Source organism: Streptopelia decaocto (genome assembly GCF_964273445.1).
Source record: "Streptopelia decaocto genome assembly, chromosome: 2".
In the NCBI taxonomy this organism is placed as follows: Eukaryota; Metazoa; Chordata; class Aves; order Columbiformes; family Columbidae; genus Streptopelia; species Streptopelia decaocto.
The window spans coordinates 104,034,980-104,103,331 of NC_138655.1; the positions used below are offsets into that span (position 1 = coordinate 104,034,980).

Below are 68,352 nucleotides of genomic sequence, written 5' to 3' on the forward strand. Positions count from 1 at the left end.
CAGTGTCAAAAGCCAATTCACAGTGAGAATATTAAGGTTAAGATGAGATCTCAAAGGATTCCAAAAGTTCTGAAAATACGTTTGATAAGATCTATGGTATGGTCCTGGCAGAAACAGTATAGAAAATAGTGAGATGTCTATTAGAATATGCACTTTCAAAGTTTTGTAGCCTGAATTCAGAGCTTGATCAGTGATATTGCAATTACATATAAATAATTTCAAGCCTATTAAAAGAAGGTTTAGCAACCTGCTCATAATTCCAGGAGACAGATCTGTTGTCACCTTAAAACAAATGCTTGTTCTTTTTAATACTTTTATTTGTATTAGAATTTAATTTACCAGTTCCACCGAAAGTAATGGTCTGAATAACAAGGAGATGCACTCTTCCTTCACAAATGTCTGTGACAAATGAGATGACAAAACTCTGAGCTGCACAGTAAATACCTACAGTACAACACGCAGTAATTCACCTGCCCTACCATTTACTGTTCTTCATATTTTACTAGCCTGGGCCAACCCTTTACTCATATATTCAAAATTGTTTACAGTATTTCAACAAAAGGGTATCATTTGTAGTCATCCCAACTTTGGCAAGAATAAAGCCTATTGCTTAATGCAGAAAGTACTTAAGACTAGTTAGAGGTCGGAGTAGTTAGAGGTCAAATAAGTAGTAGCTACCCAACTCATCCTATCCCCATTTCTAGGATTTCTGGCACCCCAGTTACTCTGCAAACATATCCAAGCTTTTTGGAAATCACCTGACTTGTAACCTGCTCATTGTGTAGGAATAAATTTCAAATTGGGTTGGCAAAGTGGACTTATATTGTCAGCCTGTGAAGAGCTCAAAACTAGGAAGGTATCTATTCTCCTAATAGACCTTAGCCAGCTACTTCATAGCTGCCTCAAGCTTGTATGTGTCCAGGAGAAATATTTTTTTTTGCTGTCAGTAGCTTTATCTTTGGAAAAGTAGGGCAATGTTGGAGGTTGTACTTGCTAAAAGCTCTTCTTCCTTTCTCTACTCTTTCCTTTTCCCCTCAGAGAAACCACTTGGATGCTTAGCTCTGGCCAACGAGACAAACCAGCTCCTTTAGGAAAAATTTCATTTCCTAATACAATCCTCTCTGCGCTAAATGGTACCTTACTGTTTTCTACTCCAAGGTCATACTCAGCAAAGCCAGTACTTCTCCTGAAATGCCTTCTCAATCTCCAGCAGGCAATATGTGGATTCAAGAAACCAAATGAAAGTTGAAAGCTATACATCAAGAACAAGAGGCACACACAAAATTGTCTGTTGGCCCTCCAAAGCCACTCTCTGCAGCAAATACTTATTTAGGTTTCAAGGCAGAAACCTATATGGTCTCCAAATATAACAAGGACTCCTGTATACTTCGATACCACTAATGTTGTTGATTTCCATACAGTAAGTAAATGTTTTTTACCATCACTAGAATCTTGATATCAACAACTTCTTGGGACAGTTCCATAATTTAACCATATTTCATGTGAAGAAATTCACTAGATTAGAATTTTGTATATATTAAATCTATCTAGTATTTCCAACTTATGTGTTGCACACCAGGGAAAATGTGGGTAATAAAAAAATCTAATTGAAAAATCCAAGACTTCTCACAGCACCTACTGTATTTCATACAAAACCTGTGATGTATTCCTTGACACAGTGGTTTAAAAAACTTGGGCACAAATATGAATGGGTATCTTCCTACCAACAATGTGAATATACATCCTTCTTACTGAAAGGAACTGTATTTTGAACAAAATTAAGCAAATTATCACTGTTTTAATTACCACCAAATCTACTGTGTGCTTTTGTTTCCGTTCAGTTAAGATTACTGATCTATGACATCCTCAGAATTCATAAGGATCAACTCCCAAAAAGTATCACTGTATAATTCTCATATTTGATCACTAATAAACATTCCCCAGTAAAATGAATTTATTCTTGGTGTCATTGTACTGTGCACCTGTCTGGTACTCCAGGTTATGTACCTGGAAACTGGCAAAAATCTTGTGCAGATTTTTATTTTAAAATAATAATAATAGGGACACAAATAATTTATTGCCTTTTTTTTTTGTGCAAATTTCCATCCACTCACAGTTGCATCACCTTGATTCACAAACATCTCATAATTCTCTGGTATTTGTAACTGTGAGTTTGTTGTATATATATACACATACATCTGTAGCACACCAGACTTCTAATTTCTGGCTGTGGTTTTAGCTAAGTAACAGTAGATCATGCTTCACAGTAGCCATACCAGTTTACCTGAATGACATGAAAGCAGGCGAGCACAATAAATGTTCTCTGCCCACTTTTTATTTTTTTCCTTTATGTAAGAAAAAATTTTGGAAAAGTAATCAAATATCTTCACAGAGCATCTAAGAGAATTTGTATGCTTCTAATAACACCTGCACTGACGAGTCACTCCCACTGTCCAGATCTGAAAAGTCAATAGAAAGTGGCAGATTATTTGCCATGGGTGTACAAACTGAGTGTCATTCTTAATATGACACCTTTTTGAGAGAGGATCGACTCACTCTCCCAAGCTTCATCATTATGTTATACACATTAGAGAAAAGTAGCTTTCAGGCACTACAGTGATTAATGGGGCTAACATATCCACCAGGCCAAGTCTCCATCCTGGTCCATATGGACAAACTGGAAACCTGGGGAGTGCTTGGTTTGCAATTTAATATCAATCCAAAGAGTCAAAACAAGGGCAGAGGCATAGGACATTCACATTAAGCAGCAGCACAGTGATTTGACATTCAGAAGAAATCAACCCGAAAAAGCCTAGGTTTGGGTATGGTCAGTGAGTGCTGCTTGGATTCTGCATTTTCTTTGTTCAAACACAAAAATACAAGCCTGCTGAAATAAAATGACCTAACTTTCCTATAAATTACATTATAAGCCAGCTGAAGTAAAAGTGAGCCTACACCACCAAGTCAGGTTCTTATGAAGTGCATTGTCCTTGTCATCTGCTTAGATTACTCATTGTCAAGCTAATGCTAGCCTCAAAATAAGAACATAAATTGAGCATGGTAGTCACTGCATGCTTCTGATCCACTGCAGCAGCCAGAAACCCCACTAACTCCTAAAGAGAGAAACACATAACTCAATGATAAAAATATTTCAATTTTCTTGATTTCTCAGGCACTTTTTTCACCCCAGAGAGTGGACGTAAGACAGAGGAGGCTGATCATATGACCCTGGGAGTTACTGAAATGATTGCTCTGGTAAGAGGAGTCTCTGGTGGGATCCTAATGAATAATGTGCATTGGTGACATTAGCAGCAGTCATTAACTTTTGGCCTATATCATCAGCCTCAGGAAATGTGTGTCTTGCAACATTCATCATAGTTACTGCTAATTTCAGATTTAAGCAACTATGTGCTAAAAAGCTTCCACTGTTGTCATTCTGCATTCATTGCTACTGAAACTGTCAGACAAAAGTTGCGTTTTCCTGCTGCTCCAAGCAGCAGAATGAAAATGACAGAAGACCAATGATAATGTTAATCATAGAGGAGAAATACAATGGCATCTTTCAAATATATGTGGCTGTTCTTTAACAGGCATAGGCTCTTTATTTCTCCCTTCTAGTCCATTTACTGTTGTAAAAGATTAACTGCAAAGAAAAGAAAAATAATAGCAAACAATGACCCAAATGGACTGAACCCTGAATGTATTTCCCATTGATTTTTTAACTCCCTGTGTTTTTAATTGTTAGGCTGTTGTAAGTATGTTCTATGCACTCAATTTTCTTTAAGTAACTTGTGATCATTCATGCTTTTATTCTCATAACACCCCTTTGAGATTATTCCCTTTTCAGACAGGGCACTGAAGAACAGAGGACTAAGGTGCTTTGGAACATAATTAATGTTCTCTATTGTTTAGATGTTTACTCTGTAGCTGAGGCTGCAGTGGGACTGTCAGTAGGATCATTTGATGGTTCCTGAGAGCATTTCCGACCATTAACCTGACCAAAACCCCATGTCTCCCTTGGAATGTGATGAAAATAAGATTAGAAAGCCTGGTCTCATGTAGCTATCTACACACTAGAAATAAAAACTTTCAAAGAAAAAAATACCCCACCCTGAAAGATTCAGACAGAATTCAGGTATCTTGTAATGGCAACCTTAAAGAGTAATTCCAGCTACACTGCTGATAGCCCTGAAGGTTCCCAAAAAAAAGCCAATAATATGTCTAGTAGTCTTGTCTATACAAACGTACTCTGAGGAAACTCTACATCTTCTCCACTCCCATGTTTCAAACTGTCTCCAGCCCAGCAGTCAGGTCCTTGCATTAGTAAGGCTCTACGCATAAGGCAATACAACAAGGCACATCTCTCAAAGACAAATACAGTATTGCATGAATGCGGCTCCAAACACTTTAGAGCACAGTTATCTTTCACAAGTGAGCTTTAAAGCAGATTGGTGCCTGTCTGCTACCTGTGACCACCCTGGATCCAGAAAGATGGCATTTTCCCACCTCCATTCCCTGAGCGTCTTTGCCCAGTTGGTGTTGACAAAATATGTCCATTATGCACCATTACTGTTTGTCTCCTTTCCAGACTTTCTGCTGAGAGTTACATGGTAGTAGCCCCAGTGCTCCAGAGCCTCTAGTACTCTCAGTTCTCAGTACCTCAAATTCCCTATTATGCAAAAAATCTGCTTTTCTTATCAAATTCACAGAGCTATCTTTGGGTCTCAGCTGATTTTTGCAAAGTTCTGTTAGAGCAGCAGAAACACAGATTCTTTAACTAAAATTCAGTAGCTTGTGCTGTGTCCTGAAGTACTTCTCAGTATTAAGGTAACACTGCATGCTCTTAGGTGTTTCTGTCCAAGCACCTACAGAGGTCTATTCTTATTGTATTCAGAAGCAACGGCACTCGTTAATTGTCCTTATCCTCACAACACATCCATGAGGTAAAAAAACACAACCTTTTGTTTTCCTTGTGGAAATCAGACACTGCAAATTCAAGATCTTTCATTCTCTGGGAATGAAGTACCCTCATACCTTTGATGATTACAGCTTAAGCAGAATAATGTCCAGTATTGCAGTGTTACCTACATGTTGTCTTGCTGCCTTTCAAAATTCATTCTTTGCATCAAGTTCCAAAAGAGCAAAGAACAACGTATTGGAGCAGGTAGACACCTGCTGCAAGAATCCAAGGATGACATTTAGACAGGTAGAGGCACCACCTACACCAGCCAAAGAAGGGGATGATCCTGAATCTCATTCCTCAAGGTAGCAAATAAGAATGTCAGGAAGAAGAGGTTTTGGCCACAACTGACCTGCAGAAATTACTAAGCCAGACTCTTCCCAGTTCAAAAACTGTGCAAAGGCTAAAGGCCGGTTTTCAGATCTCCACTTAGCATTACCAGGATTGTAGGTTCCATCTACGGTTCAATCAAGCAATGCTGGATTTTGCATCTGGAATGGAGTCATGCCAGGCAGGAGAGGTGTGGTTGGAGAGTAGGCCTGCAGAAAGCAGCATGGGGGTGCTGGCTGACAGGATGCTCAACACGTCTCAGCAGTGTGTGTCCTGACAGCCAAAAGAGGAAACTGCATTCCCTGGTGCATTAAACACTACATAACCAGCTGGTCCAAAGTGGTGATTATCCCACTGACAATCCCACTGATTATCCCACTAATTATTATGCCTTTTCCTTTCCCCTTTGCAAAGGGCTCCCACAAGGCAAACACATGCTGAAGTAATGCATCCTGAAATAATTCACGATAGCTGTACTAATCCTATTTCTGTACAGTGGGGTATCACAGGACAGGAATACAATCCCATAAATCAGGATCTACAATTTAAAAAGGATCTCAAGGTATTTGGATGCATCCAGAGGAGGGCAGCAAAGCTGGGCAAGGGAACGGAAGCCTAGCCCTGTGAGGAACAGCTGAGAATTTGGGGTTTGTCTGTTTTGGAGAGAAGGAAGCTGAGGGGCAAACTCACTGTTCTCTCCAGCTTTCTGAGGAAGTGCAGAGAGCAAAATGAGGACTAATACCAACCACAGACAAATATCGAAGTGTGTGGTACCATGGGGTATGTTCCAAAGAAGGGCACAAAGCAGCGACAAACACACTTTTTGCCTTACAAAACCTGCTCTGGTGTGCTTCTTGGCCAGTGATGCAGGACAAGGGTTCTTGTGCCTGCCCTGCGCTTGTGTTGCATGCAGGTAGAGCTGAAAAGTGGCAGCTCCGGATGGTGCAGCCAGCCCTGAGCCCTTCCAGGCACAGGCTACTTTGCAGAAGCAAGAAGCCCTTAGGAAATGGAACCCGGAGAAGAACAGAGCTCACTCCTGCTACAAACTTGAAAGAGAGCCCAAGAGCACTAGTGCACGAGTGGAGCCTTCAAGGTGCAAGAGCAGCAGGCAAGAGTGGAGCCGAAAGCATCAAGAGGAGCTCTGACAAGGGGCTGTGCTCAGTGCTGCAGAGGACAAGAAGCAACCCCTGGGAGTCACGCTTGGGGCCCACAGAGAGAGTCTAGAAAGCTTCCTCCCCCACAGATGCAGGGCACAAGGGCTACCTTTGTGGAGCACAAAAAGCAGTCACCTGCCAAAATGGCCCAAAGGAACCCTGGCAAGGGACTATGCTCTGTGCTGCAGAGGAAGGCAAAAAACCCGCAGAGACACTTCCTAGCTCACTGTGGTGGACAAAAAGCCTTCTTCCCCCCAGTTGCAGGGCACATGAGGCCGCCTTCATGGTGCATGAGCAGCAAGTAGTAAAAAAACTAAATGGGAGCAGAGGAGCCCTGACAAGGGGTCATGCTCAATGCTGCAGAGGAAGGCAAAAAACTCCCAGGGACCAGTGCCAATCTGCCAGTTCTTTCCTGACCCCAGCACTGGTAATCAGCTGTTCCCTGAGGACATAAGGAAGACCTGGCTCCTCATCGCACAGGTTGATCACACCACCCAGGAGATGTGCAAGCCCTGTCCTCCCTCAACCTGAAGCCATCTCAGGGGCTACAGAGAGACCAACTGCCCCCAGCTTGATCTGTCTTTGGGGAGAGAAGCCTTCCCATACCTGGCAGGACAGCAGTGGCTACTCCAGATGGGACCCCTGGCAACATCTCTGCATCCCATTACTTACAGCTGGTGCCCCTGGCTCTGCAGGGGATGAGGACAATGAGCTCTGCAGTGCTCCTCTTGCCACTGCTCTCCAGCTGAGAAGGATTTCTGTCCCTTAGATGAGGTTTGAAGTTGGCCCTTCCTGGGGAACTGACCTTGCAACAGCGAACTTCCAGCAGCCTTGTCCAGCCTCCTGCAGTCTTCATTCTCAGCCCCCACCAAGTGATTCCACCAGTTCCTCAAGGACTTGCTCTCAGATGTCTTCAGGCTGCCCCCGGGCCAGCTCTGGCAGCTGAGATGGGGGGGATGGTCCCTTTTATCCTGTGCCAGGGCATTGTGACTGCTGCGTTGCCAGGTGGTTGCATTGTGACATGGGGGTGACAGGGCCTCCTCAGCACAGCCCTGCCCACCACCATGCTTCAGAGTTAGGCCTTTGGGGTGCTGCCCCCAGGCAGCCCCTGTGCCCAGGAGGGCTGTCCCTGCCCTAGGGCACAGCTGCTGGGCAGCTCTGTACATTAATCTGTACATTCAGACTGTGCAAAAAAGGGCACTTATACCTTAGACATTCCTTTGGCTGTGGGCATGCCAGAGGTGAATGAAAGGCATTTGGTTCCCTTTGCATAAACTTTGCAGAGACACAGACAGCATGCAGCATTTTCTCCCAATTCCTTACGGATGCACCAAGGGACATCTGCTACCAGCCTGTTTATGGTGAGGTTGTCCTCTTGGAATGAGAACCTGAATTGTTTTGTGTTCTCGACCATCTTTTTCCTTGCACTTTTGTAGCTCTTCTCCTTCACCCTTGTTATCTTTCTTGAAAGTGATGGCAGCCTTCTCAGCTTTTGTCTTGCTCTTGCTAACCATCTTATTTCTTCTGTTAACTCTTTGCTGAAGCTCTTGTAACCCACAGGAATACATACTTTCCCAGTTGTTTCTGAGTGCAAGAAATCCCACAAGTGGCAGCAATTAAGCAATGTCAGCTAACTGCTTAGCAACCCTGTCACTTCTCTCATGACCTAAGCATATCACTTGGGATCAACTACTGCTCAAATTCTAGGAGGGATTTTCTTTCTATTCGAATCTCTGCCTATTTTCCTCTGAGATCCTGTTGTAAAATAGAATTAATTTGGAAATAGAAAGCAAGCCAGATTCTTGGTCCCAGATGTGATTTTCCTGGCAATGGAAACAGCCTTTGGGGTAAAGATAGCAAGCTCCATGCACTAGACAGTAACCACTAACTCTCACTAACACATAGCACGAGTTAGGTCAAAAGATCCAAGAGTTACCATTCTGGTTCCTTATTAATGCACACAGCTGTTAAGAACTGGACACTGTTCGCTTCCTTCCTTAAACACCCTAAATATTCCTCCAGATTTAGCCACTGGAGCTGCATTAAATTAGCAGTGTTGCTTCCCATGCACTGTTCTCTATCCTTCTATCTAGTACACCAAAAGAATAGTGGAAGATCACACTTTGAATGGAGAAGACGAACAAAAAAAGATTAAATTTTCACATCCAAAGCACACAGCAGTGACAGAATCCCTCCTCCTTCTGCCACAGCACATGAAGGAAAATCCACTGTCTTTTATTCTTAGAATCTTACATTTCTTAGACTCTTTGAAAAGTTCACACTAGATTTTATTTTCAAATTAAACCAGATCTGGCATTTGTTTAAAGACCACAATACATATCTAGCAGTATGATGTCATCAGGTGACAGTTTCTTCTCAGTTTAGTACCTAGGCCAATCTGTTTTATATTGAATTAGGGTGGCTGATATCTCTTGGATCAGGTGAACACAGTTTCAAATGAGCAAGAACTGGTCAAGAATTTGCACCAAATATGGCAATTAGATTGAAATAGATGTGTTTTTGAAAAAGTCTAAATTTTTCTATGTGATTTCCAAACTCAAGTTTTGAAATTTGCTTTGAAGCTTGTTTAAATTTAAGTAAAACAACTGAATCACAGAATGTTAGGGATTGGAAGGAACCTCAAAAGATCACCTAGTCCTATCCCCCTGCTGGAACAGGAACACTTAGATGAGGCTACACAGGAATGTGTCCAGGCGGGTAAAACTACATGCAGAAAAGAAAATTATTTGGTTTTGGCCACACAAAATGCTTAACCAAACAATCTTTCGGATCAAATGAATGGGTTGTGGTTTTTTTTTTTTTTTTTTACTGCACTACTAGTTTTGGTGGGCCAAACATTTTAATGCAGAAAGTAATAGTTAAGTAGAAAACTAAACCAAAATCCTTAGTACTTATGTCAATTCTTTATGAAGAGCAATTTTATGCTAGCATCTAAAGAATGAAGAAGTATCTTTGGAAAAAACATACAGGGAACACCTTAGAAAATTAATTATTCTAACACCAGGATAATGAAAAAACAAGCCAATGCCTTCAACCCTTGTGAAAGGATATGAAAACAAACCACTACAGCTACAGGTGTTATTTATCTAATTTCATATAAACAATTATTGTAAGGGGAACACTGGTAATTTGATCCAAGCTTAGAAACACTTCACACACAGACAAACCTAAATCTCAAACACTGGGCCAGGATTTTAAAGGAGAAAAGTCTAACTAGCAGAGGCATGAAACACCATTACTTGGCCATTCAACCTGTATTTTTTTAATGTGCATAAGGTATGGAAAAGAGTCACTTGTAACAGCAATTGCTCACTTGTAATAGAAGAGCATTTGACTGAAATGTGTTTTGTAAAATGACAGAAAATAAAGGTGTACAACACAAACATGGAAGTTGTTTTACTTTGGGCATATGATATTTATTTAAATTGTTACATAGGAATAGCTTTATACAATAAGATTTCTGAGTAGAATTTTTTCTCTTTCCTCCTGTGTCTGTTCCAATCTTTAATTTTCATACTTTAGTTCCCACACTCTACATGGGATGAAGAATTATTTATGTACAAACTTGAACTCTGAAAGGCACCTCAATCAGCATGACACCTTTATATTTATTTGTAGGATATCCCTTGCACAAAGAGAAGTGAGAGCGGGGAGTATACAGTGAACGCAAGTAATTTAGAATAGTCATTATAGAATAGGAAAAACAAAAAGTCTGGCATATGAAAGTTCCTTAGTATATTTATAATCAAACATTTTTTTTCTCACATTTTCCTGCTCTGTAAAATAATACCTGTATATCTTCCCAGAGTTTGTTTGCAAGAAATACAATTCCAAATAGCCATGCTTAAAAGCATTTTATAAACCGTTTTATAACGTGGCATGATAATTTCCCTGTGGAGATAGTCACTGGACACATAAATTGTTTCTTTGTCAGGACAATACTTTGAGTTCTTGATAATGTTCCTTATTAGCTTCCGGGAAAAGCTGCCACTTGGTTACATCCATGTTCAGTTCCTTTGCCAGTCATCTATCCAAGCCACAAGGTTCACAGATGAAAACCTCGAGTGTCCTGCACAAAAACCCAATAGATATCATGTCCTCCGCAGTCAGTGTTACACCATGCATACATACACGAGCTGCCTGTGAATTCCGTGATGATGAGGCCTGATGGAAGCAGAGAGCTTTGCACCAGTAATGTTGACGACCAAGCTCAGAAACAGTGACTTTCAGCAGCAGGCTTTGTTCTCGGAAGCCTTGTCTCTGTCTCAGTATCTCACAAGTTCCATTTCAGCAGATTTGAAATACTTATGTTGAGTTTCACTCTTCATCCTCCCTTCTTAAGAGTTTTTGTAAGAAGGAAATGGAGAAAAAGAAAGTCTGGAGGAACAACTTACACCAGGATATCACTTCTCTTGCTGCACCATACTACCAGGGTTATCATGGCACATGTCAACATGACTGGGATCAAGATGAGAGTTATGAGAATTTCATCCGGTGGATCTTCCCAGTGAACCTTTTCTGAAGTACAGTTGGAAAAAAACTGTTTATGAATTCCAGTAATAAAGCCTTCTGTGAGGGGATTTGGCCAAAAGCAACTCGCATTCTTGGCTTCATGTTCTGTACACTGAGTAAAGTTGTCATAATACCTAGGAGAAGAAAATGAAGAGAAGTTTAAATAGAACACATGCATATTACACTTCGAGAGAGCGACATAGGGAGCCATAGAGAATCTATAAGAGTGGGTCTATCATGTAGATACTATGCTGAAGGATCTTTAATGGAGGCTGTGGGTACCAAATCCTGTCCAGTGGACCCAGGATAACTGACTCACATGTACTCATACAACTGAGAGACTTCATGTGAAATACTGAGATCATGGATGGATGGTGGTCAAAACCCAGTATTTTGGATGCTGTTACTATAGCCAGGATCTCCAAATGCTACTTAAGTAGAATAAGAACCTCCTCACTAGAGACATCTACACTATCTTTAAAAAACATACACACAAATGTGCCAAGAACAAGACATTCTGTGCAAAAGATGGATAATTCATACCTCATCCGTCATTGGGCATGATGATTTGGCAAAACTGATGATGTGACTCTGGGACTGAGCCACAACATTCATTACTGTGTAACAATTTCAATTCTGTTGTACCCCCAGGCAGCAAGAAGAGAATGGGAAAATAAATACACAGAAAGTTAGCTTTTGACAATCTTTATCTTTTTCTCATCTCCAGCAAATGCCTAGCAGGAAAAGAAAAAATCCTAATTACACATGTTCGCAATGCTCACGAAAGACTGGAAACCCCTTGTAATTCCTAACACTTCAACACAGCATGTGCTGAAATTTGCCTGTCCAAGGAAAACTTACATTTATGAGAATTGGCCACCCCTCAGGAAAAAAAAAAAAAAATATATATATATATATATAAAAAAAGAAAGAAAAAATAAAAGCCTAAATGAGTAATTGCATGGGTTTTGTGGTGTTATCATAAGCGAAGGAAATTCAGGAAGTGAATGGAACATGGGGGAGGAGATCAGAAATTAAGAAGATGAAGAGTGTCTGGTCAGTACATGAATAGGATAAGAAATAAGGAAGCCAAATTATCATCTGCTGCATTTTTAAATATTTTTTTCAGTCCTGCGTGACTCAATAAACTCACTTCAAAGGTAAATTAAATATAGAAATGAGAGAGCAAGAAACCACATGACACCCCAAGGAATAGCATCCTGCACTATTAGCTAAAGGCCTTTCCTTCCTTTTCAGTACATATAAATACAGTACCTCCTGATGAATGACTCATTCTGATATTAAGTACTACAGGTGACTAATGCTGACTCAATCCTTTGCTGTGAAGTAGTGGAGGAGAGATACTCAGTGTCTGGGTCAAGACTGAAGAGCACTGTCTATTGCCTGCCTTTCAGAGGAAATGTCTGCCTGCCCATGCTACAAGCACATAGGTTGAGAATACAGGCTGCTGTTGAGCATCTATGTTCTCAGGGCTGTGTTCACAGAAGAAGAAAAGGCTTCACACAAAGGTCCTTTTGCAACCTCCTCACACTCCTCAAGGAGTCTGAGCTGATGCTGCTTTATTCATAACCAAATACACTGGATGATCTGACAAGTCCACACCCAGATACTCTGGCACACAGATGCACATATGCACAATGTATGTATATTTTAAGCAAAGCAGCTAGAAAGGAAGCTGTTGTGACAATGTCAGCAGCTACAGGGAAACAACAGGAAATAAGCTAAAAATAAAATAGAAATCTTAGTGTTTGTTATTTTACTAGGGTCATTCTTCCATGTGACCTAGTAGCATCCATTCTTTGTGTCCTTGGACTAAATTAGAAGCTGAAGATGTCTAGCTGAATATGGGAGCGACAGTCCCTGAGGACCTGAAGAATAATACATCTAAAGGCATGCCCACAAGGTTTAAACAGACTACAATGCAGAGACAGTGGAGCTAGCATCCAGTTGCCCAGACAGGTCAGTGTCCTCTGGCACAGACACCAGGCAGGGCTTCAGAGAGCATCGGACTCCGCTCCAGCCCTGCTCTAGGCCATGCTCTGGTGAGCAAGCTGTTCCCATCAACGGTTGCTTCAGCTCCCTGCTGCTACAGCCACCTCAGTTTGCCCATCTCTTCATCCAGAATGACAAAAACAACCATCTGAGCAGACTTCATGTAAAAGTAATTATATAAAACCTTTCTTTTTTGCCTAGGTGTAAAATCCTATAGGAAGTCCAGTGTTCTTCCAAGAATTATGTAGGGTTTTTTCATAAATGTTAGATGGTGTAAACAAAAAACATTTCCCACTCATTTTGCATTTCAAGTACAACATAGCTAGAAAAATCTGGTTAAAAGTTGACAAAAGGCCAGATAAAACTAATGAGGGAATTATGTTGTATTGGAAAGCCTGAATCCGTAAGAGCCAAACTAGAATAAAAATGTTGTCTTAATAGTTTGAATTCTTATAATTTTCCCTTAATACCCTTTCTCTCAAGGAAAAAAAAAAAAAAAAGCAGCTACCCGCACAATAACTGTTTTTTCACACAATTGTGAGAAGGTGGATAAACAAGCCTCAGCTAATTGAGAATTACATGTCTGCCAGTAAAGTTCAATTCAGTTAAATATTTATGTAACTTAGCAATTTAGAGTTTATGCACAGCAACAGAAAGTTCATGTAATAAAAGTCCTCTGCATGGTACTATGTAACAGCTGCCTTGGAAGGGAGCAACTCATTAATATAGCACAGGCATTTTGCAATTGATCAATTCATTTGCAACTTGTTGGGCTCTTTTAAGACAGAGGTAGGGGTTAATAGTTATTTATTTCCAATTCAATTCTCCCATGCTTAATTTTCCTATGCCTTACATAATTCTCTTTAATCAAATGGTAAAGGCTAGAGTAGGAAACCTTTTCATTCTGTATAATAAAATTACTATCACAAAGATGCCCTAGCCTGTGACTGGAGGTACTTCAACACAAATGCATAAAAATTACACGCTTTGTGAAAGGAAGGAATAAGAAATGACATTTTATACTTACTCCCAGAACAAGTAATGGGAGCACAGTACAGTAGCACAAGCTCCTTCACCTCTCATATTATAAAGAGGTATGGAAAGGTTATTGTCTGTGCTCAGTCACATTTTCATCTCTTTCAGGTTAGCTACAAGGACCATAGTTAGCTAATACTCAGAAAAGGTAAATTCACTGGGAGCAAGGTCACAAGCTTTCTGAACAGTGGGATGAAGAATTAATGTATCTATGAGTTTCAACTCTGTTCAGGAGGCCAGTACCAAACCCAAAAAACTAAGCATATTCTAAGCACCAAAATTCATATAAAGATATGCTTTCTCCTGATATGCTCAGGAGAATCATTTTAAGGTTTATTGACGAACCATCTACTTGGTTATAGAACCACAGAATATCCTGAGTTGGAAAGGACAGACACGGGTCATCAAATCCAACTCCTGTCCCTGCATATGGCAACCCCACAGTTCACACCATGTGTCTGAGGGTGTTGCCCAGTCTCTTCTTGAACACTGCCAGGCTTGGGGCCGTGACACCTCCCTGGGGAGCCTGTTCCAGTGCTCCACCACCCTCTGGGGGAAGAACCTTTTCCTGATGTCCAACCTAAACCTCCCCTGGCACATCTTCCTGCCATTCCCTCGGGTTCTGTCATTGGTCACCAGAGAGAAGAGATCAGCACCTGCCCCTCCTCCTCCCCTTGTGAGGAAGCCGTAGCCACCACGAGGTCTCAGTCTCCTCTAGGCTGAACAAACCAAGTGACTTTAGCCACTCCTTGCGAGCGGCGGGGGAACAAGCTAGGCCAACTCACTGTGAGTGATAACGCATTGTTCCACTTTATTGCTCTTAACAACACATATTTATAGAGCTTACAGTAATTATGCATACTTGTCACCTGCTGATTGGCTTACATCCAAAGGTTACATTTGCCTTGACCCTCCTACCTGCAGCTAGCTGGCCGCCTGAATTTCGCACCTTTTCAACTCCCCCCTCCCTTGAGTTGTTTACGAGACTTGTCAAGGTCACAGTGTCCTTGCTGTTCCCTCATGATCAGCAGTCTCTGCTGAGGCCCACTGAGGCAGCGAGGCCCGGCCATGCCAAGCTCCCAAAACATGTCAGACCATTAACCCATCAGAACACAACTCTTATTAGAACAAACATTAGAACACAACTCTTATTAGAACAAACTCTGATCGTGCAACTGCTCCAGGATTCACGTCCTTCATCTCTAAGCCACTCCCTAACAACTCCTCATACAGCTTCCCCTCCAAACCCTTCACCAACTTTGTAGCCCTCTTCTGGACACTCTCCAGTAGCTTTATATTCTTTTTATCCTGTGTTGCTCAGGACTGCACGCAGTGCTCCAGGTGAGGCCGCACCAGTGCAGAGCAGAGCGGGACAATCACCTCCCTTGCCCGGCTGGCAACGCTGTGCTGGATGCATCCAGGACACGGTTGCCCCTCTTGGCTGCCAGGGCACACTGCTGGCTCATGCTCAGGTTGCCATGGACCAGAACCCCCAGATCCTTCTCCAAGGAGTCACTTCCCAGCATCTCACCCCCAGTCTGTATGTACAGTCAGGGTTGCCATGTCCCAGGTGCAAAATCAAACACTTGCCCTTGTTGAACTTCACGCGGCTGATGATTGCCCAGTTCTCCAATTTGTCCAGATCCCTTTGCAGGGCCTCTCTGCCCTCAAGAGTGTCAACAGCTCCTCCCAATTTTCTGTCATTGGCGAACTTACTTAGGATTCTCTCAAGTCCTGAGTCTAAATCATTTATGAAGACATTGAAGAGTGCTGGCCCTAAGATGGATCCCTGCAGAACCTGCTAGTGACTGTTTGCCAGCCTGACATAACCCCATTTACTAGAACTCTTTGAGCCCAGCCCGTCAGCGAACTGTTCACCCGCTGCATTGTATGTTTATCCAGATGGCCATATGGCATATTGTTGAAAATACTTTCAGAGAACATGAAAAATACTTAATTCATCTTTGGAGCAATCTCTGAGCTGTGACACATTTGTCTTGAAAGACAATTTTCAATATTCTAGAACAATACTTTCAGAGCACAAACATGTTTTCTCCAGTACTTTATGTTTCCACTAAGACAGATAATAACAATCATGTGGTTAGTTTTTCTAAAAAGTGTGGAAAATTTTATTTTGTGAGTTATTTTACTCATGAGAAAACACATTTATAGATATTTACCAAGAACCTGGACAACAGGCAGTTATTATTAGGAATGCTAATGCACACATTTGCCTTAATGGGACACTGCTTCATGGAGTGTCCATTCAAACTATTTAGACAGCTGAATGTCTCACCAACCTCAGGGTACTCAGTTGCCTACCACTCAGGCACTGTTCAGTATAAGTGGAGGCTTGAATCTCAACCATAGTTTCCTACAGGAAGGAATGTGATAAATTATTGCTCTTCTTCCACAATAACAATGAACAAAAAAACTGCAGAGATGTCTGGTTTACAAATACACGAAAAAAATACAACTCCCTCCTCCAAGAAAACAAATAGATTGTTTCATTAAGAGTTTCAACAAATGAGAACTTTCTGAAGAAAAATTGTTCTTCCAAAAAATCCCAAACAATTCTCAAAAAGCAGAGTACTATGTGTCATATTACTGAAGACAAACTTTTGAAGACATTCACTGGCTGCAGCCAGTAGACCCAGCAGCAGTTCCAGTAGGAGAATTTCGCCACCTCTCCAGAACTCATGGATAGACTACTCCAGAGACACTCTGCACACATGCAGTCAAGGATGTTCAGCCATTGCTTAATGAGATGGGTCATAAATTTAAAAAAAAAAAAAAAAAAAAATCATTGCACTTTCACTGTCCCATTTTACATAAATCTGCTTCATGTTTAGTGATAAAATTATAGAAGGGCATAGCAGGGTATGTACATTATGAGTTGTTTTTTGTTATTTTGAGTTCACTAAGTATTTGGAAAAATACAGGGAATATTCTCTCTAGAATAAATGAGTCTTGATGTAAATCAGTTAATATATATTCTAGGGACACTTGCTCCTTCTGCTGCTCTACAAACTTGGACTGGAATCTAGAGGAGCTGTTCCAGGATACTACAAGTTATATGATGTACTTCAATAAAGATGTTTTAAAACTTTTTTCCCCCCCATATGGTTCAACCAAGAAATTTCTTTATACACAGTCATGTATTAAATTAGAGTTCAAAGTGAATGATCATCCTTGCAACCTCTACCCAGTCTGGAACGAGAAATGCAGACATAATAATTATAAATATCATGTGATGAGAAAGGCTCTTTTTACAGCATTTCCAGATGAAGTGGAGGCAGGAAGTACCTCACAAAAAAAGCAAGCCTATTCTTGTGTGAAATGCAGCCAGATTTTGTAGAACCGGGTGTAACAGTCTGGATGAACTTCAAATAATGATCCAAACTTTAAGACTATTATCTCCTGAGATTTTACTATCACGTTAAAAGTCAAACTTTAGTTTTATAATCAGCTACGAGCCTACAAATACAGTGGAATCTTTTTGAGCTTTTTTCATTCAACATCTCTCCAATCATACTTGTGGCTGTATCTCACCATTTCTTTAACCCCGTATCTTCTGCCAAGACAAGTACTCCCACAGACACACTTCTACCACCCTAATCAGATCTGATCTGTTGTACATCTCCAATATAAAATTCAGCCAGACGAAAATAATGCACTACAAAACATAAGGAAGCAAATGAATATGTGGGGGAGGGAAGGTAAAAAAACCCTTGCTGGTTTAATGACAACATTATTTAGTTCACTCTCATGTCAGTAAATACTAGGCATTGTGACAGATTTACTCACTTAGGTTGAAAATAATAAATACATTCTGGCGTCCTCTGAACTAACTACAGATCACCACCCTTGGCTTCACATCAACAGCTGTCTGAAAAATGAAAAATGTTTGAATAAACCTAACTGAAAACGCTAAAATGCACAACTATTACTAAACTGTTATTAATTTCCTAAAGATACAGCAAGAAAATATAAAGAGCAACTGTAGATGTAAGCAAATAGTTTATATACCCAATAGCCACCTCTGATAAGCAACAAAAACTACTACATTAAGCAAACGTAGAACGAGGGAAATCCAGCCTAACACACAGTGTTATGTTATAAAGATCTGAAATTTAGTAGCACTGGAATTTTACTAAGCCGGAAGCTTCTACTAGCAAGTGGGCTTTGCCTTCCACCATTCCTGAATTATATTTTAATGATTACTCTGTTGCAAACTCAGCCTATTTTTGGGGAACACCAGTTCAAAAGGGAAGTGTTCCCTGAAGCCATCACTATATCATGTCTACAGGAGCCAGTTTCAAAACTCCCTTGAATTAAGACAGAAATCAGAAGAGCAAGCAAACGCAAATACCACAAAAAAATTAAGCAAATGTATCCAACTTCTTATATGCATCACAATTCCTAAAGTAGCCATTCCCATCAGTGACAATGTCTGGAAAAAGGTGTATTTAATATACTGAAGAAAAGCCTGTGCTGGGTCTCAGAGGCTGTCAGCCACCTCAAAAATTCCCACCTCTCCAGCCAAGAGAGAAACAGAGATACAGGGAATGTTCTGCAGAGGGCACACAAAAATGCAGGCTGCAAGACCAGCACATGGAACTGGCACCCTGCAATCCAAATACTGAAATGCTCCGCAAATGTCTGGCTTGTAAAGGTTCATTCATATATTGTGTCTTCCAGATAAGAGTTTGTTTTGCTCCTTAGAGATGATTACAACATTTCAGTGTTACTCTGCTCTGTGTAGTGATCTGGCTCAAGAGATGTGGCTTCCATATAGTTTGTCTAAACCATTATTTACTAGGGTATTGCATGAACTATGAATTATGTCAGAATACATTATTTAATCATGAACTCATCAGGGACAAAGTCTCAAATGAAGAAGGTTAACTTCGCCAAATAAATCCTTCCGGAGCTAACTTTCAGAGTAGCAATGAAGAAACACATGCTATTTAAGTGGTGAACATGAATTCTCCTCCAAGTTGCCAAAACTGAGGCAAATCCCTTCCACCAGTTTGACACAACAGATATTAAGTTGCTATGTTAATTAACACACATATCAGACACTTTGCATTTCTGGCTTAAAATTGTACATTTGTTAGTCATAAGAATAAGGTCATCTGTAACTCACTGCTTTTAAGTCATCACAGCTCAGTTTCTAAAGTTGACTGGAATTACAGCTTTGATGATAGTGCAGCTACCACAGTTACAACCACAGCTCATTTCTGTGTAAGCTCATCAGACATAGTAGGGTTGCTTGTTAACAAGTTCCTTGGTAAACAGATCTCGCCATGTCTGCAGCGGAAACCCCGCTATCTCAGTTCGGAGTGATGTTAACATGTAACAGTGCGAACAGGACTGAGGGATTCAGTACTATTTTAGGAAGTCTGATGCCTGCTCTCTGCCCTGGTCCAACACCAGCAGCTATTGTAGTAATGCTGACATTTGATGGAAAGCAGAGAGAAAGGAAAGAAGGGCTATTTTTTATTCACTGAAAGTCAAAAGAAAGCAGGGAAATTTTTAAAACAGACTTTAGTGCTATGAGCTAAAAAAGACACCTCCAATTCCCAAACCTTGAGAAAAAAGCTTAACCACAAAATGGTACTTGGAAAGAGAATGAGACTATATGTGGAAGAGAAAGAGGATTAGTTAAAAATGTACATTTTTACTATACTGTACCTTTCATTTTAGAAAACTGTGATATTATAGCTGATGAAAACAGTAATTCCAGTGTATTTTCTCACTTTTCCTGTTTTCTTCTGTCTTCTGTGAAGGCTTGTTTGGGACATATTTGTTTAATATTTTGCACATAATTTTATGAGCAGAGCTTAAGTGTGTATTGGGGGTCTGGAGGGGCACAAGCCATTACGAGATCTACAACAATTGTTTACCAACAGGTTTTTAAAACTAGTGAAATCCCTAAAGACAGTCACTAAAAGCCCCTGAAATTGTGCATAACATTTTGCAGCCAGTAGAAAATCGATAACTGGGCACACATGAGTTCTCTGGGAGGTATACATAAATCCTCTTTCTTTCCTGTTTGTTTGGTGACTAGTAAATGTTCTGCAGCTGAATTTCAGCTGCAACCATTCAAGAACTATTTGGGAATTCGGGTCATGTAGCCAAAAAGCAAGGCCAGTTTAATTTGGCACAGATGACAAGGTTTCTACACTTTGCTGTATTCCTCCTCCAGCACCACAACATTCACTCTTCATGGACCGGTTTCTGAATCATCACACTGTACAACACGACGCTGGAGGACCACGAGAAACTGTGGTGGTTTGCTCTGCAGATGCTCACGAAGAAGAGGTATTGCCAACCCAGTCTATATGTGCTCATCAGTTTGACTCCTCTGTTCCTTATTTGTCCCTCTGTAAAATGAGGCTAAAGTAGCATTGTCCAACCTCGCAAACTGTAAGATGGACCACATGTGTCATATACAAATAGTTGGCACCCAATTTAGATGCCCAGAAACTTCCCAAGTACATAACAATCCCTGTGTTCTTTGATTTATTGTCTTTCAAGTGTTAAAATGAAGCCACAGTAGCCACATTCTCAATCTTGTTTGCTATGGTGCTCAAACTGTAGGTAGCAGCTTAAGCAAAGCAAAGCAAACCTTCCCTTTACAATTTATGCTATAAAAGAGCCAGAAAAATGTGTCATATTTTCCATATCACTTTGCAACATCTGTACTTCAAAAACCCACACATGTAAGTATCCCTGCAGTGACAGTGAGAGACCACTGAAAAATGAATAAACAAATAAAACCAGCATGGATGACTGTATAGTTTTGGTTTCAAAATTAGAGGGCTGTTATGAAATGCTAGCTAAAATAGAACAACTGATTTCTAAATAAGGGATGGTAACACAAAAAGAAGGTGCAAGACCGCTATTCCAGACACTGACTTGTATATTCAAACATTTTAGTGGTTTGTGGTTTTTACCAATGCATACAGGCAAAAAAAAAAAAAAAAAAAAAAATTGCTAATAATGCCTACATGTCATCTAATACCTTTCATTCATTAATTTGCAAAGGAAGCAAACATCCTCATTGTTTTCTAGATGAGAAACCTCAACCATAATATGGAATCACAATTTTCCCACAGCAGAGTAGTTCATGGCAGAACCAGGAATAGAGCCTGGGTCTGCTGGGCTCAGCATACAACCCCCACTGCTTACAATTACTCCAATTTTTATCCTGCAGCTGTGGTACTTAACAACACTCTCCTTGTGAAACGTCCACTGTTTGAGCTACATACACACACAAACAATATGCCTACATATGACTTAATTCCTTAGGAAACCAGGCCAGAAAGCGGCCTCTTTTTCAGAGAAAAGCTCAGTCTTTGGAGATTATTTGGACAACAAAGCACCAGGTACACCAGACCCTGACACAGAAGAACGGAAGGATGCCATGAATTTCTGTTTGCTCTGCATTTGACTGACATACACAGGAAAAGAAAATGTTGTCCATACTGAACTCAGGGACAGAAAAAAAAAAAAAAAACAAAAAACAACACAAAGTTACAACTGAGCAATTATCTCAGAATACACAGAAAATTGCAACAGCCTGAAAGAGATTCATGAGTGACCGAAACCTGAGCTGCTCATTTGCAAATAAGGAATATATGAACTACCACCTTGAATTCAAAGTATTAAAGACACCCCATACCTCAGTCCTGAGCACATGCAAGAAGCTCTGGTCCAAGAGAGTACACAATAAATACATGATAAAGCTCCAGAGAGCTTTGATATACATTTCAGTTTCATTTATGTTACTGAAGACGGCAACACAGTTCCCAGGTTAGGGGGACCTCAGTTACAAACTAATTCTGCATAGCTACCCACGTCCTCTCTCCCTTTGTTTCCACAAAAAGCAAGCCTCAGCACACAAGCCAGATCAGCTCCCTGACATGCTTCAACAGCGCTCTAACAACAGGATTTGAGAAGATAAAGCTTCTGGAGCGTTGCACAGCAAGTGAACCACACCACAATACCAGAAGTCAGACACAAAACAGAGGTGGCACTCATTACACCTTGCTTTCGTCTCGCTTCATTCCCCTGCAAATGCATCAAGTTTGTATTTTTCACCCAAAGATCAAACCCCTGTCTACATTCAACAAACAGCTCACCAATTTTAAGTTCTGCGAAGGTCCTGCAAAGCTCACTAAAACAAATTTACGTTACATAGACTTGCATTTCCTAACAACTTGAAATCATACCTTTGAGACATGCTGCAAACAAGTCCATAAAGGTGAGGAGGTAAAACAGTTTAAACAACACTTTTGTGACTACTTTAAACTTGATTTTCACACCTACTGTTTCTCCCTTCCACAGTTTCTCATTAAAATGATGACCTTGTCAAAGATATTTGATGTCTGGGAAAATGTATGTTTCATAGCAGAAAATAATAAGTCAGGAAATAAACAATTCCATTTAACAATAGAACGGATGTTTGAGTTGAGTTGAGCCACACCAAAGAAATCTCAGTGTTCCTTATATACATGGAACCAGGAATGTTCTTGAGAGACCAATAGCATTTATGTGCCCTAAAGAAGCTGATTCTTCAGAATAAACTCATGACACTGATTCCAGTCTTTAACACAGAAAATGCATGGATACCTGGTAATAGTTTACTCCCTAGTGAGAGGGAGTTTTTTTGCTCCTGGTAATACTTGTGCACCTGACTTGCTGTCACCTATGGAATCTCATCGCCATCAACTCATCTGTGACGACTCATCACCTCTCTAGGTACTGCAAAAATGGAACATGGTCCTGACAGACAAAAAGCAGGGTTTCTACTTACTGATGGATAGCTAGGTTCTTCTGTGCTTTCAAAACATGTCAGACTTCTCACAAGATATGTTCTGCAAGCTTGTTTCTCCTTAGATTATAAGAAGTACCAGTGTGGTGGGTGTTACCAACTGATACTGTCTTCTCTCCAAGTTCCATTGGCTTTTTTTACCCACCCACAAGGCAGAAGTAAGTTTTGGTTCAAGTCATACTGTGCTGCTAGCTTTGAAGTAAGCAAAATTAGGCATAGGAGCAGTTTAAAAGACAGAAACCTGCATCAGCAGCAGAGTTGGCAGTTTGTCTGGGGCCCTGGTTAGAGTCAACTGTCTTGAATAACTAAGTCTCAACAGCAAAACAAATGCATTCAAAACCACAAAGACATTTTCTCTAACATTGCAGGCCCCAGGAAAACTCCTGCCGATTTGCAAGCAAGATGTACTCCTTTCCATCAAACTCTGCAGCAATGAACTAGCCTCTAATCTAAGAATTAATCCTACTACTAAACCAAACATATCAATACTACTATTATTAATCTATTTCAAAATGCAGATGAACATCTTAGATGAGCATGGTTATTAACTGATTTACTGGCAAGCCAATGTGGGAGTGGTCACTGCTAAGCTGCAGCAAATGTGCTGCTTAACTTAGGTCTAATAAAACATAGTGTTCCCATAGGAACACAGTTCCTCCTCCAGCCAAATCACTGAACATACTGAGAAATCCTAACCCTCAACTTCACCAACAGGAAAAACAAAATTACAGCTAAACCACAGACCTAGAATGGAATTCCTCAACAGTAATGTTTTATTGCTATTTATATAATCACTTCCAGACCCAGATAAAGGAGGTGGCATTGTAGTGGGAACAGCATTCAAAATCCTCCCTGTAAACAGCCTACGTAATGTTAAAAAACTCCTACCTTCAGTACCATAAAGCGGTAAGGGACTGAACTGTATTAATCTGGCTAAGCAGCAAGATAATCATTTCTCACTAATCATTCCCTGGAAAGAACTTCGGTAACTCTAACACAGTGGCTTTCCTGTAATCATAATTATAAAACATCAGTCTGTAAACTTTATTCCTATGGTAAATGAATCACAAATAAAAAGATGCTTTTTCAATCTGTAGATCAGTAAGACGCTGAACCAACACAGTGCAATACCCCTGTAACTTTCAATTAGCCAGCCTGAATATTAGAAACAGTTTATCCTTACCTACATGCACCTCAGAACAAACTCATGTATCTCATTTTTGCAGACAGCTTTGCTCAGTTCCATCCTCCCGTGAAGTGGAGTAGTATTGTTCCGAATTTACCTTGTTCTAAAGTAAGGCAGCTGAGCTAGCATTATACTGCAGCTGGTGCCAGAGCTTTTGTGTGGACACATCCACCACAAGAGTCCTTTCCTTCTGAATCTCAAAGAACAGGCCCCTACTCGGCTCCAAAAAGCAATAATTCATATGAATGAGAAGAAAACAACTTTGCTCTCACTTGAAGAATGGGCATCTCACTTGCAGAACTGTAGCCAATAGTAAACATCACAATTTGTTAGTAAACATATTTCCATGCTTCTGCAACGGGAGCCATGTTTTCAGCAATACTCAGGAATGAAGAATAGCAAGACCCACATCATCTAGACAAATGGTAAGTGCCCCTGTTGATCAATTCTTATCCCATTTATATTCAAAGCAATATCACTGGAAGTCTAAGGGATGCCATAGCAACATTTTTACAATATTATTGAGCTTCACTGTTCCAAGGTTTCTATAGGTCCTCCAGCCTCTTTCAAGAAAAAAAAAAAAAAAGCTGAACGTAAATGAATCTAATAACCAAGGGAAAGGGGGCTTGACATGTTCCTTAATTATCCTAAAGTAAGCAGAACCAGAGACAACAAAATTAAAGGACCCTGAACAATGTCTGTGAATGCTAAATTTGGAGTTCTTATAGTTACAATACAGTTGTTTTCCTTCCTGGAGTATTCTGACTGCACAAAGCACTACCTGTGTGTTGAAAACCTCAGTTGCGTCAAGTTTACAAATTGGCTGGTAACACTGCATTCTCAAATACCACCCCCCACCTCCCCATCACTAATAAACTCTTATGTTTGCCACTTATTTCCTGCTCAGCATTGCTCTTTACTTCCCAGTTGAAACGACATAACAGGTGGCTGTGTACTTTCCATACACAAACAGGTATTTGTTTGCAAATGGTCAGTGGAGGAAATAATACAGCTTAATAGTGTGCTGAAAGGAGAAATTGTACAAAAACACAAAATAGCTCAGTGACTCAGAGAATTTAATTGCATAAAACATCCTAAGTGAAGACAGTTATCTTGATACAAGGGCATTATATTGAACAATTCAATACTGCTCAGCAGGGATTCTTCTTTAAGAAAAATAAACAAAAAAAACACACTTCCCCCAAAAAATCCACCTAATTAATTTGTATTAGGGTATTACTTTGAAGCAGAATGGGTCTGAATGCTAAATTTTGTAAAAGCCCTAAGTACTTCCAAACCTGTGTGATATAACATGAGCTTTGAGGAAAATAAATATTTCATAAGGACAGTTCTCTCAAAAAAATAATGTTCTACCTGTGCTTTGCTGCCTCTAGAATGGGAAAATTTTACCAGTAGAAAATATCTTCAGTGCATGCGAACAATAAATTTTCAGTTTAGCAGCAAGGACATGCTTGTCAGGTTAGATTTCAAAGCAAAATCCTGCATGGATTCTGCATGCTTAGAAACCAGGCTGCCTTTACAGTCAGTGGAGACACTGGAGTAATTGGAGGGCGTGATGTATATTCCATGATATATGATCTCTTTCTAAGACACCTTCCTTAAGTTTCCACTGAGCAGGGAGTCCAAGATAACTACTACATTGGACAGATTAATCCAACACCTGTTCCATGTAGCAAAAAAAAAAAAAAGCAACCTAGTCAAGAATTACACTCAAATATACCACTGCCAGTGATGGAGAAACATACAACCAATACGCTATCCTTGTATCTACGTAAGCTCAACTCCTTTCAAAAAGTATAACCATCACCGTTGGTTTGCAAAATCTTCCCTCCAGTCAGCCCAGGTGCAAATGCACTTGGTGCATGCATGTATTCAAGTTAGCCACTAGCACTGCCTGTTGAGGCAATTCTGCTTTCTCCCAAACACATCAATCACTTTGTTCATTCAATTTCTGAAGTTTGGTATGAATAATGGCTTGACAACACTTTTCTCAAAATGTTTCAACTCCGTGCTAAAACCATCTTTCCACCACTGTTCCCAAAATGAAAGGCTCACCCACCTTCACTCCAATCCTCCAACACCGAGGGAAGAGCCAGAGTCAGGAGGGAAGAGCCAGTCCCCACCTCAGAACTGCTCTGAACTAGTCATTCACAGCACACTCTGTGTCATCTCAGCAGCTCAAGGCTTTTCTTTCCATCTAGATGAAACAAGCTGACATGCAAGCAGAGCAAATGTGGCTCTAATCTAGTTCAGTACTACATAGCCAGGCCTCCAGACAGCTATTCAAAACAGACACTTGGTGAACATAGTCATTTTTCTGACCAACAGACAGGAAGTCAGGGGAAAAGAAGTATCAGATGAGCCCTCCTTATTCATTCCAGCTTATATCTACAAACAACTGCTTCAGATTTGATTTTTTAAAGGATATTAAAGTGTCCTTTGCTGAGTGGAAGCTTTTATTAGATTCCACTTAGGCTAAAGTAGCCCAGGCCTTTTGTAACACCACAGCATCATTTCTTAAAGTGGAAACAGGGGAGAAAAATTTGACAAGCACCCACTGCAGCATGTGTACAGGTTGTAAAAGAAATTTTTTAAAAAAATCACTTGCTTTCATGTTGAACTTTCCATCATAATTTCAATACCCCTCCTTATTTAATTTTTATGAGCATGCCAAGAATGTAGATTTTTTTTTTCTGGTAATGTAAGGAAAATAGGTTTTATATACACCAATGAAATTCTTGTAATTACAAAATCCATTTGCTTTGGGAGGAGAGTGGCAGTTGTTTTCTGTTCCAAGCAGAATACAAACAATGGGAGTCAAAAATCAGGCAACTGATTACACGTCTTAAACCTCAGATCACATCATCTACTATTTAACAAATAAGTGATTTTTGTGGTTTTGAATAAAAAATATATTATTTAAAATTGCAATCTGTCCATGAACAGTTCACAAATGAGACTGAAATTGATGAAAAATTAACCACAGAATCAGAGGAATAGTAACAACATTAGAAAAGTATTTATGGTATAGCATATAAACCTGATAAGGGAAGCACCAGGTATAGAAAAGTCCTGCCTAACTACTATTCAAGTACATCATTATGTTCCAACATTACTTCCATGGTGCAGCCTGTACACCATTGAATGTGGATTTTTTCCTTTCTTAATCTTCCCTTCTTACTCATGGAGGTAAAGACACCTGCCCTCTCCTTAAATAATTTCTTCTTGTGCTTTACAGCTTCCTCAGTATCTTCTGACATTTCATACAGACAACGGAAGCAAATGGTAGACCCGAAGGACCCAACTCCTTCTCCACAACTGTTTATGTAAGACCTGAGTATTGCAACACTCACTGGAGTTGCTTAAGGACAAGTCAGCAGCATCCTAAGCAGGTGCAAAAAATTCTATGGCAAGAGATTTCGGATGACATTTAGCAAGACTGGCTGCAGATCAGACATGGAGGGACCAAGCATCTTGAGGGTGTCACCTGAAGGAGGCAGCTGGTTCTCAGCATTCGGCTCTGCTGACGTTACTTCCTTGGGTCCCACGAAGCTCTACATTAATTTTAGAAAGAACAGTGTAATTTGGTGCATCACTTGTGAAAGATCACAATCCCTTGCCATAAGAAAGCTATTATGGGGTTTGTTAATTTTTAAGCACTCTGACTAGTCAAACAGTGGCTTTACTTTCTGAGCCTTTATCTAATTCCTCTTTGGGTGATGAAAACACTGTCTGATTTCCACAATGACAGTACAAAAACCCTACCTTTTCCCATGCACAGCAATAGTCAAAAGCAGAAACAATCTTACATTTTTGTACCTGTTTTTCATAGGTAGTAACACTAATACCTTACACCTGTATATGACGTGTCAGTCTGGATATGTATTAGGTATATGTATTCCCCAGTAACATGATGCAAAAAGCCGTGATAGATTACAGTGCAACAGTCAAAACTCAGGTGGAAGAAGGATGTTTATGTAATGTGGAAAGAGGGACAGACTACATGGGAAGAATACAAGGAGGCTGTTAGAGTATGTAGGGATGTGGTGAGGAAGGCCAAGCTCCACTTGGAAGAAAATCTCACCAGGCAAGTTAAAGACAACAAGAAAGGGTTCTTCAGGTATATCAGAAGCAAAAGGAAGGCTAGGGAAAATGTAGGTCCGCTGCTGAATGCGGAGGGTGCCCTCGTGATGGATGATTCAGAGAAGGCAGAGTTATTGAATGTTTTCTTCGCTTCTGACTTCGCTGCTAAAACTGGCCTTCAGGTATTCCAGACCCTGGAGGTAGATGAGAAAGTCTGGCAAAAGGAAGACTTTACTTTGGTTGAGGAACATCAGGTTAGAGATCATTTAGACAAACTGTACATCCACAAAACCATGGGCCCCAATGGGATACACCCACGAGTGCTGAGAGAGTTGGCAGGTGTTATTGCTAAGCCACTATCATCTTTGAAAGCTCTTGGAGAACACGAGAGGTGCCTGAGGACTGGAAGAAAGCAAACATCACTCCAGCCTTCAAAAAGGGCAAGAAGAATACCCAGGAAACTACAGGCCAGTCAGCCTCACCTCCATCCCTGGAAAAGTGATGGAACAACTTATTTTGGATGTCATCTCCAAGCACGCGGAGGAAAAGAAGGTTATCAGGAGTAGTCAACATGGGTTCACCAAAGGGAAGTCATGTTTGACCAACCTGATATGACTGGCTGGGTAGACGAGGAAGGAGCAGTGGACATTATCTACCTTGACTTCAGCAAGGCTTTTGACACTGTCTCTCACAACATCCTCATAGGTAAGCTCAGGTAGTGTGGGCTGGATGAATGCACAGAGAGATGGATCATGAACTGGCTGGATGGAAGAGTTCAGAGTGTTGTCATCAATCGTGCAGACTGTTGTACCCCAGGGGTCAGTTTTAGGTCCAGTCCTTTTCAACCTGTTCATCAATGACCTGAATGAAGAGACTGAGTGCACCCTCAGCAAGTTTGCTGATGATACCAAACTGGGTGGAAGGGCTGACACACCAGAAGGCTGTGCTCCCATTCAGCGAGACCTGGACCAGCTGGAGGACTGGGCAGAGAAGAACCTAATGAAGTTTAACAATGGCAAGTGCAGGGTCCTGCACCTGGGAAGGAATAACCCCAGGCACCAGTACAGGTTAGGAGTTGACCTGCTGGAAAGCAGCACTACAGAGGACTTGGGAGTTCTGGTTGACAACAAGTTAACCATGAGTCAACAATGTGCCCTTGTGGCCAAGAAGGCCAACAGTATCCTGGGGTGCATTAAGAAGTTGAAGGATGTTATCCTTCCCCTCTACCCTGGCCTGTTGAGGCCACATCTGGAGTACTGCATCCAGTTCTGGGCTTCCCAGTTTAAGAAGGATAAGGAGGGAGTCCAGCAGTAGGCTACAAAGATGATTAGGGGCCTAGCGCATGTTTCTTATGAGGAGAGACAGAGAGCTGGGTCTGTTCAGCCTGTAGAAGAGATGGCTGAGTGGCGACCTCATCAAACGTATTTATAAATATCTCAAGTCTCTGGGACCAGACTCCTTTCAGTGGTGCCCAACAACAGGATGAGGGGTAATGGACACAGGCTGAAGCACAGAAGGTTACATCTGGATATGAGGAAAAACTTTACTTTGAGGGTGCCAGAGCACTGGAACAGGCTGCCCAGGGGGGTTGTGGAGTCTCTTTCTCTGGAGACATTCAAAATCTGCCTGGACACATTCCTGTGTAACCTCATCTGAGTGTTCCTGCTCTGGCAGGGGGATTGGACTAGATGATTTCCAGAGGTCCCTTCCAACCCTAACCATTCTGCAATTCTGTAATAAATTATAGATTACATAGACCATCATAAGATCGATCTGCTTCTTAAGCTACCTTCTTACAGATAAAAATCAGACTCAGAGCATCAGTGATAACTCCCAGTCCCACAGGATTCATAACAGAAGCAGACACAGAACACAGTTCTAGATGCCCAAATCTTCATTTTAACGTGTCCCTTCACAAAATCCATCTATGTTATGAACTGATACTCAACTTAATATGAAATGGTACATTTTAGCAGTCATTGAAATGTATGAAGGACATTTGTAGACCCAAGAGAAATGTAAAACATCAATTTCATGAAAGCTGAAAAGAATTCTTCACCTATGCACTACACCAGGGCAACCTTTGTTCTTTCCACCCATTACACAGTCAGCTTTTATCATAGAAAAGATCTTTAATTTTACAAAACAACTGTACCTCTATTATTTTTCATAAACACAACAGTAATATCATACACTGCCATCAAGTTTATCAGTGCAACTAGGAAGTTCTGTGTCTGTCCTTTGCAAATTATACAATAGGCTTAAGAAGGTGACTAACGTCTTTAAGAATGCAGAACACTGCATGTCTTGTGTTATACATACTTTCCAACATTGAATTATAGACTGTTTTGCAAGGGTAAATACAAATGCCAGAGCCTTGACAATTAGCTGTGTAAACTATTTTTTTAGAAGAATAATTATGTAATAAACTTCTGTAACTGAAACAGGACCCTGATTACAGATCAAATTGATAGTATTATCTACTTATGTATATATCAACTTACCAGATGTCTGCTGGAAATACAACACAGAAGAGAAGAAACAGTCTAAGAGGTTGCTGGAGTATAAGACAACTTCATGACACAGCTGATCAGTGAGCCAACTAGGGAAGACACCCCCCTGGGCCTGTTTCTTGCGAACAGAGAAGGACTCCTGGGTAATGTGATGGCTGGAGGTCACCTTGAGTATAGAGATCACAAAATCACTGAGTTTTCTATTCTTGGAGAAGTAAGGTGAATGGTCTGTTGGAAAAGGACCTGGGGGTGTTTGTTGACAGCTGGCTGAACATGAGTCAACAGTGTGCCCAGGTGGCCAAAAAGGCCAACAGCATCCTGGCTTGTATCCGGAACAGTATGGCCAGCAGGACTAGGGAAGTGTACTTGCACTCAGTGCTGATGAGGCCACACCTCTAATACTGCATTCAGTTTAGGCCCCTCACTACAAGAAAGACAATGAGGCCGTGTTTAACCTGGAGAAGAGGAGCCTCAGGGAGACCTTATTGCTCTCTGCAACTACCTGAAAGGAGGTTGTAGCATGGAGGGTGTTGGTCTCTTGTCCCAAGTAGCAGGATGAGAGGAAATGGCCTCAAGTTGCACCAGGGGAGGTTTAGATTGGATATTAGGAAAAAGGTTGCCAAGCATTGGAACAGGCTGCCCAGGGCAACAGCTGAGTCACCATCCCTGGGGGTGTTTAAAAATCTACAGACAAGGTTCTGAGGGACATGGTTTAATGCCAGAGTTAGGTTAATGGTTAGACTCTATGATCTTAAGAGTCTCTTCCAACCAAAATGATTCTGTGATTTTATTCTATGATTCTATTAATTGATATACCTCTTTGTGCTGTCAACAGTTAACCACATGACTAGTAGCACATGTAGCCTGAAGCAAGAAAATATTTTTTTTTAAAATCTCTGCTGAGTTAATCTGGGTTACTACACATCCATGGTTGATCCATTCAGAAAACAAGAATGTAGAAACACTCTTGCAAACCAAAACAGAAGAACCACAAAAGCTTTTCTTAAGTATTCATTTGCATAACATATTTATCTTCTTTCACATTTTCACTGCCTCTAAAAATATGCTACAATATTTGTATTGTATAATTGATATCAGTCTATCAGTTATGCCATATTTATTTTACCACCAATTAACTTTAGACAGAAATCTTCAGTTTTGCTTATTTTGAAATACAATCTTCAACAATAAGCTCCATGAAGATTGCTTTCTATTACTGATCTTGCACAGCAAAATTCAAAGAGGACATGAAAGGGTACATCAGCTGCCAGTCATTAGATTTAATAGTGGAGTGATTTCTAATATCACCTCTAAATTGCTTAATTTTTGCAAATGATTTTAGTCATTTGGATTATTGTCATCTTATATGTTGAACTATTTGTTGTTTGACTTGGTAAAGTAAGCACTGACATACCAATCACACCTTGTAGGTGCAAGCTGCTGGCCACTAGTCCGCTGCATCTACTGTGGTACACGTCAATGTGACTCACAGTTAAAATGGCTAAAATATTGTAACCGACATCTTCTGACGACCTTAACTCCATCAGTGTTGAAAACGCTTTCAGAACTTTAAGAAGCAATCAGCAATATTTACGTTGGTGATTTACATTTGGCAAGTGCCAGATTTCACTCTTTGTGAAAACGACTCATGACAAATAGATGTTACAGATGTTAAAACTTGCTGAAAAGTGCATTTGAAAAACTGAAATCTGATATTAAAAATTGAAGAGTTTTCAGCTATCGGTAACTAAATGGAATTTTTTTCCCTATTTAGTAGCAAGCTTAGAAGATCCCTCTCTTTTCTTCTCACAGTGGTAAGAACTTCCATAAAGATTTGCAAAATTATCAGTAAACTAAAGAACATGAAGGTCTGAGATGTTAAAAACCTTGAAGAGATAGAGAACAGGCTGCTAAAGCACACTGTTTTGGCATGACACAATCATCATCATTTTCTCAAAGGCAGATCCAGCATCCCAAGTGGTTTAAAAAGAAAGAAACAGTTATCCTTGATGGAGAATTAACTCCAATCATCCTCTCTTATCCCCATTCCTCAGCAATGGTATCCCTGTGTTGAAGGTTTTGTAGACTGCAAATACAACATGCGTTGTTGTATAAATAACAAATAACATTGTTTTACTTCACCACATCTGAGCTTTTGGAAGTTTGTGTATTGAATTAAACAGCCTCCTGAAAAAATTTCTCCTTATCCTGTTCATTCGACCTGTTTACTGGTTTCAAGGAAGCTCTTCAAAGCTCTTTGTAAAAAGCAAGATTTTTCATTGTCTAAAATAAAAACCCAAGAAATCTCATCAGATGAAAAGCTGACAAGGCTTTGCTAGTTTGTAGCACAGCTATTTCAACAATATGTTGCAGGACAAAGTGATGGCCTTGCATTTATAAGCAAAAGGGTCTGCAGGTCTTCACAGAATTTATAAAGGCCAGTGTCCTTAATACGTCATTAAAATTCAGAAGTCATACTTAGAATAATTCATTAAAAATTCAATGTTCATGAATGTTTTTCACTAACTTTCTGCATCTGCATCTGTCTGGGCACAGCAGACACAGATTTACCAGCACATTGCCATAACTTTGCACTAAAAGAAAGAAATAATATTAGAAATTAGTGTCCAAAACCATATAGCCTATTCAGCCCCCCTTCTGGAATTATCAAATACATATTCCATTTTCACAGCCATGAATTGTATAAGATGTCCTTCCTTCTCCTATGTGGTAAACGATAAATATTATAACTGCATTAAGTGACCATACTTCAGCCTCAGCATTTATCAGAAGGAAAGCAATTATGCAGTAATGGAGTACTCTTGTGTGATGTGGAATCCTGGTCTCTGAAATCAAATGAATTCACGTTCCTCAGGACGTACACTTATCTGCACAATGTAAAACAAACCTAATATATTTCATATGAAAGTAATGGAGATTCACCTGAACGTGAGTTCCTTTTAAAGATTGTTCCAATATAGTCTCATTCAAGGAAAAGCTGTGCCTTTGCATTAACTTCACAGAGACTTTGTGGCTACAACAGCAGAACCAAACAGCAGGTTAAAATACACATTTTCAGCACAGCCCGGCATCTCGCAATCTGGTGAAAATTAAAAAATTGGAAATAAAAGAACCTTACAATTTATAAAACAATGGATAGCAAACATTATTTCTGCAATGAAAAATTGCCACTGTCAGCTGCCAGCATGATGGCAACACAACTGCTCAAATATGACATTCTTTTCTATTGTTTTACTTGCACACACCTAACCAATTTCTAAGCTGCTTTTCTCTGCTTTTGAAAAGAAAGGCTTAAGTCACAAAAGGAAAATAATAGGTTCTTGGGGGTAATTGTTACTAGTCTAGTTTTGCCACTGCTGTCTTGACCTCAAGGAGTTTAAGAAGGATTATTTAACACAGAAGTATCATAAGTTTTTATATACTAAGACAATGAAAGTAAAAGGTAGAAAGGATGAAATATCAGTATTATATACATTTCACTGAGAGCTTAAAAAAAACAAAACAAAACAAGCAAACAAAAAAAACCTCACAGCAAGCATATCTGTATGGGAAACCCAAAGGAAGACCATCCTACTAAGGAAAAGGAAATGCTAGCATCTATCACAGCAATCCTTGTTTTTCTATATTGCACCAACCACTTAATGGTAAATAAATTACACTGACATGTGGCCACATAAAGTGCGGGTTTCTTTAACCTTCCTTCATAGAGACACTAAGCTGAGAAAGAATATTTTCTTCTACAAAATTTGGACTGACAAATCTGGGAGGAGTTAAAGCAGGCTAAATAAGGAATTTTGGCTCCCTTCCTCAGTAGATCTTTGGGAAAAAAGGGAATGACTCTTAAGACACAGACAGAACATTACAGAAAAACACTGCAGAAGATAACCTGGAGACCAGGCAACAATGCAATGAGCTTTTGTTGTGCAAACACAACTGTGATTTGCAGCACTCTACCATAACTTTGTCCAAGGTAAAGCATAACCAATGTCTAGTCTGCCTACCAGTATATAAATCCTGACACAAATACAGACACACACACCCCTATGTTGCACAACTGAGGATGAGTGGGAGTCCCTTTAATCAGTACTATTCTGGATCTAAAATCACATCTGTGCTGGCTGCTCAAAGGTCCAGCTCCAGCCAGCCCCAGTTTGTCTTTCATGTGATAAAATCACATGTGAAAATCCAGAACTGGGACTTTCCTGATAATGTTGAAAAGAATGAGCCAAATATGTTTGCTTTCTAATTGTGAGACGAATTACTGTGGAAAAGAATTAGCTCACACGAACCAGCGCCTCACTTCAGCTGCAAAACAAACCCAGTAGTTTGTCTGAGATTTCCACAGTACATGCCTCTTCTACAGATATTTTGATATTAACAGCTGGATATAATCACCAATCAGCAGCTAAATCAGACTTCCTGGAGCAGTCAATGGGGAAGACCAAAAAAAACTTACACAATCAACCTAGAAAATGACTCATTTTGGAGGGCTCTTACACACTCAGCCAAGCAGAGGTTATTAGCACCAAGCTTTAAAAACAGGGGGCATACAATTTCATCTTGGATTGCACATTTCTTCCACAAATTGTTTTCCCATTGATCTTAATGTCATCTGGCTCTCTTTTCTTTATTATTTTACTGGTTTTTTGAAAATTAGGCCCTTTTATGATTAGCTTAGTTTACTTGAGCCAATTGTAACAGGCAAACTCTCACTGACTTTAAAATTGAACAACAGCTTTAGAAGTAGTTTTCCAGAAGATGACATCAAATTTGGCTCTAGTCATACACATCTTCTTTCCTTAATTCCTTTTTCAAATCTTCAACATCTGTACAGAACACAATTGGACTCCATCATGTTTCAACGGGACTGAAGCTTCTTGCTTCTGTTTATAGAATTCATTTTTGATGAAAGAGTTCTGGGAAAACTACACTGAGGCTGTACAGAATATAAACCCGTTGTTCAGCATGGGGACAGACCTTGGACCATGCTCACAACAAAGCAGGGAATTCCACCCGATACACAAATCTTTGCAATCAATCAGCTTCAGAGATACACTTAAAGAAAAATATTGCCTTCTCCTATTCTGCTAAGGACTCAAATTTAAAACTTCAGAAAAATGAGAATTGTAACATTTTCTAGGTGCCATAAACCACTGCTAGAGAGCCACTGCCTCACAGTAAGTTAGGGGCTCTCTGGGCCATGAAGAGGCTTGATGAGGAAATTGGAGGAAGAAGTCTCTTACAATCAATTCTTTTTCCGAAACAGAAAAGCCAGACAGACCTCGCTTGCATTACATGCACCACTTTGCTAGGGCTCTTTTCCAAAACACAAACTTCTATTTCACACTCAGCCTTTCAATCTACAGCTACTCCTTGGCTGGCAAACACGGAATAACAGACTGCCTTACACTGAAACAGATGACACTTGACCAGATGAAAGATAACAATCAAATTCTACATTTCAGTCTAACAACAAATAAATGCTACCAAGGCTGGTCTGTCCCCTCAGAAAATGTTTAGAGGACTCAAACACTGGAAATTACATATCACCACTATCTTTTGGATTATCAACTGTTATTTCATATATTTAGCTGCAGTTACAAAATATTAAGAATATAATACAGAAATATAATGTTATGTAATGCAAAAATATATAATATATGTTATTACAAATATCTATAGAATAACAGAAATAGTACACATTAATAATAGAAAGCTTCCTGTGATTCCCAGTATTTTGTCAAACAAAAAGTATATTTGCTTTTGTTAACTCCCCATAGCTTTCATCCAGACTTCAGTCTTTGCTTGTTCATTTGCCATGTATCGTAATTTCCTGTCATTTAAACCGAGTAACATTTTCACCTTCAGGGCTCCCTGTGAATAGCCTAAAAGCAAAACTGTGAACAGCTCATCCCCTCCTTTTTTGTCAATGAATGTCTCCAGCTGTTTTTTGAAGTTTTTACCTTTGTGGCAAGGTGTTTCTGGTTGTCCTTCATATTCCACTATCTAAGCAAGAACCACTGAAATCCACCACATCTAAATGACTTAAAATATTTTTAAATGTCACCTAGATCCCTCATAATATTTAAGCTTTCAAATACCTTTGAACAATCTGACCCAGAGTATTTGTATCCTAATTTCTGTATGAATCCTCACAGGAAAATGTGAAAACTAACATGTAAACTTTCTCCTGATAGTGCTTCTGTAAAACTTTACCTGAAATTTTACAGGTTTTATGTGATCATTATACATTTCCAGCAATATCAAGATCAGCTGTGGAGCCTAAAACTCTTTGATTGGTTTCCAGTACCAGCTGCCACACAAGTCTCTAAAGTCAATTAAAAGGCTGCTTTTGAAGAACGCAAGTTTGTTAATAATAAAGACATAAGTAGTGGAGCTGTCAGAAAATCTTACCATATAATTAAGTTACAGCGTATTGAAGTCACTGAAATCTCTCTCACAACTGTTTGACAAAACAGTGAAGCAATGCAGATAAGCGCTATTTGCAGTCCCATAACCAAGGGCAGCCATTTGTAACTGAAAAGCGCCATGCAGAAATTACTGTTTGAAGAAACAGCTTTCTTCATAGAAAAACTCTCAGTTTTAACCCACTACCTGATTCAAGTTGACTGATTTTTACTGCTGGAGGCTAGATGCAAAATCACGGTAAACTAATACCACCAGGTTTAAATACCTGAATTTCAAGGGACCATGGCTAGAAATACCTTGTTTTCATTAATTTGTCAGTATACTCCAAATAAAGAAATGTGTCATTCCCATCTGTCAGGGGGTGAGGTGAAAAAAATTAGCCTATATACTTCTTATATAAAGCATGATGTCAAATCACAATGTCTGTTCTCAAAAGAGTAAAATTCTTAATGTGCTGTTTCTTCAGTGCCACGAACCCCTAAGTTAAGGTTGTAATCAGACTGTTAATGCTTGATTAACACCTGATTCAAGAAATTAATTCCAAAACAAATTTCAGCCTCTACTCTCTCCTAAGCTGGACCTTGAAATATAACTGTACATTATGTAACAATGGGAAAGACTTTTCTTTTGGAAGGGGGCAGAATTATTCTTCTGGTACTGCACATGAGGAAAAATGAACAAAGCCTCAGACTGACCAATTTCTTCAAATAAAAAAAATATCCATTGATAGGCAGGAATTTTCTTGAACAGGGAATGAAAATGACACCACGTGAGAAGCTCAATTGGAAAGAATAAAAGCAAGGTAGACCCTTAATTGTAATGGAAAATCAGGAGAACTTGGAGACTGCAATTAGCTTCAAACCTTGGAAAAACCTTGCATTGAAATATTTAAACTCTTAAAGAAAGCTGCCTGCTTCTTCACCTGCATTAATAAAGGCACAGTTTAATATTTTGACTCCTGTAGATACCTTTCTCTGCTGTAAGTAGTCCCATTAGTTGAGGACACTTATCAATATGAACAAGATATAAGCAAAGAACTCTGGTATGTGATTGTAATATGATTGTAATGAAGATCAAATGGAGCAAAATTACAAGGCTTCCTTCAAAATAAGCAAAATAACTTAGTGATCATCCCCCTGTACGTGGTGCTGGTGAGGCCACACCTCAAATACTGTGTTCACTTTTGGGTCCCTCACTACATGAAAGACATTGAGGTGCTGGAGCAAGTTCAGAGAAGGGCAACAAAGATGGTGAGGGGTCTGGAGCACAATTCTAATGAGGAGCATCTGAAAGAACTCTGGTTGTATGGAGGAAAGGAGGCTGAGGGTTCTCTACAAATACCTGAAAGGAGGTTGCAGCATGGAGAGCGTTGGTCTCTTATCTCAAGTAGTAAGTGATAGGACAAGAGGAAATGGCCTCAGGTTCCCTCAAGGGGAGGTTTAGATTGGATATTATGAAAAGTTTCTCCATGGAAAGGGTTGTCAAGCATTCGAACAGGCTGCCCAGGGAAGTGGTTGAGTCACCATTCCTGGACATGTTTAAAAGATGGTGTAGTGACACGGTTAGGTTAACAGTTGGTCTCAATGATCTAGAGGGTCTCTTCCAACCAAAATGATTCTAGATTCTATGAACTTATACCTAGATGAGTTTCAAAATTAAAATTATTGCCCCATAATGGATATATATTTGTTAAATAAATTCAGCAACACCTGCATTGCAAGGATGTTCTTTTCCTTTGTATACACACATTTCTTTGTCAGACTTGAATGCAATTTCTTCAAGCTTGATAAGAAGGGCTTATGTCCTATTGCGCTTACCCATGGTTGGAGAGAGTTGCATGAGCGCATCTTTCTCTCCCATGCCATGAGTGTTGAGAATCTATGTTGTAAAAGGTTGCAATGTTGTAAAGTCATCTAGGGTGTGCAAATAAAAGTGCTAAGAAGAAATAGCCTCTCAGATGTTAATATGCTGTCAGATTATGAAATATTATCAACAAGCAGGACATGTCAACATGGGTGTCAGCAGTAAGAGAAACATTGGGGAACACAGCTCAGCAGTCCAACATTTCGTTATCTATTGTGCGTATTGGTGATCAGCAAGTTAAAATCTTGCATAAGGTGACTGCCAAATCTTGCATCACCTGAGGCGACACTAAATAGGACACAAGACCAACAATCATATGAGACAAGAAGATATCTAAATAATGCTGTGACAAGTCTGGTGACAGCTAGCTTGTGGCTACCTTGCCTCAGGAGCAGCCCCCAAAACAGCACCAGTGCACTTTCAAATCCAGATGTTCTGCTTCATGCAGAGCTAATTCACTTGAGTCTCGATTTCTGAAGTGCTGAACACCTGCAGTTTCCTCTGATTTCAGTTGGTGTGGAGGGTACTTGGTGCTTCCGAAAACCAACCATTATGCATGAGCAGACGCGCTCTGAAGTAGCAGATGCTCCACAAAGCTGACAAGGCCACTCTGCTCCTCCAGAGCAGAGTTTGAAGTATACAGCTTTATAGAGAGATGTGTAAATACCTCCAGCAACCACAGAACAGGAATAGAAATAAGAAAATAATAATGCTACCCTCGCTACTGTCAGTCTTGCTGTATTTTAGACATCCAGACAAAACATGTGGTGCTCACTCGCTCCATGTTATCTGGCAGGCAAAGAAACAAACTGCAGCAGTTTCAACAGGAGAAATCATTTTACCTCTGGACAGGAACTATTTCACACAAGAGATGTATTTCTGAAACATTGTAAGAGAAAATGTTCCTGTTATCTTACTGAAAAAATGAAATCAGAGGAGGGAAGTTCATTGCTTCCACCAGAGAAAACAGAATAGTGGGATTCTAAAAGCACATTGCTTTAGTGGTTTCACACACACACAAAAAAAGATTCAAGTAACATTTGCCTAAAGTGGACAGAAATATCAGTTTGATATAAACACAACTGTCTGAGGTAAAAACAGCAGCAGATAGTATTGATTAGTCCATTGCTTAGTTTTCATTAAAGTGTTCTATTTTGTGCACTCTTTAAGAGGGCACTCCCTGTCCCCATATTGCAGGGACTTAAGAGCTACAGCTTAACCCTCTGCATCTGGCAACAACACATAGGAGGACTTCAGTTTACCTAGAACACAAATGTTTTGCATGCATTAGGGATATATTAGGGATGTAGGTATTATGGTGTTCTTCATATATTAGGTGATCCTTTTTTAAAGAACAAATACCACTATAATGTGAAAACTGTCAAAACCAAAACTAACTCTTACATGATAAATTCTGTCAGGTTGCACCATTTTTTAGAGTCCACTTTCTTCATCATGTCTTCAAAGACCTTTCCACAGGCAGGCAACTTTTCTAACATGAGAGATTCATTGCAGACATTAGTCCGTTGACATGCACCTAGGTAAAAATCAGAAAGCACCTTAAGTCTCAAACACTGAAACACAAGAAGCATGAACAGATAACTCACAAACTCCTTCACATGATTCTGCTTGCCACCTACATTGTTTCAAACCTAAAATTCAACTTTCTAAACAATTTTGTAGGTAAAATATACCTTTACATAAATCTATTAAAAACATAACTTAGTATCAAATACTATACATTACCATATACAGCAGGGACTGCATACAGTCAGTATTACATTTGGCCCTTTGAAGGCAACCACAAGGCTGATCTGCCCCCCAGTGAAAATGAGTTTGACACCCCTGATATACAGCATCGTCTTTTAGACCTACCATAAAGGAACCTACCTAGTCACCTTTCTAATCTTCTGTCTTCTGCTCATACTAACCTACTACTGCCCATTTGCATTTATAGTTAAAAGGTAACTGGAATTACTGATCATATACTTTGGTGTAGAAAACACTTCTCAAGCCTATATAGATGTGTCCCACTGAACTAACCATATAATTGTAAATGAACAGGGATGTCGGAAACATTTGTACATCTAACCAGCTAAAGGGCTCAAAATCCCACAGTCAAAATTAAGCTTTCTTTAATATATATTAAAGGAATTATCTACCATTATGTGATGCTGATGTTACAAGGATACAGCTACTTGCAAAGAAAAGAGTGAACCCTGACTTGAGCAAGCCTTTATCTTTTGCAGTCTATAATGGCAAATCCACAATATTTAGAGTCGTTTTTCTCATCCAGCCCATGCCTGCATTGGAACACAAAGATAGTACTTTGATACTTCTTATGAAATAAAAATTCTGACCAAAAAAAAAAAAAATCTATTGCGACTAACTAAAGCATTTGATTTTGATAAGGCTGAAACACTTTGTTTTGATTAAGTTGTTAAATACATCTTTATAATTGCCACTATTTTGATTGCTCTTCTATATACAAAATGCATGCATTTTGTAGAACATTAAAATTACCTACAGGTATATGTATGTCAATATACTTAATACAAATGCCTAATTATATCAATCAGAAAAAAAAGTGTGATTTCTTCTTTTTACAACACCACAAATCTGAGAAAAGTATTTACCTGAACAAAACTGCAACCTCAACAAATCATTCAGGACATGTCAGGCAACACTCCAGAGAGCTCTGGAGGAACAGCCAAAAAGAACAGACCACTTTGTCTTTTTTTAATCATAGAAAAAAGAAATCTAAGCAGAACGAGCTCTTACAGCTTTTTCCTTCTTCATTTTCACTCATACCCTGTTTACACCAGGGAGAGGAGATATTTCTTTTCCTTCTATTAGCTACTTTGAGAGAAGGATCCCATCACTGTTGAAAGAGACAGCAGTTCTGATTTTACATTATGACAGCCAAAGACGCTGCCAGGTGAAGTAAAAGGTGTGCAAGCCTTCTCTTTAAGAGAGGTCAGGTGCAGCCCCCACTCTCAACAGGACACTGTTCCTCACTGTTTAGTCCAAAAACCTTAGGGCAAGATGAACGATTTCAGGCTTCATGTCATGACCCAGCCATCAATCAGAATCTTGAACACCTCCATTTGAAATGGGGCATGTGCACTTGAGCCTGTTTTACAATCACCTTAAGTATCTTCCCTACAAAGGAGATGGCCCCTCTGGGGCCCAGACAGGAGTGCCTTGCAATTTAACTGAAGTTTTTGCAGCTGACTCTTTAGTTGGGGAACTCAGTGACTTAGTGATGCCATGTGTCAAACAAGAGACAGTCATCACATCTGACCAAAGAAACACTTTGCTTTCACATACTTTCCAACAGCAGCAGGCCCGTAACTGAAAGGCCTACACCACACCTGAGACCCTAAGCCTACTATTTCACAGGACTACAAACCTCTCCAGGTGTACAGCTGACTCACTGGGACCTGACCCTATCTCCTTCGTCACATGTGATCGTCAGAGCTCTCAGAGCTCAAACTAAGCCTCTATCCATGTCACACACCAAAAAAAAAAAAAAAAAAAAAAAAAAAAAAATTAAAAAAAAATCACAATGACAATTAATCACCATTGACAGAAATTATAAAGTTATGAAACAAGGACAGTGTAATTTCATCCTTGGGAAGTTAACATGATAGCATGGACCTTGCTTATTCAAGTGTCCCCGCCAATTCATCTGGCAGCAGCAGCAGTTATACTTCCCACAGCTAGATCTGTAGATGAACACTAAAGCTGGGCAGAATTCAAAACCAGATATGAAAATTTCATAGCTGACAAATCCTACACTGATCTTTTGACAAAAGTTAGGCAAAGCTGCTTCCCTGGCAGAGTATTCTCTATTATGTCATATGCATCAACAAATTATTCCAGCTCCTTCTCAATGGGGTGTTTAAATGGATTTTCCATGGCCTTGGTATTTCTGGTTGGTTCTCTTCAGAGATTCAGTATGTTGCAGGATTATATAAAAAGCTCTGACAGAATCATTCAACAGGAATAATCTGATGACACAGGGCTTTCTATCTAAATTCACACACAAAGGGGTTCAAAATTATGAAACATACTCCAATTTTACCATCACTATTGAGACTGACCTTTACATAACACTACAACACTCTGCTCATAAAGCCAATGGACAAGACAAGTTGTAAAAAATGCATGTCAGCTAGTTAACTGAAATGAGATAGGATGAAAGTGCTTCTCAAACAGCTGCCATTAACAAAACAGAAATGTAAGTTTGAATTTTAGAAGTAAAGCTCACCTGTGAATCCAAGCGTCATAACACCATTAACTAGGGGTGGGGGGAAAAAGAGAGATGAGTTAGATATCTCCATATTATTATGTAAGAGAACTAGTACAGATACAAGTAAACTTGAGCATAACTTAGGTTTCAACAAAATGTTCAAAATATTCATTCAAACATTAGTTTTAGTTTTATTAATGTGTGTGTCAAGAATGGCAAAATGAGTATTTAGAGAATATTATCTTTTTAAATTCATTTTTATCTGTCCTTTTAATGGCTGAGTCATGCAGACTTGTTATGGGTCTGTCCACACCACTCTTTCCTGTAGTTTCCAACATTAGGGATTAGAGACAGGGTTATTTTTACTTTTAGCTCCTTGAGGGTGAAAAAGTTGGAGACAATAATGAATTCACTCAAAATGTAGGTGAACTGCACATCCTAAGGAAAAAAAAAACCACACCTTTTTGCTAGTAAAATTAAGCAAGCAATTAGAATTAGAAATAAGTGTATTCTGTTCATTTAGAAATTTAATACTGTTTTCATTATCTCCACCTTTTGCACAATGAAGTCATATATTTCAAAAAATATTATGTTCAAAACCCAAAAGTTTCTCAAGCAGAGATTACACTAACACAGGTATTTCAGAAAAGCATCTAAATGGAAACAGACTATTCCAGAAGGAGTCTTCTGATCAATGACTTGCAGTACATCCAGATGGATTAAATTAACAGAAGCCTGCTATGTTCCCACAGGTCCAGCCACACTTAGGATTTTGCAGATATAGCTAAGAGTGATATGGCTTCAACTATTTTTGAAAAAAAAAAAAATGCTGACAAATCTGTATAGTCTTTATCTTGCATTAGAAACAAAATGAGTAATTTCACACAGATGGGTGCCTCCTGCTCCTTCTTTATACCCTACACATCACTCCAGTAAAATGAATCAAGATATATGTAGCAGAATATCAGTCCCAATAATCTGGATCTAGACTGTGGTGTTCACTGAGATATGCCAAGCTCTCAACTGACTTAACTGCAAATTGTTGTGTACATACATCTGAAGAATTTAGATCCTTCTAAGGAACATATTTTTGTCTTCCAGAGAAGCATTAATCTCTTAGTTACTAATGAGCCAGAATGTACTGAAACTGTGAAGGGCAGAAATCTGTTGCATCTAGACTCAGAGAGCCAAAACTCCACTACAGTCTCTGATGGCTGTATCTCTTTCACAAATAAAGCACTTATCTTTCCAAGCCATTAGCTTTTATGCTAGTAAATATACTAGAGACTGAGTAGGATTTTCTTTAATCCTCACTTGAAAATGTGCCTTATGAACTGCAGATCTCTGGATCCTTCATATCTATTGCTGCAGTAATCCTCATGAGACCACAGTGAGGCAAATAAAACAGGATTTACCATGAGAGAGACCCTGTAAGAGGAAAACAACACGTCCATGTTTTACAGGCAAGAGCCTGAGTGACTACCCCAGTGTCAGGCAGGGACACTATGAAAAACCAAGTACCCAATAAAGGCTCACAGGTTTGTGCTCACAAATCCCCCTGCTCACAAGAAAATGTGCTTTTTGCTTTTTCTGGCCTGGTCATAACAAAGTAACACAGGATTTTTTTCACCTATCCTCAACCAAAAGCGTCCAGATACCTTCAGAGAAGGAACAATTGAGACCAGCACATGCTATCCCCACCCCTCTTTGCTGTCTTTACTCCCAGATATGCAACTCATAATAAAGATTTCATCAGGAGACTACAGCTTGTTGGCCATGACATTTTATACAAAAAGTATAATCTTTCCAGCAGCTCTTTTAAGACAGGGCATGTTCAGCTTATTCCTTGAAAGGCAGATGCCATCTCATCTCATTAGAAGATACACAGAAGAAACAAAGTAGTTCGAAGTGCTGGAAGATGTTGCTGTGATTCCAAAACAGACAGTTGCCATATACTCCCACCTGAGCCAACATTTAAGGGAGGGAAAAGGAGGTTCAGTTTAACTGTACCAGCTGCCTACAGGTTAAATCATGTTAATAATGGCCACAGCAATGGCCTTTAGCTTTATTTTCTCTATACAGCGTACCCACATGTAGGATTGCCCCTAGCATTAGTGGAATCAGATGCAAAGGGACCAACCACCTCGGGGTCAGAGCAAGAGATGAAGATAAGCAAAATAGGATTAAGTAATAGAATATGAGAAAACCAAGGGGAAAAAAAAAAAAAAAGAAAAAAAATAAAACTTTTTATTAACAACTTCAAAATCTTGTATATGAAAAAAAAAAAAAAAATCTGATCCTGAACCTTCACTGCAGCCTCTTACTATCTACTCTCTACCCTCCTTTTGTAAATGGGACATCAGATCTGTGTTGGAAGTTATGCACTAAAGAAACACCTGTTTTTCTGCATAATTTGAAGTTTTATTGATAGCAGCATGATACTGTGCAAGAACTCTTTGGACACACAGCCCATGAAAGCAATTAAAACCACAGTTTGAAATGGCAACTGCTGCTCCACAGTCACGCACCTATGATTTGTTGGAAACACAGGAGAGAGATTAATGCTCTATTAATATCATTTTGTCATACTGATCAAATCTCATTACCCACAATTCTTTTAAAAATCTGATTTTAAATACTGAACAAATCAATCTTACAGAGGTCTACCAATGTTTCTTCAGATATTTAAATGTTAAATAAAGTTAATGGTCGCATAGGTGGTATTAAAGATCATATTAAATTCACCAGTCTTTGATGTAAACCTCAAGTTGTACCATTACAGGCTTTCTCACAGGAATGCACAAACACTTCAGAATATCTAATGCATAAGAAACTCCATAGAAGTAACTTAACCTATGCTCTGACACCATGTCAAGAAGCATCCTACTGCAGAAAAACACTGGTTACAGCTGGGGTAGGTTTTCTTTATTATCCGTCTTCCTGGGCATTAACAAGCTCAAGCGCCTTATTCCACTAGGGTCTGTACGAATACAGAAGCAAAAGACCAGCTAACACAGGCGTCACATGACTGTCTTCCAAAGACTTCTCTAAAAGGCCGCTATGGGAGCAAGTCAAAAGTATGTGGCCAAGACACCTCAGACTCGGAGGCTGAGCAATCCTGAAACTTTATGGGCAACCTATAAAGGTCTCACCAAGGTCTGAGCCCTCCTGCTTTGAATAACAAGACTGCAAGACAAAGCAGTTTCTTCAAACATATTTCATCAAACACACCTTTTTCCCTGGAAACCCTGCATACCTAGCTTCAACCAAATACTGTCAGTAAGCATTTCTTAAAGGCACCTGAAGGTACATCTCTCTGTTCCAATTTTGCATCGCATTAGGGCACATAGTTTTTTATCTCCAGGTCAAGCACAGTGCTGGCAGGAAGCGCAGAGGTGGCCCAAGGTAGGATATGGCCATGGAGCTGGGAGTGCAGAGACTGGTCCTGACTGTAAGAGAAACAGGTGAAAGAACCATTTCTGTCCTTTCAGCTAAAACCCAACGTTTGCTATCCCAGCTGTTGGGAGAAAAGGGGCTGATCCTCAGCTAGTATAAAAGAGCACTCATTGCATTTTGACCATCTTAGTCTGCTAAGGAGCTGACTCACACATTGACTTACCAGACATGATAACCACATCACTGAAACAGATTTGGCTGAACACTTGCAGTGCCACCACCTGCAAGTCAGCGAGAATAGTCTTAACACAGATAGCTTCCTACAGGGCTGTGGAAGCTTGAAGCAACGTATTTCTCAACAGCCATACCTGACACCTTGCTCAACTGCCTTAGGGAGCTGGCTGGTCCTCCCCCTTCTGCTGCCTGTCCTTAAGGATCCTTACTGCTTTATCTTTACTGCTCTTAAAGGCCTACTTCACAGCCCTAAAACCTGCAGCTCTAGGCTATTTTTTAAATGATAAATCGCTTCTTTGAGCCCAGTTCTTATTCCAGTTAATCACACCAGGGTGTTAAAGCCTCCACAGAAATATCAAAGTGATAATTTAGCATGAAATTGCTCTATACATAGGCAAAGCATAAACTTGTGCTATTAATAACTCCAAAACACACTTGGGGGGGGGGGAAACTATGATGACTGGTGATGAGCTGGGGTGACACCAGTGCTTATACCCCAAGCAGGCTGAGCCACAGACAGGAAACAGGCCTCCATCAATGGCTCCCACATGGCAGGGGATGAATGCAAGCAGAAGCAGCTGGAGATACGGCCAGAGACAGGATGGGAGACAGGGCAACCCAGTAGCTAGGTATAGAGCACACACAAGAAAACAGCCAGTAACCCAGGACTACTTATGGAGTAGCTCAGGGCACCCAGGCCCATACACAGAGGTGAGGGGGACCCAGTTCAGGGCACTGTTAATGCACAGACAGTCCTGACAGCACGTCAGCAAGCAGCCAGCAGAGTGCAGCCTTCTACCCAGGCCTAATGAACATGATTCAAAAGCTGGTCCAGCTGGATACCTTTACCTGCTACACAGTGAAATGCATGCATATATTTATGGGGGAAATGAAACATACCTTCTCAGGTGGCCCACTCTCAGAGAGAAAGCAAACATGAATGACCATACTATTTCAAATCTAGAAGTTATTGCAAAAGCACAAAAAAGGAAAAATAATGCTATTGGTACAAAAACTAAAGCCCTACCTGCCCATCTTTAAATAACCCTCCCTACAATATATGTGGCTCAGAAGGTCATCTTTTGTTCTCAGTGACTAACTGTCCCTTTGACACTTCTCTTTATAAGAGGAGCAGGACGGGGTCGAGAGAGAACAGGATGCAAGGATGTCACATAGTGACATAGTTTCACACAGTGTGAAAGCAGCTGAGGAAATCAGGCAACTGAAGTTCACAGAGCCAGGCAATGACAGGAACACAAAACACAGGAAGGATGCCAGGAAGAAACAGAAGCTTGCAATAAATATAGTACTTGAAAGAAGTGTTACACCAACATTCAAAACCGGCCCAGAAAAAAACATGCCTCAGCACATGGAGAGGCAGAAGCAAGGTGAATCTGTGTGTTGGCAGGTTGGATTAATTTGTCCTGAGGTCCAAGAAGTTATCTAGAGAGCTAGTATAACACAGATGTCAGCTTTGCATTATACCCTGCTTTGATACTTTATCTTTTTAATACTTTTTTTTTCTTGTGTCAACTATATGGAAGATGCATATTAGCCATGGGAATGTAACATTCACTAAAAGCACAGTTCAGTGCTGTACTTTATCATAGCTTGGGGCATTATGCTATTGCTTTTGAATTGGTAAGGCAATTTCAGACAGTTAACAATTTTGGACATTAGAAACTTCTTCCTGCATAGCAAGAAAAGCATAAAATGAAGTAATTTAAGCTTTTTCATTTCATCAGTGCAAATCAACAGGGAGCATTACTGAGGGCATCAACTGTTCAGTTTCATGTTCATTCAGAGTTCTCCAGCTTTCCAGTGACTGCAAAGAAATGTGATGATTATTCTGAACTCATACTTCAATTGGGAATTTTTCAGAGCAGGAACACAAATGATTATACTTTACATTCCTTTGTGAAGTTCTTAAATCACTGCTGACAGCATACAAATAATACTTCACAATTTCTGAACAGCCTGTGTCTACTTCCAGAGGTGTTGCATGGGTTTTCTGCTACTTTGTTTGAAGCCAGTATGTCTTATTTAAAGACATGTACATATATATGCAGTATTTTTAATATAGATAGTATTTTAAAGTTTATTATATATCATTAACAATTTATTTCTTAAATAAATATTTCACTTTATTATACCAGTTCAACAACATACTTAGGGAGGGAATTACTTAGCAATCAACCAAACACTAAGATCTGTATTATAATAGAAGTTGCATGACTCAACCCAAAATGCCACATAATGTTTTCTTCACCTCTTTTCTGTCCCATTGTGTTTTTGATTAAACACTGTATAACTGAAGTATAAAATTGTATTTTATACAGCCACTGTCTTTCAGACAGTGGATGAACTAAATATTCCAACAGCAGAATCAGTTGCTTGAAGTAAACTCTCTTCACACTCTTTTAGAAGAGTGATATAGACAAATGCACTTCTTGAAAGAAATCCCAACACAAGATTCTTCCAGAGAGTAAAAGTGGAGATTAATAAGAGAAGTCCCTTTGTTTCTAGAGTAGAAAGTTGTGGCATTAGCAAGTGTTTAAAGATGACACTCAAAAACAATGCCAGGACCATAATCTGATTTAAGGTGGCTGGAAGAGAGTTCCAGAGGACTATGTTCCTCAGGAAGTGCTGCAGTCTACAGCCACCAGAGACAAGCAGAACAGCTTTCCTAACAAACCCAAACCATCTCTGGCTGAATTCACTTCTGTGTCTGTTCCCTAGGACGTCAGGAAAAGATTGCTATTTGGGATGTATCTACAGGCCTTCGAAACGCTTTATGCTCCTCATTGTCATTTCTGCCTGTGAAATATGTTCTTCCGGGTCATAGGATACTGTGGTTGTCATACAGATGTACCATCTCTAAACCAAGCAGAGCATAGCTCTTAATAATTTATTATTACAGATATGTAAGCTTCTAGCTAGAGGAGGTGAAAATCTTTTCTTCACCCCTTAAACATCTGCACTTCTTCAGGTTCATTATAGCCTAGTGATGTACTGCTGCTGCAGTCTCCATTTTACATCAAGGTCACAAGCAGAAACCAACATCATGCCAAGTACCGCGTGATTGCAGAAGTGGTCCTGTGCCAGGACCTCTGTCTCACCACTACCTCCTTCTCTCAGAAAATGTTACCAAAGCAACTGAAGAACATGACAATTTCTCTCTGCCTAAAAGATGAATGCAAAATGTTTCTGCTCTGTAAGTCATGGGAAAGGTACATCAACAAATGAGGCAGCATAGTTCAGATTTATTCCCCCCGAAAGGCCAAACAACTTGCAATCACTGTGTAGAGACACACACTGCCAAGTCTGCATGCAAACTGTGGTCGCCACCAAAGTCCATCATCCACATCCAGGACCTCAGTCTGACACTGTATCACCTGATCACCTGGAAGCACAGGTTTGATCTAATGGGTGCTCATTATTGTAACCCAGCTGCCTGACATTAATGTAAAAGGTAGGAAAACACAGAAGAAAATGTAATGTGACATAAGGTTTCCCTATAATAAGGAAACAGAAGGTCAGCACTATACTGACTTTAAAGTACCTATGCACCTGTGAATGAGTCTAAAAATACCTGTCCCTCAAGGCAAATAAAGACTCTAATCTGCTTTTGTTGAGTAGCCTGAAAGAGAAGCCAACAAAACTTTTTTTCTTTTTTTTTTCCTTTACATAATCTTGGGAAGGGGAAATGACCTTTGAAGGTTTCGCAGACAAGGGTCACGGCACACTCTCTCCTGAGGGAGTGTTTAAAACCATGGGATACTTGAAGACATTAGACATTAAGTTTTTTCTTCCCTTGACAGGTAGAATATTTTAATCAAGATACTGCCCTCATAAAAAGCCTAATCATTTTTTTTTTCCTTTTTTGACCAGAGCAAAAATCCCCAACCTGCACATCCACCTTCATGCTACGTGTACTTCTCTCGCAGATTCCTAGTGACGTTACACAGCGTGTCAAGTCATTATATCAACATAATGTCAATGGAGTCATGCCTTCAGTGAACTCTATATGTACCATGAAATAGTAAGCTGGCTGGACCAAACGCGAGTTGTTTTCCTTCATTAACCCAGCTTGCCTACCGGTGCTCCAGAGCTCTGGATACTCAACTATACAATCACAGATTATTTAAAATGGCATTTTGCCATGAAGAACTCACGAGAGCAATAAAACACTAACAAAATCTCAGAGCTTTGCATGTCTGCTTATACTGCTGTATACGTACCTGCTCATAGCAGGTGTGCATGGCTCTTCACAATAGCATCCTGCACGATTCCTGCCCATTGTAATTTTCCCTGGATGGATACCCATACAGAAAACTTTGCACAACAGCAGATTGGCATTATTTATGCCAATCCTGGAGTAAATCATAACTCTCAGTGGACCTGAGGAGCAGAACTAAACCCCAGAGTAGCACAAACTCCCAGGTACCCTCTCTCATGGCACGATGCCTAGCAAGCATAGCAGGGCCCCTCTGGCTGCTCGGGTATAACCCAGTGCTTCTCAGTTCGCATTTTCTCCATCTTTTTTCGTTTAATATTTCTTAACACAGTTCTTCTGCTTTGTTTTTCAAATAGCATGTGCCACTTAAAGGAGTAAGAAGAAACAAGAGTGAAAGGTTTAAATTTCTTTCTTCTGTCCACCATCTACAGTCTTCATACATTAACACTGTCTTGTAAGTTGACTGCAATCACTCCTGAGTAATAGAAGAAAAGCACTTACTAGTAAGCATTCCATAAAACAACTTACAGAAACAAAGGTATACATAACCTCAGTGCCAGGGAAGGTCATGGAACAGATCATCCTGAGTGACAGCACACAGCACATACAAAAGAACCATGAAATCAGGCCCAGTCAACATTGGTTTATGAAAGCCAGGTCCTGCTTTACCAACCTGATCTCCTTCTATGACAAGGTGACCCACCTAATAGATGAGGGAAAGGCTGTGGATGTTGTGTACTTAGACTTCAGTAAAGCCTTTGACACCATACCCCACAGCAGTCTCCTGGAGAAACTGGCAGCTCATGGCCTGGATGGGTCTGCTCTGCGATGGATAAAGAACTGGCTGGAGGGCCAGGTCCAAACAGTTGTGGTGAACAGAGCCAGTTGGTGGCTGATCATGGGCGGAGCTCTCCAGGGCTCAGTTCTGTTTAATCTCTTTATCAATGATCTGGATGAGGGGATTGAGTGCACCCTTAGTAAATTTGCAGATGACACCAAATTGGGTGTGAGTGTTGATCTGTTGGAGGGTAGGAAGGCTCTACAGAGGGATTTGGACTGGCTGGATAGTTGGGCTGAGGCCAATTGCATGAGGTTTAACAAGGACAAGTGCTGGGTTCTGCACTTGAGTCATAACAACCCCAGGCAGCGCTACAGGCTTGGGGAAGAGTGGCTGGAAATCTGCCTGGGGGAAAAGGATCTGGGGGTGTTAACTGACAGCTGGCTGAATATGAGCCAGCAGTGTGCCCAGGTGACCAAAGAGGCCAAGAGCATCCTGGCTTGTATCAGCAATAGTGTGGCCAGCAGGACTAGAGAAGTGATCATGCCACTGTACTCAGCACTGGTGAGGCCACAACTTGAATCCTGTGTTCAGTTTTGGGCTCCTCATCATAAGAAAGACATTAGGTACTAGAGAGAGTGCAGAGGAGAGCAATGAAGCTGGTGAGGGACCAGCAGCACAGGTCTTACGAGGAGCAGTTGAAGGAGCTGCGGCTGTTTAGCCTGAAGGGGAGAAGGCTGAGGGGAGACCTCATCGCTCTCTACAATTCCCTGAAAGGAGGTTGTAGCATGGAGGGTGTTGGTCTCTTCTTCCAGGTAGCAAGTGATAGGACAAGAGGAAATGGCCTCAACTTGTGCCAGGGGAGGTTAATATTGGATATTAGGAAAAAATTCTTCATGGAAAGGGTTGTTAGGTATTAGAACAGGCTGCCCAGGGAAGTGGTGGAGTCACCGTCCCTGGAGGTGTTTAGAAGGTGTTTAGACGAGGTTCTTAGGGACATGGTTTAGTGCTAGAGTTAGGTTACGGTTGGACTCTGTAATCTTGAGAGCTTATTCCAACTGAAATGATTCTATGATTCTATAATACTACAAGACAGTAAAAACTTTAAATTGAAGTTTTCTTTACAGCCATTAATAATCTCTGTCCTGTTTTTCTTTCACGTCAATATTTTATTAAAAAAATTTAAAGAGAGGGTAGTATTTATGACCTTGTTTTTTCAACCAGGCCAAGACCAAAAACATTTCAGCAACAACAGATCAGCAGTGCTTACACTTACATGAGAAAACAAAGAATGTGCCAGTTAACAAGTATGGAAAAACATAAAAAGTAAACACCGGATGGAAAAATATGAAACCCTATTTATTCTTGAGATAAGAGTATTGCTAGTGCACAAAAGAAATCATGCATCACTATTTGTGGAACCAGCTTGAAACAGTAAAAATTACCAACCCTGAAGAGCAGGCTCCTAAGAAGATCTTCAGACCTGCACATTTTTGAGGTCTGGGATGGTTGATGTGCAGCCTCAAGTCCCCTGCTGCACAGCCACCCTATTGTGGTAACTATCCAAACCTTCTTTGCAGGGTTTTTTTCCCAAGTTTTTTACCCTATCTATAATAAAAATGCCTTCAATACCTTGAGAATAAAGCAAAAGCTCCTTTTGGGGGTTAGGCAAATAAACATCTGCATAAAGCCAGCTGCAAACAAATTTATGTCTCGCTATTATTGTGTGGCTAACACTCCTCAGCTAACAGTTCTCTTTTGTAACCAGGACTTTAATAGTGGCATTAGAGCTGACTGCTTAGTTTTGCATAAAACCAACTTTCCTGCATTGCTATGGGAACCTCTTTATAACTCTTTACTGATGACCTGAGGAGTAAATGATGTGCTTTAACTCACCCCAGCTTAAAGAAAAGAGCACTCCATACACCTCCAGCCACTTCATTGCATATTCAGATCTTTCAGCCCAAAAAAGAGGAACTAAAATGTAACTGTAGACATAATCTGATGAATATTAGTTATTCTCTACTGATCCATAGAACACAAGGGTTTGTTAAATTCAAACACCATCAGCGAAGCTGCAAAACACTCTGTCTAAACCTGACTGCTTTCACAGTCACTGAGACGTGATTGAGCTGAAATTTTCCATGTTTTTGCTCCCACACTGAGGTAAACTTTTTTTTTCACCCTGAAGTCTGAGGAAAATCCTTCTCAGGATTTTTGAGTCAGGCAAGAATTCAGTAGAAAGGGGAGTAGGGAAGAATGAGGACTTCCCTCCCTCTCATTTTGCAAACACATCAACAATTCTTTTCCTCACAAACATCTTTATTTTAAAAGCTCCAAAGCCAGAAGAAACCCCTCAGATCATCCAGATCTACTCCTTTTGTAACACAAGATAAACAAAGTCTTCCAATAATTTCTGCACCAAACCAATAAAATCTACTCAAATGACAGGATATTCTTCCATAAACATTTCCAGTGTAGACTTTGAGACTGCAAGTGATGGAGAATCCCCCACTTCCTATATGAGGTGTTTATTTTAGATTATTTCTGCCAACAATTTTTGTTTCTTTGAAAAGGTTTTTTATCATTCATTGCATGATAATCTTTGAAGTAGCTGGAAGGAAAAGAAAACCCAAATATGTCTAAGGCATACTCAGAATGCAACAGCCAAAATCTTCAGCAGAACAGTATAGGATCAAACATCTCTACAGTGTTATAATGCATATTCTACGTGTTCTGTATTGCCCTGCCAGAAAGGTAAGAAAAAGACAAGTTAGAACCTACTTTAATTAAAATTCTTGGGCTGAAGACACTCTTAGAGGTGTTTAAAAGTCATATATATATGAGGCTCTTAGGAACATGGTGTAGTGCTAGATTTAGGTTATGGTTGGACTCGATGATCTTAAGGTTCTCTTCCAACTGAAATGATTCTATGATTCTATGATATATACAGTCACATTAAAATAATGTCACTTTTTTCATTTCTATTTTACAGTTTATCTCAATGCAAGCCTGGCTGTGAAGAGACTCTTATTTTAGAAAAAAAAAAACAAAACAAAACAAAAAACAGGATGTTTTCATAAAACACAAAATAATACTTCTATTCTGAAATAAGATGGCTCATGCAACAGCTTTCACTAAAATAAAAAGGTGTGAATTAGAACAGGTTTCATTAAGTTGGTGAAAATTCATCTCTTTACAAGCCCTAAATGAGAACAGAGTTTGTTTACTTCATAGATCTCTGACAAGCAATAATTTCAATAGGAAAGACACAGATGGTAGCAAATGTTGTTTTGTAAAGGACGCCATCACTGTATTTATTTCCTTGGTAGGAGAAACTGCAATTTCATTTGTTTGCCTCCAATACAAGGCATGAATCATTTTTATTTTAAGTAGAGAGGTGGGAGAAACTGAAACAAACTGTACAAAAATCACTGGGGCTGAAATGTTTAAACACAACTTAAAGGGCAAAATTGCCCTTGAGCTGACCCAGCTATGCTCAAGACCCTTTCCCTAAAATCTCATGGTTTGCATTCTCTACCTATAGCAGTACTTGTCTATCTCAATATGTATTTCTAGCTTCAGTTAACAGCCTATGACGCTTTGCTTCACGTTTGGCTAAAACAAACCTAAAAGCTAAGGCTTCAGACCTCAAAGGCATTTAAAAACCTTAACTACTATGTAGATAGGAAAACCTTCCTTAATTTAAGAGCAAGAGTTTACTAGCTAAATGCTTTCCAGGACCGGGTCTCATTGGTGCAAACCAGGTTCAGAAAGGCTATTTCCTTCCTTCACATCTTCAATCCAGAGTTACCGTCAAACACTGAGTGCCATTCCTCCTATCTGCTGGAACCAAGCCAGCTGGAGATGGCATTTGATGCTCTGTGCTACCACCTGCAGTTTGCTCACATACACCACAGACAACTGAACTCAACATAAGGCAGTTTGCCCTGTCAAGTGCACAGAATATGAACCTGTCTCATGCTTGTTGGTGCACACCTCAGGGAAAAGGCAACACTGTCCCAAGAAAGGGATCAGGAGGCACAGAAAGGGTGAAGGATGGTGGGAAGGATGTCTGGATCAAACAGCAAGTTGGAATAGAGGTCGCATTTATACTTGGCGCTTTGCCTTTTTTTTTTTTTTTTTTAAAGGGGTCTGCTAATTGTCCTGTTTGTCTGGCATTGAAAAATCATGTTTGTGGAAAACAAAGCGTCATTCTTGTTGAGATGTGTTTTTGTTAAAACTCTGCGGTCTGACTCAAAATCAGATGTTCAGCCTTGCAAAGGTTTATTTGTTTTACACACACACCCACCTGGGTCTATTGAATTCAGGACTCACACAATGGTTTTTCCTTTCTTCATTCCACCCTCTGCAGCTGCAGAACAGCATGATACATTCATAAGAAAATAACAGGGGGAAAAAAAAAAAAAAACTTTTTATTTGGATTTCAAACTTTAAATCAATAAAAATGTTTCCCCTATGGTTTCTTTTCCTCATTAGAGTCTAGACTCCCCAGGAGTTATGGACACCATGTTCCACCAAGGGGAGCTCGGGACCTTAGAGAATCCAGGCTTCAATACATAGCTTTTTTCATTATTGTTTTCAGGATAATATACGGTCTTTAAAATAAAAAATAAGAACAGGAGTCCAGTTGCTCACCTTTCGCCAAAATGCTAAGCTTTTCCAACCACTGTGAAACGGGGTCACGAAATGTGAACAACTATAGACAGTCTTCAAAATCTGCATATGATAACTGCTCCATATAAGAATCACACCATCTCTCTCTCTCTATGGGTATACATACTGTGAAAGACTCCTCTAAAATTTTAAAAAATATCCAGCTTTACTCTAGTAGCATCTTTCAACTCATATACAAAAGGCAACACTGAAATGCAGACATTCTGTAAAGGATGAAGGAGTAAATGTTTGGTCAGGGATGCTGAAACAGCAACTACTTGGGTAAAAAAAAAACATACTTGGTCTGCTAAAAGTCTTGGTGAAGCCCTTAAGTTTACTCTTGCCTCAGCTTCCATACATAGAAGTGGAATAAAAGAACCTAGTATTATTGTAAATACGTCATAATTTCTGAAGGCACTTAGATCTTGCAGTAAGTAGATATCTTCTAAGTATCTATAGCTCTGCTAAGCAAAGTAGAGTATTTCACCTGACAGCCAGTGTTTCCAGCTTAGCATCTCACCCCATTCTGGAGGTTATCAGCACTTCACAGGGGAAACAGCAGTGACGACATGCCTGCGTACCAGGTACCACACGCAGTTCACACATTCCTTTCCCCCCAGTACACACATACAGCCCTCCCCACACAAATCCAGCTTCTCCTGTAAACACTGAGTTTCCAGCAAGCAAATACATTGCCTTTTTTGCCATCCTTGCTAGGGAGGGACAACATAGCAGATGGTTCTACATAGCAATAATGTTTCAGGAGCCCTATACAGAAAGATACGCAGAAAGTGCTGGTCTGAGGTTACAGCAGTATGGTCCCACTCCCCACCCAGTCAGCACCGGACAACACTAGATTCAGTGAGAGCTAACCCTGAGGAATCCTGCCAAGTTTTATCTTAATGAGAGAGGTCACATGTCTCTAGTTAATCAAAAGAAGCCATCAGGAAAAAAGGAGAAAGCACATTCAATTCAAGTAAAAATCTTTCTGAAATAACTGATATTAAAAGTGCATTTGTATTACTCAAAGAAGAACTTCAGTCTTCTACCACTTAAGGCTTTCCTTATTAAAAACCTCATTTTCACATCATAAAACTTTGAAGGCTTTTCTACTAGGAAATCAAGCCTCATTTCATTAGTTCTTGATGATATCTATCCTTTCCCATTCCAAGCAAAAGTAATGCATTACCAGCTAACAGATATCCTTAAAATCATTTTCTGGTGTTATTCTATTAAGAAAGCAAGTAGCAGTCAAAAATGCCTAGCATAATTGATCTACCCATATCTCTCCAGTGAAAAATGTCTTGCTGTAGCTTTCTGAGCTACAGAGACATTATCCCTCACACCACTCATTCTCTCAAAATAAACCTCCAGCTTTATAAAAGTCACAATAACGTCAGGATGTCTCCCCATACAAAAAGATTACTCCCTGGTTACCTAAGTTCAAGACTGCATAAATCTTTCACATGTCAAGACAGGTGTTGGTAATTTTTATGATCCTTTTCAGCTGGGAAATAACAAAAATCTGAGTGATTAAGGTAAGATTTTAGCAGACCTCAAGCCATAGACAATGAGAAAATTTATGCATTTGACATGTCATTCTTATGACAAAAGACAATGCTACTGACCACTGTCAATATTATTATCCATTTAATTGTGGGTCTTTTCATAGTCCAGTTTTACCAGCTTTGTAAAGGGAAGGAGCATAAAGTTAGCAAACAAAGTTATAAAGTCCTCAGATAAACCTTCTAAACATAAGATGCCTGATTTTCTTTCCCGTAGTTGTGACTCGTGGGGAATTAACCACATCTCTGGGTTTATTGTTGAGTGAAGAAGATCAGAACTGACTCCTCCCAGTAACTTTTGACCTGACAGCAACACGTTAAATCAGAGACTCCTAAAACAAGCTACCTGACAAGCAAAATAAATCAGTTTTTCTAGCAGTACAGTGTTCTATAAAGTGAAAGATTTGAAGAATATCTGTACTTTTATAACTGCTTGTTTGTAACTCCACTACTCTAACTGCAATCAACTCCCCGCCTGCGGCAGAAAACCTTCCCCAACGGCCAAACCCGCCACCCCAGAAACGGATTTGGGATCCGGGATTGCCTGACCAACGCTGGCAGCCGGTGAAATCGTTGTTCGCGGGGGGCTGCGCGCCCTGTGCCGTGTTTCGGGGCTCCCCCCCGGCGGTGGTTGAGGGGCGACGGGAGGGGAGCTGGGCTGGACCAGCGGCGCAGATTCTGCGCTCGGCCCCGCCGCCCGGTCCGCGCTGCCGGAGCGGTCCCGCTCTGCTCGGGACCCACAGCCCTGCGGAGCCAGCAGCCCCCTCGGCGCGGCTAAACGCACCCGCAAGGCCCTGCCTGCCCGCTCCCCAGCCCTGCCCCGCCGAGAAAACCCCCCTCCCCAAGGGATGCTTTTGCAAAGGGATGGGGGGAAGCTCACACCTCTCCTGAACTTCACTCCCGTGCCCCTGCAGAAACCGCTGCCGTGAGGGGCCGCGCACATGCCCCGAGGATGTTCGGCCGGTCCCCGCCGCCCCCAACCCGTCAGCTGCCGGCGTCCTAGGGCGGTAGCGGCGAGTCCCGCCGAATGCTGCCCGGCCAGCCCCGCCGCACTTACCACACAGGAGCAGAACGGGGAGCTGCCGCCGGCGGTAGCCAGGCGCCTCCATCCCGACGCGGGCAGCAGCGGCGGCGAGTGATGGCGGGGGACGGAGCCCGCATGGGGCAGCCAGTCCGCAATCACACGAAACCCAAACCCGCCTCAGCCCCTCCACCGAGGAGGCTCCTCTGCCATGGCTCCGCGTCCAGCCCCGGGCGGCGGCGGCGGGGGCGGAGGGGAGCAGCTCCCCCGCCCCCGGGCTGCTGCCAGCGCCGGGGGGGGGTGTGGACCCTGCGGGCGGGCGGGCTGCGAGAGGCTGCACCGGGGAGGGGCGGCTGCCGCGGGGGAGGGGAGTGTGTGAGCGGGAAGTGTGCACGTGTGAGTGACAGCCCGGCCCTCCAAAATCCGCAGCGAGAGGGATGCCTTTCCCACCCCAAGACGCTGAGTGGGTGTTTGAGGGGGAAGGACCCTCTCCCCCACGGGGAAAGATCTGGTCCCAACTGTCTGAGGGGTTCAGGGATCCTTTTGCCCCCTGCCCTGGGAGCCAGATAAGCAGCCTCTGTTCTCCTGCCACGATTCCCTGTCAGTAGGGGTGAAGGCATGAGGGGCTGGAGGGCCACGTGCATTAACTCACCTTGCAGCCCTTTTGTGTTCCTGCTCCGGCAGGGAGATTGGACTGGATGATCTTTCAAAGTCCTTTCCAATCCCTAACATTCTGTGATTTTAGCATGCTTAATATTTATAGCTGAACATGGGCAGTAAGCTAGCCCAATCCTACTCAGCACCAGAGCAGAACATCCAGGAGCTCTAAGAAAATGCTTAATGTATTGTTATGTCGCCATTTCATCTCTGCATGGTGCTGTTCAGAGAGTGGTACAGCTCCTCATTTCATCAATATTTAAAAGGATGTGTTCTGGAGCGCTCTCTCTCTAGGAAATTAGCATCTCCAGCAAGAAATACCCAACTGAGAAGCTGCTAAAGAAGCCTTTTCTCAACTAAAAATAATTGTACTGCTTATTAATAAAGAGCCAGGGTGCATATCTAGGTACATAGACACTCCACCTCAGGAACTGCCTTTCAGCAGAACATTAAATCACTGTCATTGTTAAAGGTCAAATGTACCATAAAACTTTAGATTTCAAAAATACTTTTATGCCATACACAAGAACAAAGTGGACATTTATGTATCAGTCAGGTTGTTCCCATTGACTTCATACACTGGCACAGCAAGGTGCTTTGCAACACTTTTGGGGAGAGGGAGCCCAACACAGCAGCAGCATTACGCATTGCATGTGCTTCCAACAGCAAACTGCTCAATATACAAACTGTCTGATTTATGCTGTTACTTAGGCTGAAAGAAATGGAAAACTTGGGAAACCACAGAGAAGGCTGGAAATCCACAGAGTTAAAATAGCTCTGCAGACATTTGAGTGTGTCAGAATGAACCTCCTGTCATTTGTGTGCCACTTTTTCCTCTTAGCTGAAAGCAAATCTTGTAAAATAACATACACCATAAATAAACCATAGGGAGATTATCTTTCAGCAGAGGGGCTACCACTTCTGCTTTGTAAAGAGCTCTTGCAACCTGCCCCTGCCAGAAGGAACTAGTGAAGTGACAAGTGTGAAGACACATACACCACAGACTTGCTATAGCATCCTTCCTAACAGTAAGACATTTATTTTTCCTCATAAAATCTGTTATTGGCAATATCTGAAGTTACAATTAGTACTTTCAAGAATTTGGACTGATCTTCAGGTGGGTTAGGACATAATTGTGCTTTACATGCAATATTATATATTAATATTTATGCAATATACAGTATATAGCCAACATTTTTGTCATGTAAGATATGGAGATAATGCTGACAATTTTCCTTTTAGAACAAACACAGAAGATGTATCTCTTTCAGATGAGAAACTGGCAAATTTTAAGTAAATGTTACTGCTTCCAGCTATCAAGATCCAGCAAGCATTTCCCGTTTTATGCTTGCAGCAGGAAGTATGAGAGTGCAAACAGTGTCTTTGAGGTAGAATGATAGCTAAAATTTATAGGTAAATGCACTAATCTAAAGTGTCATATTGAATCACAAGCCAACTATGCTAGATGAAACTTTCAGCAGTGTGATCGAAAATGAGTAAGTCTGATTCACAGGTGTATCTGAACAAAACTGTCATAGCATTAGAACCATCAGCAGGAGGCAGCTTTGTCCCCCTTTCTGTTGCAGTAATGCCAACACATTTACTTCAGAAAGGCTGTAAACCTTTTTATTCTGCAAATCTGCATTAGTAGCATCATGTCTGTATAGCAGCAGTAGAAACCCAATTCACCTTCAAATAAAAAATGCTGTAAATGCCCTTTGCAGTGCAAAGCTCTGAATCCCATCCCTAACGACATGAAGTAACCTCAAAACCGTAGCCTGTTGTCATTTCCAAACATACAGCCTCCAGAGATCACACGAACCCCTTTTTAGGTACCCTGCAGACAGTGCTGCAATCACATTAATTGAGGTATTGTTTCAGAATACTTAAATCTACTATTATAATAAGACACTGACTAAAATAAAAATAAAATAAACAGGTAGGTAGTTGTTTCAGTATGGAAAGTTCCCAAGGAGTCTGAGATAATAAGAAATGGAAGGAGTCAAGCCATCCAGGACAGATATTATTGTGAGAGCTAGAGTGCCAAGGCAGTGTGAGATAACACAAAAAAGGGAAACAAATCATGCATTTGTTTTTAATGTAAACATTAGCAAAATGTGCACAATGCTCTATTCCTACTAGACTAAATAAAGCCAAAATTAATGTATGGGGTTTTTTAAACACTTCACTGTCAGTTATGTTCTAGAGTCCTTGAATTTTTGCTCAAAAAATGCATTTATATTTTCACATCAGGCTGTCCAAGCAGCTTGGGAAATGCCAGCAAGGGAATATGTAGACTGTCTCCATACATGGTTGTGTCTGTAAGAAATAACGCAGCTTGGAAAATCACAGAGAAAGGTACAAGAAGAAACATGGAAACACACATATATATTTTTCTTTTTAGAAATAATAATGCTGTTACAATTTCTCTTGATATAAAATCTTACAGAGCTGAAGTCTGAAATCTTACAAGATTGAGTCATCCATACTCTTGCAGCCATCTGAGGGAATATTCAAGGATCATATTATAACCCTTGATATTCAGCTGACTCTGCAGAGACTGGTGATGCAGCACATAGTGCCAACATAAACCTACCTGCAACAGAAAGTAGCAAAGCCTACTCGAGTTCAGTCTGAGCCCATGATTTCTAACTCCACATGTGGACTCCAGTCAGTGCAATTATGAACCAGCCGTCATCTCCTTAGCATGAAAACAGACAAATTGTCATTCTTAGGCACATGAAGGACTGATTTGAGGGCAAGCAAGACAGATCCTAGGACCCTAGGTAGGATATTCCATACATTTCCATTCCATGGAAAAATGCAACACTATATGAAATGGAAAATATTGCCACAGTAAATAAAAGGTTATCTGAAGGCACAAAATGCTTGCAACAGACAACATGTCAATTTTCTCCAGTCCTAATTCCTACCCTAGTTCTCCTTCTAAAGTAAAACAGGAAAAAAACCCACATGATTTCATTAAGGCTGAGTTCAAATTGCTACTACATTCACATAATTACATTTCTATCATAATAAATCACACTGTTTTGATCTTGTCAAATTCACAGTCCCAAGGCAACCCCAGTTCACGCACAGATTACTTACACCTCTTTCTAGAGACACATCTCACAGCATTTACTACAGATTACATAACATGTGAACCCCAACAAAAAGATTACTTCACAGTGTTTTACTTGTCCAGTTTCCCTTGCAGTCCAATGGTGCAGAGCTCCAGCTTCCATTACTCAAGGACAATACCCAGAGAGCTTCCTTAGTGTCATATATTTGCTTTATAAGTACTGCCTCCCTTTCCCCTGATTAAGAAACAATGCACAGTAATACTTCTTAATGGGAAATTCAGAGAAAATTCATTGTCAGTGTGTCTAAAGCACATCACTGATCATCACTGCCTTTCAAAAAGCTGAAGGGAGGAAAAAAAGATACTGTGTCAGAGACACATCATTGCTCATGTTCTGTATCACTGTCATAGGTCTTGCCAGGGATCTCAAATGTATCCATTTGTGAGGGGTTTTTCAGCCTTTGAGCACATACTTTCATAAGCCTTGGGATTCCCTCCAAATTACTTCAGTAATGGAGACCAATTTTTTCCCCTCACATAGCAATGGAACTGCAGTTTACATTTAGGAATGCATAAATTAAAGGCTTAAGCGAGTTCATTGCAGTTACAGAAAAGATAGCATCTGCTCAGGCTCTGCTGACCCCAAATGACACAGCGTAGCTCAGTGTGCCAAGTGACTGTAACTCTCACTTGAGCAAATGACATCTCAAACATCTGGAGGAACACAAAAACGAGAACAGGACATGGGTGGGAACAGTGAGTTTGAGATTTTTCTTGGTAGCACTTGCTATCTTCACTGTACATCAAACAGTAACGCATGCTGCTGAAACAGCTGTGCTCAATCTTTAATTCACTGAGAATTAACTTGCATTTTAAGGAAATTCCAGCTATCATTGAAAAAAGATGTGTGTTTATGGTTTAGTTACCATGAATAATATCTATTCTTAAATAAAAGTATAAAAAGTAGAAGAAAGGAAAAAAGGTTCTCTTTTCAAATGTTCACTGTTTATGAAGGCTTTATTCTTCATAATTACCCTTAACAGAAAATCTAGCGCTCCATATAAAAGTCTCCCACTATTTTTAAACTCCAGTAGTACAATGTTACTGCATCTCATGGAAGTATCAGTGAAATCTTACACAGAATCTCTTCTTACCATCACTTTTTATTTTCAACTTAGAAAAGAACAGAAACAACAAAATGAGATAGCTATAGTCCCCATAAAAAGTTAAATTTACCAAACATTAAATTGTTCCATGGAAAGTGAACAGCTAATAAAGATGAGCATGAATACTTTAAATAACCTAGATTAACTGAGACAGGCAGCTATTTTCTTGGTAGATACAGATGTAAAATATTCCAAAGGCGAGCTATCTTTACCATTGTCTCCCGAGATTTCTAAATCAGAGGAAGGATGTAAGTGGATGACAGGCAGAGCAGGTGTGGTACCACCAGCAACACACACAATCACTGTCTCCATCTACTTTATCAACCACTTAACTAATTAGTTGCAGCTTAATGATTTCAGGTGGAATTTACTACTTGATGTTGGTGAGGGTAACAGCCATACTTGAAGCAGAGTCCAATGTAAACAACACAGTGCTGCACTAGGGGAAGCAAGAAGTATCAGATAAAATGAAATCTCCCCTGGTGAAAAAGCCTCACCAAGATTTAAAGTTTGTAGTGAAGTCAAATGGTGTTGAACACATGTACCGAGAGTGGTTGTTTGGTTTTTTTTTCCACTGATGTTGCAAGTGTACCACTTGTCTCAATTATCTGTTAAGAGTTTCAGATAAATGGGAGTTTCAAAATCAACCCCAAAACAGAATAACCCAAAGTAAAAATATAATTATACTTCTCTGAAAATGCCTAAAGCGTATGTTGGGGTGGAAAAAAAAAAAAGAAAACAAAAAAAAAAAGAACAAAAAACAAAGACATATTTAACAAAAATACATACACCTGTGCACACCATAAATTAGGCAACTGCTTTTAAAACATAATATTACCTCCAAATATTTTTAACTTGTTCTGTCTTCTGCACACATGTCCCAGCTGTTCCTCTATGGAAACAATCTCTGTTTATTGTCTACTCTTCAGAACATAACTGTTCTAATTCTGAATAAAATACATGTCTATGATTGAGCTTGTGAGGAAAGTTGTTTTCATGGGTTGAAACAGAAATTCCATCTCTTATAGGAATAAATTTGCTTTAACAGGTTTCTTACAACATTTCTTCCTTTCCTGGAAGAAATTAATAAAAAGATCAAAAAGATTGTAATTTCCTGAACATTTCTTTCATTTGTCTGTTTTGCTGAGTATGAAATCAGCATTTTGGGTAGCATTGTGACAGTTTGTGGGATGGGCTCAGAAAACCCAAGCATGAGACTTCAGGTGAACACTTCTATGGATTTACATTAAATTGGTCTGTGTAAGAGATGGGCACTGATGTTTCCTGCAGTAATATCACACAGTTTTACTTTTCCCAATTAATTCATTCTGGAAGCCAGCAAATATTCATTAGTAGAAAGGCTTTCATTAAACTTAACTTCAAAAGACACTGATCTTCCTTAATGGACTACAGAAAAACGTGCTGTTCAAACGGTAACTGAGAAGACTCAGGCAAAGAAGCATTATTATTATCTAGAGATCATATTAATGGATTTGCTTATTTAAAGAAATCCTTTGAAGCTCATTATCTTGACCAAATAAGAGAAAGTAATTATCTGCCCAGAGACGACATGGGTCATAACTAATAGGATGCTAAACTCTTCCCCTGAGAGACACCCCGTGGTAACAGCCTGAACTGTCACTCTTGCAGTCGCCTGCAAAGAAACAATAGATGAATAAATTACGATTAAGTAATAGATTATAAAGCCATCTTGTTTAATAATGCATGTAACAACAGCATGGATCTAATGTAAAAGTGGCGATTTCTGTTTCCAAAGTGCTGCTCACAAATTTAAACTCATCTTTAGGCTCACAGATCAAAGTATTGATCTTTTTCATGCTTTCCTCTACCCCTGCCTGAGGTGTGACTGTCCGTACAGCTAGATCTCTCATTCTGTCTATTACATCCCTTATTAATTCAGCTCACAATAACCACTTTTGCCATTGATTTATGCAGTCTCACCAGCTCACCATGTTAAGAAAATTCTACTGCTTAAATTTGGGTTTTTTTTCAAACTTGTTTGCATTTACAAGACCCTTCAAAGCCCTCACTTCCTCTGCCTTTTGACAACACCTTTGTATACTTACATTACCTCTAGACCTCTCTAATCCTAAAACAAAGCATATAAAAAAAATGAGGCCGCTCCAGCTGTATTAGCCACAAAGACTCACACCCACAGAGATCACCATGGTGTTGGTCAAATGTGGTATCATGATGTGCCCAAGCTGCATGATGAAGGCTCCTCACCTTCTCTGCTCTCTGCTGTACTCTGCTGCTCCTACCCAGAGAAGGTCATACCCCAAAAGGCAGCAGGTTAAACTGCCTCCTCTCTGCAATTAGGAAGCATCTGGGCCCCAGCTGAATTGCACGAAAGAATTTCTGCCTTCAGCAGAGCACAGAAGCTTCCCCATGCTCTTCTGCACATGGTCAGGGATGCCTCTGAAGCAGCAGGATCAGATAGGGCTGCTGCTATGTAGGTCATTTATCTAACACAGTCAAAGGACAGTGAAGAAAATGGGAAATTTTGTTCTCTCTTGAGTTTCCTGATCATTCCCATTTGTGTTGGAAATAACTACTGATCAAGGAACTTTTCAATAGAGCTTGTGTGGTGCCTGTACCTCTGTGAAAGCAAGAGATAGCCTGCTTCATATTTTCTTCCAGATCTACCAGACCAACTAATCGTGAAGCCTCTCCTTTGCCTGGTTTCATCAAAATGGGCTTAGCATAAATAGTTTAATTCTATGGAGGTGGGAAAATTAGAAGTTAACTTGAATGTTTTTCACAAAAACAGGATCGGGGCAAGTACACATGCCGTTGTACTGGCAGCTCCAATGGACTAAATCTCATACTCAACTGAAACCAGTCTGACAGCAACTAAAGTATACAGATGGAGGAAAAAAACAAAAAACAAAACAAAAAAAACAACAACAAAAAAAACCACACTTAAAGAATCTGGAAAGATTATTTAATTCTCAAAACATAAAAAAGTAACTGAAAAATTTCTCTTACATTTCTCAATTAAATTTTGTTCTATTAAATGAGTATTTCTGAAGATAAATAACATCAAGGTAAGCTGTAGTTTAATAAATTCAGCTGCAAAGCATATGGTTAAGCAGCATGTTGCATCTACCCTGCTGTCTTAAGTTCTACATTGTAGTGCTCCCAGGTAAGACCACTAAGACCACTGACTTAAAATCTTCTAATTTCCCTTAATAACTTGTAAACAATGTCCATCATCTTCTTAAACTGCAATGTTAAAACTTTTTCTATTATTCCACACACATTTCTCATCTTCACAGGCAACAACACACTAAAAATATTTTCTAAAATTTCAGCTCCCTCTAGTGTGCAAACATTTAAAAAGCAGCTTAGTGTTTTGTGTTTAAAATAATGTAGGAGTGAAAAGATTTAGACAAAAATATAATGTAAGAAAATACTGAAAGTTATATTCTTATTTTCTGCTGTGATGAGCAGCTAGTTTTTGAGCTTGTTCTGTGCTAATATCCAGGAATCAGACACCATGAACTTAATCTCATGTTACCCTACAGCACAACATCCGATGGGGTATTTTCCAAAGAAGGACACTTAGTGGTGACAAACACACTTTTTGCCTGACAAAACTTGCTCTGGTGTGCTTCTTGGTAGGTGATGCATAACAAAGGTTCTTGTGCCTGCACTCCACTTGTGTTGCACGCAGAGAGAGATGAAAAGTGGCAGCTCTGGATGGTGCAGCCAGCCCTGAGCCCTTCCAAGCACAAGCTACTTTTCAGAAGCAAGAAGCCCTTGGGAAATGTAGCCCAGGGAACAGCAGAGCTCAATCCTGCTACAAATGTGCACTCAGTAAGAGAGTCCACGGGCACCAGGGCACCAGTGGTGCCTTCAATGTGCAAGAGCAGCAGGCAAGAGTGGAGCCGAAAGGGCCCTGAGGAGCTCTGACAAGGGGCTGTGCTCAGTGCTGCAGAGGACAAGAAGCAACCCCTGGGAGTCACACTTGAAGACCACCTGGGAGTCTCAAAAGCTTCCTCCCCCACAGATGCAGGGCACAAGAGCCACCTTCATGGAGCACAAGGAGCAGCCACCCAGCCAAAATGGCCTAAAGGGGCCCTGGCAAGGGGCTGTGCTCAGTGCTGCAGAGGAAGGCAAAAAACCCACAGGGACACTTGCTAGCTCACCGTGGCAGAAAAAGTGCCTTCCTCCCCCCAGCTGCAGGGTGCAAGAAATTATTTTCATGGTGCAGACAGTAACTTAGTGAAAAAAGACCAGTGCAAATCTGCCTCAGGGGAAAATTCCTTCCTGATCCC

General features: G+C 40.3%; 1 protein-coding gene across 3 annotated transcripts; it reads right to left on the reverse strand.

The window, feature by feature from the left end:
• Positions 1-8,800: 8,800 nt before the first annotated feature.
• On the reverse strand, positions 8,801-59,454 carry RAMP3 (receptor activity modifying protein 3). 3 transcript variants are annotated; one of them, XM_082045783.1, is made up of 7 exons: positions 59,183-59,236; positions 56,196-56,258; positions 43,257-43,286; positions 40,388-40,520; positions 33,614-33,704; positions 30,662-30,836; positions 8,802-11,111 (listed from the first exon to the last, which is right to left on the reverse strand). In XM_082045783.1, the coding sequence occupies exons 3-7, from the start codon at positions 43,273-43,275 to the stop codon at positions 10,942-10,944; spliced, it is 588 nt and encodes a 195-aa protein (XP_081901909.1). In that variant the 5' UTR covers positions 43,276-43,286; positions 56,196-56,258; positions 59,183-59,236; the 3' UTR covers positions 8,802-10,941. The 3 variants fall into 3 exon arrangements, with proteins under 3 accessions (XP_081901911.1, XP_081901909.1, XP_081901910.1); XM_082045785.1 differs by lacking the exon at positions 56,196-56,258 and having other exon boundaries at positions 8,801-11,111; positions 59,183-59,454; XM_082045784.1 differs by lacking the exons at positions 30,662-30,836; positions 33,614-33,704; positions 56,196-56,258 and having other exon boundaries at positions 8,807-11,111; positions 59,183-59,440.
• Positions 59,455-68,352: the final 8,898 nt, after the last annotated feature.

Excerpts from the sequence above, each read along its gene's own strand:
- RAMP3 (XM_082045785.1), bottom strand. The coding sequence starts at position 59,234 with ATGGAGGCGCCTGGCTACCGCCGGCGGCAGCTCCCCGTTCTGCTCCTG. Across the intron at positions 40,521-43,256 it reads TATGACGCTTGGATTCACAG|GTGCATGTCAACGGACTAAT; the intron begins GTGAGCTTTACT and ends ATTTTTACCTAG. Across the intron at positions 11,112-30,661 it reads GTATTTCCAGCAGACATCTG|GTATTATGACAACTTTACTC; the intron begins GTAAGTTGATAT and ends TTCTTCTCCTAG.